Source organism: Archocentrus centrarchus, chromosome 22, assembly GCF_007364275.1.
Source record: "Archocentrus centrarchus isolate MPI-CPG fArcCen1 chromosome 22, fArcCen1, whole genome shotgun sequence".
Classification (NCBI taxonomy): Eukaryota; Metazoa; Chordata; class Actinopteri; order Cichliformes; family Cichlidae; genus Archocentrus; species Archocentrus centrarchus.
The window spans coordinates 27,516,462-27,588,550 of record NC_044367.1 but is presented as its reverse complement, the minus strand read 5'-3'; the positions used below and the strand labels follow the sequence as shown (position 1 = coordinate 27,588,550).

The window sequence follows — 72,089 nt, the reverse complement described above, 5'->3', positions numbered from 1 at the left end:
TCTCTGTCGCGATAGCTTTGAGTGTAAAAGGAGGAGCTGTTCACAGTTCACTGGGGCCCGAAGGCGTCAGCAGCCATCAGTGTAGGTTAACGGCGCCGGCAGTCCAGGGGTTAAACTTTATAGTAGTTTAAAGGATCTCAGGCCTGCTGGCCCTGAGTGTGGCGACTGTAACATGATGAGAATCAGAGGTGGGAAGTAACGAAGTACAAATACTTCGTTACTGTACTTAAGTACATTTTTCAGGTATCTGCACTTTACTTGAGTATTTATTTTTCTGACTACTTTTACTCCCTACATTTTTACACAAGTATGTGTACTTTCTACTTCTTACATTTTCAAACAGACTCGTTACTTTAGGTTTAACAGCTGACAGAAGTTTGCATTTCCGGTCAAACATCAAACGATCGGAGCCGAAATAGCGGAACAATAACACATAAGAGACAATCGTACTGGCGTATCCTCCATCACCGGGCTCATCGCCTACAAAGAGATTAAAAGGACAAAAGCATATAATTTATGTCTCATTTATAGCGCTATGATCAGGGCTGACACGGGCCGCAGGTGAACGTAAGTGCTTCAGCATCTTAGCTAGCGCTACCCAAGAGGAGCGAGCATAAAGGGAGTAACACGTGGCAGGTAATTTTAAAGGCAACGTTTCTAAATGCTCAACAAATATCAGCAAACACACAAAGTGTGTGCAGTTTGTCACGCAGTGTGTCTGCGAGCTAAAAGAAGAGCTGCTGTATTTCAGGGAGAGCAAAGAGAGAGAAGTTCCCTCAGAGATGGAGAAAGAGGAAGGAGAAAGGTTAGATTTGAAGGTAAGGACTAAAAACAAACTGAAGTATGCTGACTTTGAGTCAAAGATTGTATGAAAATACTGCAGTTTAGTGTGTAACAAACAGGTTAGCTTGTTGTACTGTATTTACAGTAAAGCTCTGTGTTGGTGCACAGTTGGTGTTCATGGTCAGAGTTACAGGTTACATCAGTGCAGCAGAGATGAGTTTGAATCAAAGCTGCTGATGCTGAGATTCATTCACTGAATCCAACATTTCTACAGCCTGTATGCTGTCAGTGTAGGGGATGGAGATCAGCTCAGAGAGCTGTGAAATACTGGGTTACATCTTTGTGAGTTCAGTTCATCCACACAGAGCAGTAAACCTCAGAGCAGCAGCAGCAGGTCAGCTGATCACAGCCTGCACACCAACATCATTTACTGCAGCTACAATAGAAAGCTGTGATTCTTCTCCCCATGCAGAGCCACTACAGCTGATCTTAGGGTTCCTCCACCTTCTGAATCCCACTGTAACCCCTGAGGATCCTCATGTTGGTGTTTAGGTGGAGGCACAGTCACCCTCTACTATGGAGGACACAGAGAACAGAGCTGTGTTTAAATTTCCTTTCACAGTTTGTGTCCTACAGAACAGATTCAAGCTGAGTGCATTCATTAGGATTAAAATTTAGATTGGAATAACATTTGTATTCTCATCTATTATTTTATATTATTACAGTAATACATAATGAGGTTCAGTTAGCTTTACAAAAAAATATAAAGGTAGAAAGTCCTCCAAAGAACTACTTTTACTTTCTTACTTTGTGTACATTTCAGAGCCTGTACTTTTTTATTTTACTTAAGTAAAGAAGTTGAACCAGTACTTCAACTTTTACCAAAGTATTTTTTAACACAAGTACTTGTACTTCTACTTAAGTACAGAACGTCTGTACTTTTGCCACCTCTGGTAAGAATACACTACTATATATTTTTAATAAACCACAGTTCATATCATGCAGTGAAACAATTATTCTTCAGCTCTTCCTGACAGACACGTACAATAAACAGAAGACTATAAAACAGCAAAAATAACAGCTGCAGATATACTCCAACATCATAGACGCATTATATGTGTGTATATGTTGGCTCCCTATTGATTGATTGTAGTAAAATCCATATTGACTTTATTTTCCCTCCTTGGAATACGTGATAAAACACTTCTGGTTTTTGCTGTGACAGCTTGTGAGGTCCACACTCTGATATTTGGAGCCAGTGCCTGAAGAACACTGAGCACCAGCAGTTATGCGGTGATTACCATAATTCTAATTATGTGGTCATGAAAGTATGCATTTCCTATTTTTCTGTTACAAGACTCAGGCACGCCTTAATAGGCCGTCTTAGCTGTCTAAACACGCTGTAAACCAGAGTGTGACTTGTAAATGAACTAATAACATTAATAGTGTCTGTATTCCACTCAGGTGAGCCAGCTGCAACCTGCGTGCTGGCAGAGCTTCAGGATGCTGGCGCACAGAAATGGAGCACAATCATAATAATTAATGTTATTAGTTCCACCTGCGCTTTCCCTGCTATGAAAAGCCTTAATGTCCAAAAATGACTGCATGATGCATTGCTGTATATGGTTTAAATTGTGGCTATGGTGTGCTGATATTTAAAGGCGTGGAGCTGCTGCCACCCCGGCGCGGCCCCCGCTGCTGCTGCTGCTGCTGTTGTTGTTGGATTGCGGGGAAGTTCAGGCATTTCTTGAGTACTGCAGACCTCACAGCCTCCATAATGCTTTCCATGCCCTTTATCTGCTGCTTACATCTACAGTAATGTTATTCAGAAAGTATGCTGGCATGAGCGCGCCTCCTTTAAAACCATCGTCGTCTGCGGCTGGTTAACAGGAGCGCCGACCCGGAATCCTGATCCTGCAACAAGGTGCGCTTTTCTTGCCAAACGTCTTCCACTCCTACAAGCTGTCACTGACCCATCAGCTTGTGTGTCTTTCTTGGCAGCGACAGAGGCTTTTTTTGTCTGCTGGTAAGTTAGCCGTGTCTGATAGGCCCGGAAAAAACCATCAATATGCTCAGAGTGATGCGGAGTGGCACACTGCAGGAAAGCGTGAAACTCGAGAATACTGCTCATTATTTGGCTTTCAGATGTAATAAATATCAATATTCTGGCGATTTCCCCGGTGTGAAGACTGTAATAAATGGTTCACATGTTGCAGGGCGGGCGTTTTAGGTTTACTCCAGACACGTTACAGCGTCTCCAAGCTGCCATTTCAATAAGAAGGTAACATTGTTGCAAAAGCTAAAGTTCTGCATTAAAAAATGTAACTGTTATTTACATGTATACACTTTACATGCATTACGCACTTCATTAGGTACACCTGTTCACGTGTTCTTTAATGCAAATGTCTAATCAGCTAATCACGTGGCAGCCCATCGCACTCAGGTACGCACGCTCAGTCAGAACGACCTGCTGAAGTTTAAACCGAGTATCTGGAAACGGGAAAAAAGGTGATTTTTATTTTATTTATTTTTTTTTTTTTGAGACTGAGTGTGGTTGTTGGTGCTGATCTGCTGGGATTTTCCCACACAAGCATCTGTAGGTTCACAGAGAACGGTCTAAAAAGGAGAAAATGTCCAGTGAGCAGCAGTTCTCTGGGTGAACATATCCTGCTAGAGGTCAGAGGTGAATGACAAGACTGTAACACGAGTATCCACTCCTTACAACCAAGGTAAGCAGAAGAGCATCTCTGAAAGCACAAGACGTGAAACCCTGAAGCAGATGGTCAACAGCAGCAGAAGACCACACCGGGTGCCGCTCCTATCTGTTAACAGCAGGAAGCTGAGGCTGTAATTTGCTCTGCGTTCTGGCTGGCACTTCAGCTGCTTTTATCAGCTGCAAATCAAAGCAGAGAGGGCTTTGCTGTCAGGAAGGAGCATGTGAGAGCAGCCTGTTGTCATTTTAGCAGGCAGGGAGGAGCCAGCGGGGGTGTTTCTCTTCACCAGGCTGGCATGAAAAGAAGGCCTGACAGCAGGCTGTGCAATGAATTTTCTTTTATGATATTCTTTTCCTGGCATTTATGGCCATTTTATCAACAAACATGTATTTTATCCAGTGAAACTGGAAAAATGGTTTAAAGTTCTTTTATTACAATCCTGGTGATTCTCCAGGGCCGAAGGCCAGAACCTCTTTTTGAAGTATGTGTAGATCCTGCAGCTCTAATGGAGGAACACAAAAGGCCTTTTCCAGGCTCGGCGCTCTGCTGTGTTCTGGTTCTGCCTGAAACACCCCAGCTGGCATCTTTTGATGCAAAAGATCAGGAGCTCCTCTTTGTGTCTTTTATTTTTACCGCCATTGTATCCAAAATTGTATACTATTGGTCATCATGCACAGAATATTGGTGAGATTAGGAACGATCAGCTTCACTTTCATGCTCCGCTCTGTGTTCACCACTGCATCCAGCTACACACACTGTGCAGCTCCTGATCTTCTCCCACTGATGCAGCACCTCATCTGCTGCCTGGAGTGGGCATCTCACCTTTTTCTGATTGTGACCCTCGGTGTCTTTTATATATCCTGAGGTCCTCACACACATATATATATATATACATACAGAAAGAGGGCATATCCTCAATATAGTCATCTCAATAAACATAACTCTGGCCATGAGCACAGTAGCCCCACCCACCTGCTTCTGTTTGCAAAGGGTGGCCAATCAGAATAAAGCTGGTTTAAAGCAGTGGCTCTCAAAATTTACCTGGCACGATCCCCTTTAGAAGCCCAGAGGGGATAAAAAGGAAGAAATCATAACTAACACTGTACCTTTATCAACCATAGTAAAACAGGCTCTAAGTGCTAGCTGCAGTTTTATTTAAGGAAGTCAGGTCAGCGTGATAACATCAGCAGATGCTTGTTTGTTTCTTTAGCTACAAAATTCCTGTTTATTCAGCTTATTTTGACTTAATTTTTTCACCCCTGTCATCCACACCCAGTCTGCAGTGCCCCACAGTCTGAGAGGGGTGGCTTTAAAAGAAGCGGAGCTAAAACAGCTTGTTCCAGACAGCAGATGAACTGAGTGACCTCACAAAGGCTCGCTATACGATAACTGCCGATTATTTTAAGCTGTCCATCGTTCAGAGCTGCTCGACTCCCAGAATAAAAATATGGAAGTGGAAATGAGCATAATGGGTTCAGATAATCTAAAAGTAGTCTACCTCTTTATTAGCAAGTGGTGCTGAAATCAGAAAAAAGACCCATTTAAACAATATGATACTATAATAATTTATGTAAGTGGATTAATGTTATTACTGATCCCAAAATATGTAAGCAGCTTTTTGTTCCTGTAGTTGGTCCAAGTAGGGCTGATTTTTAAAAGATTTATGCACCATTTGGTAGTTTAATCTGAGACAGAACACAATCAGGAAGTTTGTTTGTTAGGAAGGCATGCTGCTCATGTGTTTACATGTTATACATAAACTCCTTTTTTTTTTTTTTGGATAGGAGCACAAATCATCATGTGGACGTTCGTCGTGTCGAGAAGGAAAACCTCAAGCTGTCTGCAGGGCTACACGGCAGCACAGGTAAAGAAGACACGATGAACAGATGGATCCTTTTCTTTACGTCCCTTCAGGCGCTGTTCCTATTGAGTACACAAACACTGGCACTCATTATTTGGGCACTGTAAAGGTCTAACATTACCATTCATGTTCTTTGTGGCATTGGTGCCAGACCACTGAGTAACAGCCCAGGTTATCTGCTCCTCTCCAGTGCCTGCAGCCAACCAGGCAGGGTGGATTTTGTGTGCTTGCATTGTTTATTTTAGCCCTCTTTCAAATGTGGTAGTTTGGCTTTCTCTCTCCAGGGTTTGGTGGCTACTGTGGTGGGGAGATAGGGGAATGTGGTGGACCCCTTGGGCGGCCCACAAAAAGCTGCCTAATCCCCTTCCCCTCCTCACCACTCACCCCATCTGGGTCCTGCAGTCACACCCTGTGGCAGGGCTGCGGTTAACTGCAGCTGTTGACTGGTAAAGAGGCACAGTGAGGGGCTCCAGGAGGCAAATCCAAGCTCCAAGTGACATTCACCATAACTACCACTAGAGGGTACTCAGCCACAGTAAGCCGAAACAGGGGGCCCTCTGAAAGCTGGCACCGACTCTTCGCCCGGGGTTTCTTTCTTATCTCTTTTACGTGGTCAGCAGTTTTTGGTTTTTTTGTTTTTTTTTTTGCGGGAAGCGTGAGAGGTGGTGTGTGTATGTGTGTGTGTGTGGGGGTTGTCTTTTACAGGAGATGTGTCTTTAAAGAGAAAAAGGGGGCGACGAGCCCTCCTCTGCACTTTAAAGACACCTTGTGACGTCAGCTCTGCTGCCTCGAGCGGCTTTTGTCCGTGTTGTTTAGTCTCTTTAAAGAACTACAATAGCAGCCTGTTTTATTTTGTCTGTGACGGGGAAAAAACTATTAGACATGAAAGGCTTCGCTCTGTCAGCAGCCACGCCCCGACCTTCGCTCCACACACAGCAAAATTTACCTCACAGTGTACGCTGCATTAGTGTGTCAGAGCCCGCGGCAAATACCTGTCTGGAATGCTGCGTCTCTGCGGCCGCGCATGACTGTAATGCTGTGTGTCTGAATCGTGTATTTTCATAATGCTTCATACTACTGGTGTTCATTTTAAAAGGAATCAGGAAACGTCTGTTGGGTGTCTTGATAATCCCAGGTGTGTGTGTGTGTGTGTGTGTGTGTGAGTGTGTTTGCATGTCTTTGTGCTAAAGTGAACTAGCAGGTTCTCTTTCAGACTTCTACATCACAGAGAGAGAGAAGAGGTCTTTGAAGTCTTGGTTCTGCCATCCGTCTCCAGCGCTCAGGCTTTCTTTTCATGCCAGCCACTGCAGAGGCCTGTTAAAGAGAAACACCCCAGCTGGCTCCTCCCTGCCATGTCTCTCTGCTAAAATGACAACAGACTGCTCTCACATGCCCCTTCCTGACATTAAGGCTCCTCTCTGCTTTGATTCCTGGCTGGTAAAATCATGCCAGAATACAAGCCCGAGTGCAGAGGAGCCTGGAGCAAAAAGCAATTAACTTGCAACCAGTATTAATGGACATATCTGATCTACCCGTTCTGCAGGTGCTTGCCCTCCATCCACACTTTTTCTCTGATCTAAACCAGAGTCTCCCTTACTCGCCAGCAACCATAGACGATGCTATGACATTTAGCTTTAACACTGGAGGAAAGCAGCAGCAGCAGCAGGAGGAGGAGGAGGAGGAGGATGAGGGGAGATATATTGATTACCCTTAGCTGCTCTTTCATAGCCTGTGTGCTTGGTTTGTGTTGGCTAAGCCCTCTAGCCTAATGGCTTTTAGACTTCCATTAGGTCGTTGCAGGCAGCGTGGTTTAAGTAAGTAACAAAAGGCTCTGTCAGAATGCCTTAAGCATTAATAAGACAGTCAGTGTTACTTCTCCGGCCCGCCAGCTCATCAGGAAAGCACAAGTCGGGATCGGAAAGCCAAAAGGCTGGTTTACTGTCGTCATCTTGAGCCTTTATTTGGCCATATTGCTCCTGGGAAGCCCAGGGCTGGATTAACTTTTAGACTTTGGGGAATTTGTTTCGATTGAGCAGTGAAAGCTGTGGCTCACTCACCCCGTAAACTTTCAGGGTCCTGGAACTGTGCGCAGTAAAAGTCCCGTCTCACCCCGACAAACGGGAAGAAGTGCCAGCAGCTCTGAACATTTGTACAGTTCGCTTAATGAGGAGAGACCTGTGGCTCAAAATGGGGAAAGAGGCTCAGTAGGAATGGGGTTGGAAGTGCATTTTTTGGTGTTACATGGCAACAGACCCGTGGCTTTAAAGACACAGTCGGCTGAGTTTGGGGAGGCTTTTGTGTTGCTGTTCTCTGGTTCTGCTTTTACTGGCATCTTGTTTTTATAAAAGTTGTTTATTAGGAGCCAGGTCCTTCTTTTAGTGAAAGAAGCTTCAGCCCACACTGTTTCAAATCACTGTAATTGTTGGGTAGGTCTAGCTTTGATGGTGAACACACTGGCATTTTGATATGTATATGTACACCCAGTAACATGCACGTATACGCTAACTTACAGCCTGTGTCATATTAGTTTGATTCTGTGGGTGTGTGCTGCTGCGCTGACCTATCAGGCCTTTGCTTTGTGGATATCGTGTGGTCTGCCTGTCTTTAATGCCACTGTGTCCCTGCAATCCCTCACAGTCCTGAGCTTTAATGCATCGGTTACCATATTTTTCCACCAAGATGACTGTCCCTTGCCGGGAAAACTTCACATTGTGCGTATGTGCGCGCGTGCACTTGTGCCATTTTTGGACAAGACCCCGTGTTCTCTCTGCACCAGCGCTCCAGCTACGGAAGCCTCCTGGGTCCATTTCTTCTGCGGCTAGACCACATAACCCAGAATCCTGCTTTGGTTGGAAACATGTCTGGATTTTTTGTGTTGTTTTTTTTTTTTTTTTTTGTCAGCCATCATAAAAAAGACAAACTCCCCAACTGTGTCCATATTAAAGAGCTGTGTTTGGCCCTGGACTCATCTTAACAGGTTTTCTTTGGGTTTCTGCAGGTTACAGTAAAAAATTAACACTTCTACCCCAGACTGAGACTTTTCATTGTGGAGATCCAGTTTCCCCTATGACCTGCTCAGTCATGTGGTCTGTGTATGTACATCATGCTGCCAAAAGTATTTATCATCTACCTTCACACACATGAACCAGAGTAGCATCCATTCTTAATCCAGAGGCTTTAATATGATGTGGACCCACCCTTTGCAGCTATAACAGCTGCAGCTCTTCTGGGAAAGCTTTCCACAGGTTTAGGAGTGTTTATGGGAATTTCTGACCATTCTCCCAGAAGCACATCTGTGAGGTCAGACACTGATGTTGGAGAGAAGGCCTGGCTCACAGTCTCCGCTGTAATTCATCCCAAAGGTGTTCTTGCTCAAACCGGCTCATCCATGTCTTTATGGACCTTTCTTTGTTCACTGGTGTGCAGTCATGTTGACTCCACACCAGTGCACAAACTGTTCCCACTGAGTTGGGAGCAGGAAATTGTCCCAAATGTCTCAGTCTGCTGAAGCATTAAGAGTTCCTTTCACTGGAACTAAGGGGCCGAGCCCAGCTCCTGAAAAACACCCCCACACCTTAACCCCCCCCTCCACCAAAACACCACTGCATCAACACTTTGCATTGAGCTTGGTGATGTAAGGCTTGGATGCAGCTGCCATGGAAACCCATTCCACGAAGCCCTCACTGTTCTTGAGCTGATCTGAAGGTCACATGAAGGTTGGAGGTCTGTAGTGACTGACTCTGCAGAAAGTTGGTGACCTCTGTGCACTATGACCCTCAGCATCCTCTGACCCCACTCTGTAATTTTTACGTGGCCTACCACTTCATGGCTGGGTTGCTGTTGTTCCCAATCGCTTCCACGTTGTTATAATCCCACTAACAGCTGACTGTGGAATATTTAGTAGTGACTGGACTTGTTGCACAGTAGTAGTAGTAGTAGTAGTAGTAGTAATTTAGTTGGCAGACTCAGTGTTAGCACACTGCATCTATAGATTGTAACTGCTATTTAGTGCTACGTATCATATAAATAAAATTGTAGAGTTTTACTCACCAAAGCAGAGCACAGACCTCTTGGATGGGTTGTTTGTCACAGTAGGCCAAAAACCACCTACACCACAAGAGGTCCAGCTCACTGAGTGGAGTTAGTGGAGCTGAAGCCTACAGACAGCTATCAGCTACAGTTGCCTTTGCTGGTATGCCATGCACTACCTTTAAGCCCTAAAAAGAGTCTGAATAGGAGAGTAATTCATCCACAGTACAGTTCTAATGAAGGGTGAAATTTACCAGAAGGGTTTTTTTGTACCAGACTGTAACGTGTCTGTTTTAGGTGTGAACTTAATATGGGAGTCTATCAGCATTGACTCACTTTTGAATCCAGCCTCAGCTGCAGTTTTGGCACTTTGACTTTAGCTTTAACCCTTTTAGGCCTGAAATTGCTGCTTGAGGTCTAATTTGACATTTGTCAGTATTTACAGTACTGTGCAGAAGTCTTGATCAACCCGTCATTTCTTTATGTTTTACTCCAAGGAGCCAAAAACGTTCTTGTAATGTTTTAAAGTTGTGTTGCAAACAGTTTTTCTTTGGACATTGGCTGCTTTTTCACTCTTTTTCAGTCCAGTCCCTGTACCTGAGCGTTTTCAGAGGAATGTTTAAGACACTTAATGCTGACCTATGAATTATGAAAGCATAAAATGGAACCTAGCTCAAGGGATGAACGAGTGTTGTCTGCACATAACAGAAAACTTAGTAAAGACCCAGTTTTAAATTGTATCTTTAGAAACATTTTTAATTTCTTTAGTTAAATCTATAAACAAACAGTTGGACAGACATAAATTTGTATTTTTGCACCAACACTGTGCTTCCCAAAGAGCTTTAAGCTGAAAACCTCTCAGCATGGTGTGCAGCGTGTCAGAAAATTAGTGTGTAAAAAAATAAAAAATAAATAAAAAATCAGAGGAAACTGAGCAGGTGGAGGACAAAAGAGGAAGTGAGAAACCAAAAAAAAAAAAAAAAAAAAATCTACAGTATCTGAAAGTCATGTCTTTAAATAGCCATCGGTGGTGGGGGATTATGTCAGAACTGATGGAATTATCTGCCCAGAAATCTGACAGCAAAAAAGCATCATCAGATTTGGATCCACGGTTCAGTAACATCTGGAAAGTGTCTGATTGGCTTCATTTTTCAGCATGACAGTGATCCCAAACACACTGCCAATGCAGTAAAAGCACACCTGGATAGAAAAACACACAGTGGAACACCATCAGTCACGGACCTCAGCATCACTGAAACAGTGTGGGATCATCCTGACAGAGATCAGAACAAAAGGCAGAAGCATCCAGAGAAGAGTTTTAATGTCCTTCAGGAACTCCTGGAGAACTTCCTGATGACTGCTGACAGGAAGCTGCCTCACAGACTTCAGACTGTGCTGAAGAATAAAGGAGGTCAGACCAAATATTAAATTCAGTTCAACTCAATTTTATTTATAAAGCACCAAATCACAACAAACAGTCGCCTCAAGGTGATTTATATTGTAAGATAAAGACCCTACAATAATACAGAGAAAACCCAACAGTCAGAACGACCCCCTGTGAGCAGCACTTGGTGACAGTGGGAAGGAAAAACTCCCTTTAACAGGAAGAAACCTCCACAGAACCAGGCTCGGGGAGGGGGGCAGGACAAAAGACACACTGTGGAAGAGAGCCAGAGATTAATAACAACTAATGATTAACTAAATGCATGTCACCTTTCAAGCTTCTGCTTTTGCCTTATAAGCTGTATTTCCATTTATGTTTGCACGTTTTAATACATCGCTGTACCTGTTTTTCATTTCCATAACAAAACATTAAAAAAAAAAAGAGGGGCAGCTCAAGACCTTTGCACAGTGCTGTGTATATAAATGATCTTTTGATATTCTCTAAGCTTCCTCACGTTCTCTGCTTTCATTTGTTTTCTGCTGTTACGCGTGTGCATCGCCGCCTCAGACGAGGAAAACTCTCCCCCGGCCTCTTGCTGGCTGGCTGCTCTCTGGTCTGCCAACCAAGCAAGGAAACAATAGAAGTCCAGAACAATGTGCTGGCTGCAGATCAGTAGGGGCCCACTTGGACTCTCCCAGACGCTACGTCTTATTTCCTTTTTGATTACTCACGCCTGCCTGATGAGCGCCACACTCGCGCTCCTCTCCGTCTGCCCGTGAGAGAAATCACAAAGAAAAGGCTTTTTGTAGGAGGCTGGTTTTGATTTGGAGGCTGGAATGCTTTTGTGATAATGTCGCAAGATTTACTGGCAACAAGAGAAGTTGCGAGGGAGAGTTATGATGTGCACATTTTCCCATTTTTAGGCACGCTCAGGTGTCAGAGCTGTCAGAGTGTGTGTGCTCGTGTTTTCCTGTGTTGATTTATGCCACTTTCCACTGATAGGCTTTCAGGATATGCACATAAACGAAGGAATAATAGTACCGGTCAACTATACCGCCACCCAAGCGTGCTGCACGCCTGCTGTGGGCTGGGCTCCCTTTGCCTTGGCTCTCACTAACTCACCTCCCCCCTTCACCACCAGGCCGGAGGTAGGAAATCAAACCAATTACGGTTGTATTTAAAGAAAATTGGAGCAGGGCCGGAAAAGTGGGGGCATTTCCAAAAGCCACAAAAATAAAACTGCAGGGCCACTCTTTGACAGGATACATGGTGGCTGGAGTGGGATGAAGTTCAGAAACCTTGAGGAGAAATCCAGAGTACGCTGTGAAGGTCTACTATATCTTAATAAAGCAGTCAGATCTGCTAATCTACCTTAGCAACAAGTTGTGCCAAAAACATTCAAATATTTCTCTGGACGTCTTCGATAATCTGTTTGTGTCTGTCTCCAGGACAGAGACTGATGGATTTTGCTTCCCAGCGGATCTGTTTGATGGATGGCTTTTAAGGGGCCGGCCTTGTTTATATTCAGGTCTGCCGTGCCCCGCTGTGACTGGCCTGCCAAACGACCGCACCTCATAACGCGGATGAACCTGCCAAGTGCCCAAATCCTCCTTGGCGTGCTCTGCTGATGCAGCCCCTGCTGAGGACTGGGACGGGGTCTCTCATAAAGCACAAACACCTGTATACTGCATGAAGAAAGCACACGTGTGCGCAGTCCTCTGGCCAGAGTGTGTCGCAGTCTGAGGCTGCCTTTACAGCCAAAAAGCTTGCCTGGGATCAGTTGTGTGGGTGCCACCTCCTGATCTGATGCATTCTGTCTGTTATACCTCTCTCCTCCTCCCCCTCCATCTCTGTCTGATCCTCCTCCTCACTGTCATCTCGCAGGAAAACCCCCTCATTACCAGGGCCCAAATGTAAATGCTTCATTTTCCATCACCCCACAATCCCTCTTTGTTCCACGGCCCATTTGGCTGTTATATCTCAGCAATTATTTCCAAATCTGAATGCTCCCAAACAGACTCCTCCAGATACTTGAAAGATATTTTCCTCCCTTCATCTTCCTCTCTGCCTCATGGGCAAAAACAAAAGGAGCAGAAATCAAGGTGTCTGGTGTCTGCAGGCCATCATACCTTTTTATGAGTGTAAACGTGCACACACACACACACACATGCTCAGTGCCTTTTTCTACAGGTGCATGCATAGAAAACAAGAAAAGCACACACTCAGACTGTTTACTTCACATGCACACACCATAAAGAGTGTAACATGATCTCCCATTAAGGATGAAAACAAACCAGCGAGTGGGAGGTGTCCCCTGAGGACATCCACAGTAGCTATAGTGGAACCATTGAACCATGGGAACTGGTTAGCAGAGCGCTGCAGGGTGGCCATGGCCAGACACAGGGGTGTGTATCACTGCCACACACACACACACACACACACACACACACACACACACACACACTACACACACACACACACACTGTAGACTGGAGACAGCAGCGGCTTCTAGTCGCCTCACCTGTCTAATAGTAACAATGGCTCAACTTTACTGGGTGTCAGCAGCAACTTGATTTATTCGCACCCCCTTTGATGATGGTTGACAATCGAAGCTGCAGAATCGCTACAGCGATTAAAGTGACTGAAGGAAAGAATGTGGGTGCAGACTCGTTTTTGTGAAGCTTTTAATTTTAGTAACATTTCAGGAGATGACAGGAAAGATGCTTTAATCTGTGCTTCTGGCCACTGATGTCTTAACGCCCGCTGGAGCCCTTACTGAGCAGATATTAGTCACACAGAGCAGAGGTCAGGCCCAGAGTGATGGTAACTCTTACTTTTACAAAGGACTTGGTGGCAGCGTGTCTCTGACTTTGCTGCTTCCAGAGGAGACGGTGGGAGCAGGAAAGGAAGGGACAGTGCAGCTTTCCCACATGGTCCAAAACAGACTTAAGCAATCATCCTCCTTTTACTCGCTGCTCGTGCACATGCATTCAAGAAAAAAAGAAAAGAAAAGTAGGGGAGATAGAAAGATGGAAAGTGTGTATGTGAACCACCAATTTAGCAAGTTCCCCTGCTCGGGCGAACACAGACCTGGTCCGCAGGGATCCCCGTTTCCCCTCATCGCCGTCTTCCTTCCCCCCACCGAGGACCCTGCCACAATGGGGAAGAGCCTGGCAGAGAGCTAGAGTGTGCGTGCATGTGTGTGTGTTGTGAGTTAGTGTGTATGTGTGTTAATTTCCTGTTTTATAGAGGAAGCAGTGTTTGCATGTACAGATCGTTATTCAGATTTTCTCTGTGAGAAAAAAAGGACAGAAAAAAAGTTTGTGTCAATTCTCATGAATCTGTATGGGAACAACGAGTATTGTTTCTGGGAAGCTGCCCTACTTTCTTAGTAAAAACATATTTTGGTCCGCGGGTGAAGTGCAAATGCAGTTTTTAAATCCAACTGAAAAGCATGTCATTTCATTATTGTAATCAACAAGAGATCCCAAAACACTGCAAACTGTGATCTCTCATTTCAGATGTTCCACTTTTCTCCCTAACAAATGAATGGAATCAGGGGCAGACTGGTTAGACACAGAAAGCTGTGGTCATTATGCAATAAGAAGAATCTACATCAGAGCCATCAGGACGTCTCAATGAAAGTTAGCTGCTGTGGTCTCAGCCAGATTAGCCTCTAACCATGGACCGAGCCCTCTAACCATGCTGGGTTTCTATAAAGGCCTTCTTCTGTTTTTCATTCATTTACATGTCTTGGTTTCCTGTGACAAGATGAGTGAGTTTAGTCATAAGAGCGTTGCTTATCTGTGTCATCACGCTTCTTTGTATGAGCATTACTCAGTAAATGACGTACAATGTGAAATTCTGTGAACTGCAGCCTCAAAAGGAAAAAAGAAAACTTCCTGCAACCGTGGAGCCCTAAAAGAAAATGCTGTGGTTGGAAATCACTTTTCACTTTCATTTAGAGTTGTTAAATCATAAAACAAATGAAACAGCACTGCAAATATGAGCAGAGGGATATTAAATATACTTTTTGACATATTTAGGGCTGCCTCTGTGGACTTGCTTTTGTGTCTTTAGTGTGGAATTAAACATACTTTGGTGCAAATAAACTAAACGTTAATCTGTAAGTTTTCTTTGCAAATCTGAAAGTTTTGCTTGTTGCTTAGCTGACCGTAGGTGGGTGTCGCTCTTGTTTACTGACAGCGGATGTCAGTTGGCGCTGAGGCTCACAGACACGTCTGACATTTTTCGGGGTTGGTCTCAAACACCAGATTAAGCTGAGCAGCAGCAGCTTTGCTAACAAAATTCTTAAGTTCATATTAGAATCACAAATTTCCTCAAACTCGAGAAGAAATGATTTTGTTCCATTTGACTGTTAATGATTGTGTGAGGGCCGGTTCTGCATGTGTGACTCTCCTGTTTTAACACGAGTTTCATGAGTGGTGCATCTTGCAATGCTGTCGAATTAACTTTTGTGTTTTCTGAGATCATCGTGAGGAGGTCACACAGCAGCGGTGACCTCCGGCTCACGCTGGACGGATCTGATAGCGTGACCGCTGCTCTGGGTTCGAGCGGGAACCGGCTCCTACGGCCCCACAAAAAGAGGCGCTCCACTGTGGGAACCGGGAGCCGCCTGGCTGCAAAGAGCTGTCTCTGTAGACTTGGTGTGGATGAGAAACCACCTTCACTGGGATCCCTCTGAACTAAGGGAGTTCTCTTTCTTCGTCTCTCCCTCCATATCCCGCTCCATGTCAGCAGGGCAGTGCCGGCCCTCTGTGTGAGAATGGTTGCATCACAGCTCTCGCGGTTTCTCAGCCCCTGGCCCCTGGGTTCCTCGGTCAATCTGTGGGAACCCTGATTTTGGACGGTAGTTGCTGTTCCCACCACCAGTCTGGTTAGAAAATAGACTTCTGGCCAACGTACCAGGCACCCAAAACGAGCCAGTTCTAGCCCACTGCTTCTCACGGGCTCGGGGCAGAGGAGGTTAGTGGCTGCAGAAGAGGCTGTAATTGGTTTCACATGCAGGTGACAGCGGATACTGTTAGGAGACATTTGAGGGTTTTAACTGCTTTCTGTAACTTCTCTGCTTTTTCGTGCCGTCTCACTTTCTCTGTGCTCGTCTTTTGTTTTCCGTTTAGTGCTTCATCATCTTTCTTATTGAAATAAGTTTTTAAAAATCTGCAGAACAATAAGCAACAAGCAGCATAAACAAAGCAGTTGTCAGTTATTATTTTCTGTCACTGTGGCAGATTATACCTCCAGTTCTATTTTTTATTTTTAACTTCACCCACTTAAAAAGCGGTTTTGTGTGTCCAATACACCAATTCATCATGCCTTTGACTACAATTACATCCAGACAAGCAGCCTGATCCAGGCAAACGCTTCCCCTCTTTCCAGGAGAGTTACAGTTTTCGGAAGAAGAGCAGCGCTGCGGGAACAGAGAGAAGACGGAAAAAAGCAGCTCTGCTCGTGTAAGTCCACGACAGAGACGGAGCCAGATGAGAGCCTCTCTGCTCCACACATGTGGACGAGAGAGTCGGGTCTCACAGAGTGTGTGAAGACAGCTGGAAAATTCCCCTGAGCCCGGCCTAATTGAAAGCTTATCATTTTCTCTTTGTGCTTCCTGAGTGGTGGGGGGATCAGCGAGGGGCGAGGCAGAGCGCTTCTCTGTGATGAGACCTGGAGGAAACACTGTCATGAACTTGCACTGTAAAGTGGAGCTCAGGCTGTCCGGGTGGAGGGCTGGTGTGAGATCTGTCAGCGGGGGGATTGTGTGCGTCTGTGTGGAAATGCTTTGAGTGTGCAGAGTTAATTGAATACAGTGTGTATCAAGGCCGCATGTGTGCGTCCTGAGGCTTTGTTGTTCTGCCAGCGCTGCCCCCATAGAAGGCCTGACACAGACATACGCATGCAGCAGGAGCCACACAAAGGAAGGAGAAGGCTGAATGAGAAGAAAGGATGAAAGAGACAAAGAGAGAAAACGCACGAGAGCATAAACGGGGAAACAAAAGGGTGAAAAATTAGTGGAAAACAAAGTGAAAGCCTTTCATGGCGCATCAACAGGTGGCATTAGTTAAAGAGTGAAGAACTGTGGGTATTGGGTGTCAGGTTAACCACATCTGAAATCAGACCACCCCACAAGGTAGCATCTCAAGTGTTTAATCTTATGGCTCGGCTTCAAATAGGGCAAACAGATGCCATCAGCGGGCGTAAATTAACAACCGCACTGCTGGTTAAAAAAGGCTGCCGACATTCCAAACTTCTCCCGTATTGTTTTTAACAAGTGACAACGTGCCGACGTGGGCTGACACGGAGGCTGCCAGGGCGGTGTTGGATTCCTGAGCAGCATTTTATTTACAGTCGGGGTACCACCGCGCTGACAGCTGAGGCATTTTCAGGCCTCTGAGCAGCGAGGGCAACGGGCAGCGAGCGTTTCATTAACGGGAGAGAAGAGGAGAATTATTAGGGAGTTATTGGAAACAAAGTAACTATGAGCTTGTAAGGCTGCGAGATGAAGGCGGTGGCATGCCTGGTATTTTCTGGATGAGGCTGAAGAAGTTATTGGATCAGAATGTGCTGGCATGGAATCGGGTCCCATGAATGTTTATGGGTTATTTTTCCCCCTTTTTCATTTCTCAGCTGATGCGATGGTGTGCTGGATTCTGGAGATAAACTGTAAACATGCGCCTGTGTTTTAACCCTCAGCCTGCATCCAACGCTGAAGACGAGTATGAGAACAACGAGTCCCCTAAATATATAAATGTAAAAAAAGCTGCTTTGGAGACAAACGTGAGACACATTTTTTAATTAAAATGAATAAAAACTACATTGTGGCAAACTTTACAAGCACTCAGTATAGAAGCATTATTGATATTACATACATGGATGAGATTTTTAAATTAACATATCCGTTTCAGATGTACATGCTTTGAGCTTTAAGAGAGATGGAGAGAGCACGATGAATAAACATGTTGCTAACTTGGAAAGGGAGTCTTTTAAAAAAGAAAAAAAAAATAGTAACATTGTGCTCTTCAATAAACAATAAAATACAGTTGTACATTTTGGCTTCTTAGGTTTACATAAAAAAAAAAAAACAACATTTTTTTTGCCACACATCTTCCTCATCAATAACATCCAAACAGTATTACAGGCAGTTGTGAAGATCTTTGGTTTTTTTGTTTTTGAAGGAACCACACAAATATCAGCACGTCGGTGGTTTCTCTAGCTGCATGATTTTTGCCTATAATACAGTAAGGTTTTCAGGCATATACAGGCCAAAGGGACATAGGAATGAGACATCATCATTTAGAAAAACTGAGGAATAAGGCAGAAGGTATACATAACACCTTGCATAACTTTTTTTTTTTACCTGAGCTGCAGATGCAAGCTTCTTTGGATCACTTCTCACTGTGAAATGAAAGCTTACTTGTGTATCAACTAAACCTCCAACTTTCAGAGTCATGAATGCTAATCATCTTCATTCTTGTGAAAGACTTTCCTGGTAAATACTGGATACCTGATACTTGTTGTAGATACAGAATCTTTAGCGCACCTCGTGCCAGGACGATCTGTGCAGGCAGAGCTGGCAGATCTCCGAGCCCCTGGCACAGATGATCAGTAAAATAGACCAGAGGCCATGAAGGCTTCAAAGCACTCATTGATTATTTAGAACAAAAGGATTGGTGCACAACAAGGGATTTTTTATTTTTTTTTTTTGCTTAACTGCCCTTGGTGTTGTAAGAAGATACCCCTCTGATCCCACCTTTTCCCTCCATCTCTTCATCCTCACTCTCCTCCTCCTCCTGTGGAAACAGGGGCTCACATGTGTACCTAAAGGGGAAAGGCTCCCAGGACAGGGGGAATGTACACACACACACACCTGTGGTGCAGGAATGCGTTTGTGAGTCCGATCACAAAATCGTTAATTATTTGGCGAAAGATTTAAAGGGCAGTGTTCAGCGAGCACGTTCCACGTTCAGCTCTGCATGCTTCCAGATATTTGTAAATATATAACCAAAAAAAAAGAGAAATGAAAGTTCAAACATAGTGCAAAAAAATTCAGCAAATGGCTTTTTTTTAAGCATAGGAAGGCAATTTGGAACTTATTTAAAAGATTACAGCTCTCACTGACGGATGCTGCCGGGAAGGTTCACTCAGGAATCAAAGTTTTTAGTGCATCAAAGCTACATTGGAAGGCAAAAAATTACATTAAAGGTTTTGTTTTTTTTATAATTTAGTAGCAATATATTACACAAATTCCAAATTTATACTTAACAACAAAACATGGTGTGTGTGTATATATATATACTGTATATATTTATATAAAAAAAGGGAAGGTAGAGAGAAATGCTTAAGGATTTGGGGTATATGCATACATTTCCTCAAATTTTGGCTCAAATAAATATCAAAGGTAAACTGTCTCATCCAGCTTAAAAATACCAGACTAGGACTTTTTTTTTTCTTTAGAAAAGGGACTGAACGCGAAAGTCAAAGAAAAAGTCAAGAGTAGAGACAACAGGACTCCAACATACCAAAACCAATAAACCTTCCTCTGCTTTAGTCTTCATACATTCCTCAAAATATCAGCCATTGTCCTGTTGAAACATGATCCGCGATGATACAGCAGAGGAGAATTCATTTCTTAAAGCATTTAAGAAGTCCTGGAAGGTAAAATGCTTTCCTTTCTCAATTATGCATCATTTGTGTTGAAACACCCGCTGCACAGTGTGGCACCAAAGGCTGATGTGTCCATTTGGATAATAAATTACACAATAAGGTACTGCATAACTAGCCCTGGGTGTTTTTTGTTTTTACAATGCTGAGATTTTACAGAAATTAAAGCTTTAAAAAGGGACGACTGCTGCAGCCGTGCCTCGCAGGGAGTCGCTCATGGAGCAAACATCCAGCCCGACTCCTCCTGCCGATCGAGTCTGTTTGAGGAATTTCTGCTGCGGTTTTTCAGCCCGTCGGCCGTACCGACTGAGCGCACTTCTGCCGTCTTTTGTTCGTCTGTCTTTGATGAGGACCTGTTTGCACAAGACGAATGATCCTGAAACGTTACCGTGGCTTCTTTTGTTTTACGCTCTCTGCTGAGTAACGTGTCAGCTCGTATGGCTTTTCTGGTTCTTTACCTGTTTTGGTACAGTGCAGGAGGTCACTCAAAAAATGTACAAAAAAAAAAACAAAGAAGTCTTGAGAGAGTTGGTAAAAGCAGAATGTCTTTAAAGCGAGTGCCGGAGAAATAAAAGACAAACATGCAGCATCTCTTTTTTTTTTTTTCTTTTCTTTCAGTGTTCAGCTTTTTTTTTGTTCATCATCCTCTTTCCTTTTTTCCCTCCCTCTCTTCTTGTCTGGCTGTCCTCAGTCAGTAAGGCCTCCAGACAGATTCATCCAAGCGACCTGAAGCGCTCATGGCTGTGGGGGAGTTGCTGTGGCTGCCTTCGGCCTCCACGCCCTCGCTCTGGGTGTTTAGGCCCGGGTTCATCAGGCTGTTGGTCCCGCCAGTGCCCGTGGCCCCCGAGCAGGACAGTAGGCGGGTAGGAGAGCGCTCGCCACCGCTATTCCCCGGAGCCACCATGGAGAACTGGTAGGATCCAGAGCCTGTGCCATAATACAGGTAAGAGTTGGACTGGAAGTTTTGGGACTGGTTGTTTGAGTAGGGCGGCGGCAGGTAGGTGTGGTATCTAGTAGAGGCTGACATGCTAAGGCCGCTAATGCCGGTGCTGGAGGTGTTGGCGGAGTAGGGGAAGGCCCCGGGGTAGTGCATGCGGGGATCTGAGAAGCGAGGGTCAGTCAGCGGTGACAGAGATGGGAAGGTGGTCCTCTGCGGGAAGAGCTCGGTGGTCGCTGTTCCAAAAACAGAGAAACAAAAGGTTGGAAGGAGCCAGCAAACATTCAGACTGCTCTCACAATTATGAAACGAGGGGATCAGAGATCTCTCTTTTCTGTTACTCTAAAAAAAAATGACCCACATTTCCAGAACAGCAAATCTCCCCAGACCCCCAATTCTGAGCTCATATTTCTTATGATATACTGGTCCATGGAAATGTTTGCTCAAAGTAATGAACTGAGACATTTCTTTACTTAATAACAGTCATCAAGCACTGACAGCACATCATCCCACAGCCCCGTGCACAAGACTGAAGTTATGAAAAGGCCCCCTCGCCTCAGCCCCCCCACCACTGCTTCAAAAGGAGCAACATACAGTTTTCTATCTTTTTCAGAGGCATGAAAAGAGCCATTGTCAGTGCTGAGGGAGGGGTGCTTTGTATAAACACCGATGGCTTGTTGCGCTGTTGCGCAACTCTTCATAAATCATACTAAGGTGGCAGAGGCGGACGGTCACAATCAGAGACAGTGAGAGAGACAGAGGGGATGCAGGAAGAGAAACTGTGTTTGTGTGAATATCTAAGCTAATGCGTATCACAGTCAAGGACCTGTCAGAGTAAGTGCCAAGTGTAATCTCACAGGTAACCGAGCGCAGCTGAACCCAGCTGTTATGGCTGCCATTTCACTGCACACGTTCTAATTTATTCAGCTGGCAGACGGGAAATCGAAATACTGCCGGAGGGTTTGGCTTGGCGGCGTGCTGCTCTGAGATTTGATGCCGCTACTGTCACCGAGTAACTCAAACACCATATTTCCCCGCTCACTTAGCTAAGGAGTGCTATTGGCTGATCTCACACCCCGAGCTTTGGAAACGAACCCGTTCACGGTCGTGTTGGATTTATGGAAGCTGCCGGCTGACACCTCCTGCAGTATTCGTGTTGCAGTCCCGGTACAGCGACAGTTCATTTCCAGGTTTCTGCGTCGTGTTTTATACCTGCGACCTGTATTTGACTGATTTCACCAAATCGGAGAAACCAGGAATATTACCTGCACGCTAAAAAGAGTGTGCCATCATCTTGGCTCTGCTGCCTTCTTCATAATTCTCAGGTAGAGATGTGAAATTTTGAGCCTCGTCTGGCCAGTTGAGCGTGTTTTTTTTTTTGGAAGATGCTAAAGTGGCCTGCAGCCAGGGCGAACGATCCCTCGATCTAGTTATATGCCACAATGACTGCTGAGAGTTCCTCATACCTGATGAACCTACTGTGCGCTCCATCCACACCTGCCACTCGTGCTCACACGCATACGCTCACACACCTCAGCCCGTGGTTATCTGTTTGTTCACATGTGGCTTTCATGGGTCCAGTGTGCCCACATGACTTCAAGTGTAAAAATGGGGATTTGGACGGGGGAGAAAAGAAAGCTTGTATTTGTGAAATAGCAAGCGCTTGCACGCCACAGCCCCGAGGGGGGGGGGGGGGGGGAATGCCAAACTTGCGTGCCACGGTCTTGTTGAAATGTCTTTTCCCTATGTGTGGAGAACTGGGTCCATTTTCAGCTGCAAAAAAAAAAAAATCAGTTCCTTTGCAATTTCCATGGCCCCAGTTATACTCTTTGTTTTTTTTTTTTTCCAGCAACACATTGCTGCAGTTGAATTTCCTCTTTTTTTTGGGGGGGGGGGGGGGGGGGAGTTTAGTAGCGGTATGGGGGGGACTATTTCTTTTTCCAGAGTCTACCAGGCACAGGAGTCGGGCTCTGTATCTGATTTCACGCGAGGAAAATCCAAACCCTCAGCTGCTGTTGATTCGGGTGAAGTGGAGTCAGCCTGCTAAATCCTACCGGACTCTCACAAAGCTTTTGCTCCCTCTTCCCTTCTCTCTCCCTCTCTCTCCATGTCTGTCCCTTCATCTCTCCCACTCTGTGCTAAATTTAGGCTTCGGGGGTGAAACCGGGGAGGGGTTCTGTGGCGTGGGGACATGATGGCTCTGGCTCCCGAGGCCCACCCTGCAGATGATCTCCATTTAATTGAAGTTGGTGGAAATGTGTTGGCTAAACTGCGGTGGGGATCAGCTCCTGTGTTCTGTCAGCTGAAACTGGACTGGACGCTTATCACAACACCTTAATGGGCTCGAGCAGTCTCAGGTTTTTGGCTGTGAGCCCCGAGCAGTCTGGTATAGTACAGTAGCTCCCTCTGGAGGAGAGGGCTAAACAAACTGTCCTGTAATTGAGAACCAAAGTTTGCAGTCTGCTTTTTCTCCCTCTTGACTGTGTTGCATACCTTACTGCATCCCCACCCTCCCCCACCCAGTATAAGTACAGGGTTTGCTGTTGTGGCTGTGGTAACAGTGGTGTATCTTTGGCAGAGAGGGTCTTCCTAACTGAGCCTAGTACTTGCTGCCTGTAACCTCTACAGCACAGCGCCACACATGATCTCCATTAGCCTCATCTGAAACGTGTTGACTAAATTGCAGGGACAGGATAAGGGATGGACCCCAGAGGGCTAGCTAGCACAGTGTGTGATGTTTCTGGTCTATGAATCGGGTAGCTGGGAATCAGGGCTTTTATAGAGAACACAGTGTTCCAGCGCTCTCTTTCCGCCTTCAGCTCTGAAGTGTAGTGGTGTGCTCGTTTTAAATTCTGCAGTGCCAAGGGCGGAGTCCTCCTCCTTTCTACTCGGGTCAAGAAGTCCTCTAGTCCACACTCAAGCGTGTAACCCAGAAATGGCAGGAGGTTTGTCTCATTTGCGTATGGGAGAAACTGATTTTGGTTGTTAACATAAGGGCAGGTTTGAGGCCGTCACGTCTGTGTGTGTGTGTGTAATTGTGCACGGGGTTATGTGTGTGTGTGTGTGCTCGAATGTGGTGGCTGACAATGGGGGGGGGATGCAAATCGAGGCGTTCACCTGTGAAATGTTTACACAGGCTTGATGCAAACTGTGACGGCCAGCACCCAGGGAATGGTGTCTCAGGCAAATAAGTGGAAGGAGGAAAAAAGAGGCTGGCGCAGCTCCGTGGAAGGAGCCGCTGTGCTGTGGAGCAAGTTCGTTTGCTAATCTTTTGTTTTATGATATGATCCCTGAAGAGGCGCAGCTGCATTGTGGATTCAGGGGAAAGGAGTGAAGTCTTTTGCCTGGTTGGGGGGGGTTTGAGCAGTGCATGCCGCGAGGATGTGCAGTCACTGCTGACGTGACGATGACAGGGTGACACGACTCCACGGCAGGGCTGGCGCTGCAGAATAGGAGACCCAAATGAACACAAATGATCTCCAGGTGTTTATTTAAGCACCGAGGCCGTGGGGCCGGAGCATCGTGTCGGATGCAAATACCGATCACCTCTGTACTGCGGCAACACGGTCAACAGCCCCAAAGCCTCATCCGCGTTAGCACTTTATCATGTGAGCGCAGAGGATTTTGCATGTGCCCAACTTGTGACATGCAACACAAGCAAGGGAAAAAGAAGTTTGTGATTACAAAAACCCTGAAATTTCCCTAATGCATCGACACACAAGGTGACATGATTAAAACATTAGTTTGTTAAGTAAATCCTTTTCCACGAGAGACCTGATACTCACTTGTAAAGCTACTGCTGTGACGTGTTTGCTAACCTTGGACCAGTTAGGGGATTATTGGTGGATGGCAATCACTGTAGTTCACATTTTACTCTTGCACAAACAGCGTAATGTAATTCCACCGTCTCAGTGCTTAAACACACTTCTCTTCTTCTTTGCTTTAGACATTTTTTGTGTCTCATAAATTGCAGAAAAGAGAGTTAAGCCTCACAGTTCCACATCTAAAAGTCTCTTTGTGTCTTCATCACAGTGTGAGCGGATGAGTCAGCACGTCTGCTGTGGAGCGGTGGTTTGTGTGTGGGAGAATGGGAGACGGGGGGGAGGGCTGTTTGATCGAAATCACCAAGAAACAAATGAAGGAGGAAAGGAGGAAAAAGCAGGCGGGATGGTGGCGTTCTGGGAACGCTCAGAGATGAAGCGAGGCCCTACAGGCAAACCCAAACACGCTGAAACTGTTGGAGCGAATGGCACACCCTGCCTGTGAACGCCTCTCCAGCTTCTCCCCATCAGAAAAAACAAACACACAAAAAACCAAGTTTCCTGATGATGTTGATGTTTTTAAAGACTTATGATCTCTGCTGTATTTTGCATGCTTGCTCACACTTTCATTACAGCGACTTCACCCTTCAGGCTGCACGTTGGCAGCCGGCAAACAGCCTCGGTTGCTTTTTTCCTCACATTAGTTTTATGGTCTTTAATCAGGTATCAAGTGTAATGGCAAGACTTCCTACAAGAACCGTGAAAAGGCAGCATACAGGCGTGCTGCATATACTGAAAGTGCTGACCCCTCACCAACCAGTGTGCAGGCTGAGACGCTCAGACAGGGTCCTGCTAACGGTCGACCTTCCTGAGAAAATCCAGCTTTATTTTATTTTGTTCATACAGCTGATGCACTGGGAATTTTATCCCTGGAATTCCAAATTAATTTTCCTGCCTGTACGACTGCAATGTATTGTGTAATGTGTGTTTTTTGTGAAGCCCCTTGTCAGGCTGGATTTAGGAAGCTGTCACATAGAAAGTTAGAAGAACGGTTAGGAAGACGTGCAGTGTCTCACCTGGCCAAGGTCTCAGGTCCTCCTCCACCTTGCAGGTCTTCAAAGCGGGGGTGTCCATTTGCTCCTGCCACAGGGCTGGAAGAACACACACACAAATAGAGCAATATGTGAGGATCAGCACTTTATAAACAAGTCAGCAGAGAAATTCTGGGATTTGATGTGAGTTGTGTGTTTGTGCAGGGTGAGGAGGTCACAGCCTGCGCCTCAGCAATTTCAAACACAATCCAGAAAAGCCTTTTTGACAGACTGGGCAGAGCTGTCTTGACATGTGGACATTTGGAGATGTTTTCCTGTCACAGGTTGGCCTCTGCTGACTGAGCAGCGAAGGCTGGGAAGAGGAGGGGCGGTTTTCTCACCACAGTGAGAGCGAGCTCAGAAAAACACACTCGATGGGTGCACGCGAGATATTTTTGGGACTTTCAGACGAGACGCTGGAGGGGCTGCGGAGATCTGTGAAGCCTATCCAGCCAAGCTGTCAGGAAGCTGAGGAGGGTCGAGGACCTGCTGGCCCAACGCGTGGGACCCTGCTTCGCACTCGACGGTCACACCGCAGCACAAACAGCTGGCTGTTTGCTCTTGGTCTGAGACGGTGCAGTTACATGACAGCGTGCACGGAGCTCCGTGGCCCGCCTCGGCCCATGTGCTGTATAAAAATGTAGCCCGCGTGCCTTTGGATGGTGTTACGTCTTGTTTACAACGTTTTCATCAAATGTATGTAAATATTTTCAACGTACAGCCAGAAAAACGCATATTATGCTGCCACATTTTTCTCATATTGTCTCCCTTTAATGACAGCATCAATCAGCCATCCAACCTCAGTGTGACTCTGCCCTCCCTCTTCCAGCATCCTGTACTGTAGTAGCAATTAGGATGGAGAGGGATGCCAGAGGCAGAGAGGAGGGTGGTGCTGGGCTGTTCACCTATAGCCACACTGGGCTTAACTAGTGTACGATCTCTGCTTCCCCTGGAGCTCCTCCACTTCCTCTGCAAAGGCCCAAATCAGCACTCAGTCACTGAGAGGTCCCGCACTATACCTCACAATGGCAAATTCTTAAACATAAATGGTCTTATTCAGAAAGGCTTGCAAGCAGCTGGTGCGATTCGCTCAAGAAAATAAACATTTCCTTCAAATATTTTGATTGGCCAGCACACAACGTCAATACCAGGGGCACAGATTACCCCTGTTAATAAGAGGGCCGGCCCCCTGGGTGGAGCCGAGGAGCGGGGAAGGCGGCGGCTCAAATGGGAAGAAGCGGCGGCCGCGTCACTAAATTAGGAGCTCTGGGGTGGTGCCAGCGTAGTTCTGGAGAGGACGCGCATAAACACATGTGCTGCTTCTGAAGTGCATGAGTAGATGAAAGAGGAGGCGTGAAGATGTTAGAGCCAAAATGGCGTCCATCCTCGTGACTCCGGATCCAGCAACGCCTGTGAGACATGCAATGCGCCTGCCTTAATGAAGCGTGTCATTGAGACACAGTGAATGCTGGTCCTTGTGCTGGCTTCCTGTTTCGCTGAGGCCTGAGGCGTCGCAACAGGGAGAGAATGTGAGAGAGCGAGAGAGACGCCAGCGAGGGAAGGGGAGAGAAAGCGAGTGTAAGAGAGGGGAGGAACACGGCCTTGGCTCAGCTATGTGGGACATTTGATATGTCTTTTGAGCCCTCACTTATAACGTGAGCAAAAACAAACACACGGGCTGAAAAATCCTATGTTCTCTTTCAGAGCTCGCCCTTCCCCTCTCCCCAGACTCAATAGAGACTGTTCATGGCACACATGGAGTTTCTGTAATTGCTGAAATGTAAAACTCAGCCTGACTCTGATGTGAAATTATGACTTACACAAACAGTTGAGTCTGGTAAAAAACATCTCGCTCTCACTTCTCTTTTTCTTTGTTTTTTTTTTTTTCACCAGGGCTTCAAAAGACTTTTTTTTTTTGCTGAAGAAAAGAAACATTTTCAGTTTGAATTATTCATCTCAGGGTCACAAAAAGAGAGTAACCACAAGTGAAGCTTTCAGGCACCATAACAAATAAACTGTGTGGCGGCCATTGACATATTATGTAAATAGTGGAGTGCAGAAGTAAAACAGAGTGTCTAAAGGACTGCTCCAGATTCCTGCTCCTTTTCGTTGCGTTTGCCTCGGAGGGCCAGCTTCCTGCTCGGGTTTGGCAGGAATCAGCATGAAACCCAGCGAGCTGTGATGGCTACACCACAGCTACCTGACGGCACTAATTTCCTGTCTCGCTCTGGCTTCTAATTGGCTGATCATGTCATCCTGGATGTGTGAATTAGTGTGAGCCTCTCAGCTGCGGCAGTAGCAGAGAGCTGCCTCGAACCTGGGGGGGCCGGTCAGCTTGTTTATGTGAAGTAAACAGTGTGGTCACTGTGGACGGGGCAGGAGGGGCCTGGCTGAATCGGGCTGGTCCTCCATCAAACAGGACCCCCCCCCCCCCCAAGTGAAGTCCAGCTCAGAGGCCGCAGCCTGAACACACCGAGCAAGCCTGCCAGAGCGGAGCTGCAGCAGATGTGCGCCAGTTGTGCAGCGTGACACCAGAGGTGCCAAGATTTGTAGAAGAGTCACTAATAGAGAAAAACTTCCTGGGTAAAAATATTCTGAGTAATGTAGTAGATCTGCAAGATTAAGCAGTTTTTTTTTTTTTTTGTTTTTTCCCCCAGCAGCATCACCACACACACACACACACACACACACACACACACACACACACACACACACACACACACACACACACACACACAGTGTTTGGGCTCATCAAAGCCCCGAGCACTTGACTTGATGGTGGAACGTTATGCTAGTATCTGATATTCATCTTCAGAGAGGAACACACAGGTGCTGGAACAAATAACATGTTAAGTGATACCACCTCAGAAGTGCCAGGACTTTCTTTTTGGCTGATTAAATTGGTGCTCCGTTTCTTTTTCCCCTCCTCTCTAACTGTTAAAACACATTTAAGTTAAAAGAGCGTCTTTCTTCTCGGCTGTCTGTTAGAGGCGCTGCCAAGGGCTTGTTGGGTTTTGTCTGCTTTTAAAACGGATTAGGGTGAAACTGGAATCTGTTTTCCACTTTTCACTTTGATATAAATCAAAATTTCAATCAGCTGCTTGCTTCCCTTAAGACGGTAAATGTTTTCAAATACATTCTGTATCAGAAGAAGGAGGAAAAAAAAACAAAAAAACAACCAATCTGCCACCCACAGGTACACATAGTATACACATGTACCTCACTTGAGGTTTTGAAAACCAGAATAACAATTTAGTACTTGATTGTCTGAGTGTCAGATTCGCTTGACTGCACCAGCAGTGTGTATGTGTGGCATTTCCAACCACACATATACATACACACACACACACACACACACGCTCCCTCCACCCGAGCTGAGAATCATTCCACATGTCTAGCAGGCTTACCTGTGGACACGAGAACAAAAACAAGCAGCGAGTGTAGCGTCTGCCAGCGCGCAGGGATCCTGTCACTGCATGTACTGTAATGAGCTCTTAATTACCCTGTCTGTCTGGGGCACTAGCAGAGAACTTGCAACACTAGCACGGAACAGTGTGTGTGTGTGTGTGTGTGTGTTTTATTTTCAGTGTGCTTATGGTGCAATCATCTTTGTCTCGGTGTGATTTAAGAATCCAATGGTAGCAGATGTCTGGAGACGTGTCCTGTTGACGACCAAACTGAGACAGTATTTCATGGCTCAGACAACAATATGAAGCAAGGAGGCTTTTAGGAGGAGGGTGACACTGCTTTCTTTTTTTAGCCATCTTCGAGGTGGGGGAAATGCAAGGTTCCAGCCTCGGATAATGGAAAACATCTTTTGTAAGAGCAAGGAGGGAATCCATTTAATTATAACATGCTGATGGGCGATCTATCAGCCGGCAGTTCTCAAACAAACAGGCTCCGGGATTTAAAGTCTCTGCAGAGCACACCAGCGTCTGGCGGGGATCGTTGAAAGCAGAGACATGTGTGTTGTTGATATGTAAACACCTCCCTGCGTCTCTGGATGGGATTTATTACAACAAGTCTATTTTTGTTTGAGCTTTGCTTGTAATGCTGTCGTGTTGTTGTCTGTGCGTGATTCTGTGGGATCCGTGCCACTACATACATCCACAGGCCGCCGCTCAGCCGGCAGATGGATGAGGTGGGAGGGAGAAAGCCTCTCTCCTCTGTTATTTAATTATTTTACCACTCTTGCCCTGCGGTATGCCGTCATGATGGTAATACCACAGATTAAGGTGTGTGGTTTTTACAGCCCTTCCCCTCGTCTGTCTCACTCACATACGCTTCTTATAGACAGCCTCCAGTCACTGGCAGCTGCAATGTGAAGCTCAAGGCCTCCAACTTCTCTGACACTTCCAAGCCATGTTAACGTGTTGTGTCTGCTCTCCGAGTACATGTGTGTGTTGCAACACTGTAGCCCTTTGAAGCCTGGCGAGCCCATGATGCTCTAATTCCTGCCCTAATCCTGTGAGAGGCAGACGAGAGCCGAGCGCTTCGTCTGCTGTCTGGACCGTGTCTGTGCACCTCTCCCTGCCGATTGGAGCGCGCGCACCCCCCCCCCAACGCCTCATATTCAAGTCAGAAACTTGAAGCTTTGCTGCAGGGGTCTTTGTGTTGGCAGACAACCTGCGGAGCGCACGCCAAACCCTGAACCGTCAGAAAACTATCATCACAGTGGCTGTATTGTGTTGAAGATCCACACAGTTTATTTTCAACATAACCGGTTGATGTTTCTAAAATGGCTGACATGTTTTCATCTGGGTCCGTGCTGTGCGAGGGAACAGAGCTGATATCACCAGTAAGTAAGGACACAGAGGAGCGGGGTGAAAGACCCTGTGTTCTCTGCCGTCAGCTGTTAGATAGGCCCATACCGGTGACTCAGTGCTGGCTGAGCTGAGCACAAGGCCAAACAGTGCAGAGACACTGATAAAGTTCCACCCACACACGGCTCAGCGCTCCCAAACAAGCCCTCCTGTACACAGCAGCGTGCTGACACAAAGGTAATGAGATTCATTAGCCAGCATGAGAACCAGAGAGTGGGCAGAAGTCTGCGTTCAGGCATGTGTGCTTCCTGTTAAAAAGGCTCAGATGAAGAGTGAAGAGTCATCCTCACCCACGCAGCTGTCCACAGCTGACACACAGCCTCCTCCTCTGCACCACCTCTGTCTGACTCTCAGCCCCCCCACCCCCCACCCCCGCACATTCGGAGAGACTGAGACTGACGTGATTGCCAAGGTAGCGGAAGGCTGCTACATTCCTGAGGCTGTAGCTGTGCGGAGCGCGGAGGCCAGCTTCAGCACCTCGGCCAAGCTCGGCTGGCAGCAGGAGCCGTGCCACCTGGCCGCAGACTCTACCCTGCACACTGTGGGGCCCAGACCCACCAACACAGGGCATCCGGGGACAAAGCTTCCCCTCGAACGGCCAGCATGTAACGGCTCTCAGATTAGTGGAACACATGAAGGGCTCTTGGCTTAGCATCACACCAGGTGAACAGCATGTACTGAGCTGAAGCATGAACAGATTCATATTACAGACTTCTCTGGCCAAATTCAACCTAATATGTTTGGCTCATTTAAGGAGACATTTGGCTCTTAGTAGATGCAGTTAAATTCATCCCCAATTAAAAGGTACATATTTTACCACTAGAGTTATTAATCCATCTAAAGCATTTTGGAGAGACAGGCTGTACAGATGTGTGCCTGCTGTTGAATATGTGCAGGAGAAATGTGAAAAACCTGGTTACTCATAAAAATATACACAGTTTACTTTATGCAGTTTCATGAAAATAGGAACTAGTTTCTATCGATTTACATCTGTCATGGCGTGGTTCTACTTTACACGAGCACACTCCGATGAGCACATCAGGGGCAAGTCGGGGTTCAGTATCTTGCCCAAGGATACTTTGGCATGCAGACTGGAGCAGCCAGGAATTGAACCTCCAACCTTCTGGTTAGTAAATGACCTGCTCTACCTCCTGAGCCGCAGCCACTCCAAACAGCTCAGCTGGTCACCACTGATGTTTACAACCTGTCACATGGTCACGTAAGACAGATGCTGAGGTTTTTGTGTGTATCTGTGTGTGTGCGCGCTTATAGTAAAGAGAAGCTCCACAGTAGATGTCTCCAAAAACTGGGCCCCACAGCCCATCATTTTAAATCAATCGGTCTAAAAAAAGGGTCCAAAGCTGAACAGTAATGGAATAAAGTTCAGAATGAAAGTGTCATGAATTTTCCCTACCAACAAAAACACACTCATCCAACGTCACGCAGTTTCAGAACCGCTGCTTTCAGAAGAGATGTGAAAGTTGGTTGGTTGGAGTCTGATGCGTCAGTGCTCCTCCTTACCTGGCGTGGTGCCGAGGTGGGGTTGGTGGATCTGGCGGGGATTAGTGTTCCCTGGGCCTATCCTCATACTCCGCTGGTAGCGCTCGATCTCTGACAGCCTGTCTGAGAATTGCATCTTCTGGGGGTCTTCTAACTTCACTCTGTGCCCTGAAGGAAACGAGGAGGTGAAAAATCAACAACTGGCAAATTTTAGCTCCTGCACAACCTGGAAAGTGACGCTTGTTGCCAGGATTGTACAAAAATAGCAAAAACAATAACAAGAATCCTATTAGAAAATTTCCTAATTTCATTCTGAAGCCCGGCGGTTTGACACATCCTGGCATCACAGCGTTTCCTGTCTGAACTGTAATTAGTGTAAAATTGGCCCGGACTGTGACGAGCATCAGTACGCTTCACTGCACTTCATTTATATAAAGAGAGACACCGTCACCATGTTTTCAGCTTCCACACACAAAAATATTATTAGAATGTCAGCAGACCTTGAACTACATTGGCTAGACACTAAATGTTGCACAAGCTGCACCTGCTGCCACGTCACCTGCAGATAACAACAGTGTAAGTGGTTGAAAATAATTACTGGAGGAATGTTGTTGTGAACCTAAAGTCTAACATATAATAAACGACGAATTGACACACTTCTCCGAGGAGACGAGGAATTAGATGGTTTTAATCTTTTGAGCTGGCGTAAAAGAAAAAGTGAGTGTATCTGGCCCCGATAACCACCCCTCTCTCACACTCACACCCACGCCGATCCAGGTCTGACTGACACAGCACTTAGTCAGAAAGAAACATCCAGACGAGGTTACCAGACCATATAGTCATCGCTCTTAAACATAACGAGGAGAAGAGAAAGAGAAAGAAAGCTCTGTGTGTGTGTGTGTGTGTGTGTGTGTAGGAGGTGAGAATTGACTCTAAGCAGTGAAGCACTTCTGCAGCGCTTCCTTAATCCAGGCCTCAGAAACTAACAGACACATTTAGCAGCCTTATCACTTTGATGCCCTGTTCAGGGAAATGGTGAGAAGAGAAAAAAAACCTCTGATCGTGCCTTTTATGCAGACACACCCATGTACAAATACACATGTGAACACACCTTAAATGTCAGCCGTGAGTGCGGATGAGGGCTACGCTTCTAATGGGAGGAAGACATTTTAATGCAACTATCAATGCACCAAAACTGTGTGTGAACCGGCATGTATACATTCTGTGGTTTTCTCCCTGGCATCTCTACAGAGTGGCCTAATGTGAAGTAATGGCTGGATTTGAATATTTTATCACTATATAAAGGGGGCAAGGCAGACGGACCAATATGGATTTTGCCCGTCCTTTCTCTCCACTGACCCATGGGCAATATATCTTCCCTGTGAGGCTGACCCATGGGTAAAGTTTCCTCTCGTTTACCGCTCTGTCCATTTGTTTGTGCCCACTATATAGAAATATCAAGCTTCGAAGCCCCCTCCCCTCCGCGGTACACACACGTACAGCCATATGCAGGGGGTGATGTATCGACATAATGTGAACACAAGCAGGCACTCAAATCGAAATCCCTGCTCTCCGAGCTTGTTCTTTATTCACTCATTAGCAGTTAGATGAAACTTTACGTGTGAGAAAAAAAGAGTCAGTCATGACTAATCTGTCGGAGCAGAGACAGCAGTCCTGCAGCTGTTTGTTTTCCCGAGCAGAGACACTGTGTGAGCGTGAGTCCACCCACTGGCCTGCCACTTTGCTCCGTGCCGTTACTCAGGAACACATCCCGGAGAGAATCGGTCGCTCTCGGGCTCTCTGTAATATCTTTTTTATCCACATGTGGCCTTCTTTTTAAACTGAGATGGAAGGATTAGAAGCCAGGGTATACACACACACACACACACACACACACACACACACACACACACACACACACACACACACAGCGCCTGGTCCAGGCTTCATAACCCACATAGACACTGTGGCTACTGTCTGTTCCAGGCCAGAGCAGGGGCGGCCAGGGGAAGCAGCCCTCCAAATATAGCCTCTATATGTGTCCTTGTGTAGTTATTAAGAGATTTACACCACCTCAAACGGCTGAGGTCAGGGAAATGATACATCCCACTGCTCACTGGTTGGAAAAAAAGACAGACAGCACGAGGGAAAAAAATGATAATTGGTCAGTTTTCCTGTGGCCAGTGGTGGTCTGAGATGAATCGGCTGGCTCTTTAGGGATGAAAGTGATCATTGAGCTGCCCACAAACACACACATACACACACTTGAGCTGTGGATCCCGTGGCCCAGTTCCAGCTGGCAGGGACACTTTAGTGACACACTGTTCGCAGCTTCCAGCAGGGGGTTTAGTGGGCTGTGAGAGGCTGATTTTTGGAAGGAGGGAGCAGCGGCATCATTAGAACAAGACCTGGAGCTCATTAACTGAGGCCTTGCAGTTGCTGTTACTGCTGCTCATCAACTGGGAGGTGGCTTGAAACTTTCTCCACCTCTTCTCAGTTTTACTTCTTGTCTAACGGTCTCCTTTGCATTTGTAGGCCTCTGTTGGTGGGCCGTGGGCAGCTTCGGGTCTGCAGAGAGCATCTGCTGTCAGATGGGGGCAGTGTCAAAAATAGGTGTTAGGACAGGCCTGTGGGCTGCAAAGCAGATCGAAATTCTAACATACACAGAGCTAAAGTGAAACTGAGTGTTAAAAACAATGAAAAGTGTCCACTGCAGCTGCTGTCTAGCTTTCAGCCAATCAGCATTCGCCCAGTGTACGGCGTTCTCAGGAGCACATTTACAGTGTGCATGCGCTCATGCTTCTGAGTTTTAATTGTAGCTGTTTTAAGGTAAACTAGATTAAGATGTTGCTGGAGGGCAAGAGTCTGTGCCACCTGAGTTCTGAGGAACTCAAAGTTTCTCTGTGACTCCTTTAATTATTTTGCCACTTCGCTCCTAGCCTGCACGTGACAGGTGTCTTGCTGAAAGAAAACTGTGCTGCTCCCTGCAGAAAAATGTTAATAGCTGCCTAAACGCCGTGTACACAGAAGTCAAAATGGTCTCTTTTGCCAGCTGACCCCAGCTATAGCTGCTTTGTGTGAAGCCCGACCGCCAACATTTGACTTCTACTCTGCAGGGTTGGGAGGGCCAGAGGGGTGCCGGTGCTCCACATCGGCCCCATTTCAGAGGGGTTTCTGTGGTCAGATGAATATTTAATGTGTCAGTGTGCACTTAGGAAAGAATGCCTTTGTTTTTCTCTCTATGATATCATAACCACAAGATAGAGCTGGGAGATGGGAGGCAATGCACACATGAGGCCTAAACAGCAGCGCTCAATATGCATCCAGAGCTGAAAATGGATGCTAAAGGCTGTAGATTTACTAGCCTCCTCTCAGAGTAGTGGTCGCATCATCTGAAAGCATTATGGAAGTCTATGAAGAACAAATAAAATGCTTGATATAAAATGTCTGGTATTAACAATGTAGTGAAAGGCGATGGCTGTGTTTTGAAGAAATGGGTGTGCCGTTCCCAGCCCTGCTTTGTTTTGTGTGTGTGTTTTTATTTCCTGATAGTGTTTTATCTCCACTGCAGTGTTGCTTTGCTCTTTTGTATCTGTGCTTTGAAGCATTCAGAAGTAGTTCAGGTGTAAACCGGGCAAAAAAAGTGCAAAGTTTTTGTTCTTCCTCACGCGGCACGTGGTTGTTTCTGCTCGGTCGTGTCGAGCTTCGCGCGGCCTTCCCTCCACAAAAACCCGTATCAGCTCAACAAGGAGACAGTGTTTGCTCAGCGAGGTGACTGCCAGGACTTTAACGCGATGCCACAGCTGAACGATCACCCAGCACAACCTGTTTCCTTCCTCAGCCCCGCACTTTTTCTCTACTTCTCCTCTCTTTTTCTGCCCGCCTGTCTCTGCCTCCTCTAAAAGAAAGAAACATATGTTGCCGTCCGCAGGGAGACACATTAAACACAAGCTCTTTTTAGTTAAGGGCTGGGTTCTTTTTCAGGGACAAAGTGAAACTCTATCTGAACGGCAAAGGGCAATACGTGCTTTGGCTGTGACCCAGCTCTGCACTGAATATATCTGAAGTGTAAATATTTGTATTCATCGTATAAATGGACTTGATAGGCCCCTGATAACAGACTAGAATTAATGTGGAGTGCATGTATCACAGTGAAAACTATGTCTGGACTGTAATGTCTATGTATGCATGGGATTGGATTACATACAAAAAAATGTTTGGGTAGTGTAAGGAGCACTCCCGAGTCTAGTGCAAGTACACAAAATGGCAGCTGTGTGAGCTTTTTTTTTTTGTTGTTGTTGTTGCATTAATGAATCATTTCAATAAGACCGCAGCGTTTAGGTCAGGGAAGCCTGTGTTGGTTGTGTTAATGCACTGAAACTTAAGTCTTGAAAAGATATGAAAACAAGCTGCATCCTTATCTGACTTTTGAAACCTGACAGTGCGATGCGGGGTGACAGTTGAACACATGTTGCAGTGGGGCCTACTTGCCTGCGAGCAAACTTCCGTTTGCCCTCAACAGACACTGAGGACGTTTCAACATGTGTTGAGCAAAACCTTGTACACCTGTCTTCCTCTTCCTCCTCTCTAGCGGACCTGAACCCCCCCCCGTGTTCCCACCCTGCTTCTTTCTGCCACCCTTTTCGTGCACTTCCCTTTTCGTTCTCTTACGAGCGCAGCTCAAAACACTTTTCTGCAGCAGTGTATTTGGCTCTGTGCTTCCCAAGGCCACCAATCACACCATTGGGTATTTACAGTGGGGCAAATCAAAGTTCTTGTTTTGAGGCTGACCCTGAAGGATGTGGGTTTTACCCTTGGCTGGTGATTGTGGCTGTCTCGTCTGGGCCTAAATGAGTCGATGCTTGCCAGACTCAGACATCACACTGCCTTAAACTCATTTACATAACGCTCCCAAAAGTCTTTATGAATAAATGTGTTAGGGTTTAACAACTCTATCATTATCAGGAAGTGAATGCACAAACTGTTTCTCAGGACATAAACTAAGTGTGAGTTGAAGTCTCAATCATAAACATCTTTCTTTGTGGAAACATTATTTAGGCTTTCAGAGGGACATCAACAAAAGTTGTGGCACGCTTTTATCACCCTCTACGGCCACAGCTGGGGGAGCGTCTGGTCCCTGAGGCAGATGCATCGGCTCGTCTCTCGGGACGTCAGCACTGTGAAAATCCCCCTCGCAGGCCTAACACAAGCTGCTCACAACGGAAGTTGCTACATGAGACTGTTTGAGCAAAGACCGAAGCCTTCCTTTTCTGATAAGGGGATAAAGTGCTTTGCGTGTGTGTCTGTGTGAGTGTGTCTGTGTGTGTGCATGTGTGTATAACAGAAGCAGTGCCACACAAGGACAGCCCTGCAGCAAGGCAGGTTGAGGCAGGCAAGGAGGATGAGGGGGTGCCAAAATAAGGCCCAATGCACCCGGATTCTCTAACAATACAACAAGGCCCGTAGCACATTGAGAGCAATCATCCCTCTTTTGTCTCATCTTTCTGTACTCTGTGTGCGTGTGTGTGTGTGTGTGTGTGTGTGTGTGTGTGTGTGTGTGTGTGTGCGTGTGTGTGTGTGTGTAACTGTCTTCTACTCAGGAGCTGAGGCGTGTTGGGGGTGATATGAGCGGGGCTGTTTTTCAGGCCTTTTGGCTGCTTGCCTGCACACTTTGCAGATTTCCCAGTGCTGCTGCTGCTGCTGCTTTGGCCTTGTTGTGCACAGAAGGCCTATTTGGCTCCAGTGACAGATCATATTAAAGCAATAAGCTGCTTTGAGTGTGTTATTTTAGCTCAAATGGTGAAAGAGGTTGTTGTGCACATCTGCATGTGTGTGTGCGTGCTAATGCGTGCATCTACGTGGTAGTCAGGTTGCTCTAAGTAGCGAGGTGCTGGGTGAAAGGTGGGGGCCTCGCAAAACTGTGGGAAAGGAAGACAAGCTGCTGCTGTCACATACATCAGTGCAACGCCAGCAGATGTGTCAAACGGCTCTGCGTTCACACCTCCGTGCATAGTAGCTCACACACGATTATGTGCAAAAATGAGTGCATTTGCCCCTAAACACACACACGCATGCACAAAGAGTTCCCCTGAATGACAATTAAGATTCCAGGTGGGTCAGAGTAAATGTGTGAAATGTGAAATGTGTGAATTTTCCATTATGTGGGCACGCAATTTTTTTTACTTTCAGTTGTTTCTCTGAGGTTCTTATGCCGTTAGTGGACTGCTGCACAAGTGTTGAGGTTACCAGACTGACCTCTCCTTTTCTCTGATGACTGCAGCCTGTGTTTACCCAGAGGATTACAACTTTCTCCACTCCTGGAAGCAAAAGAAAAGTTCTTGCTACACCTATTATTTGCTCGCCGTTCCTAACCATTAAGGCCCGGAGAAATAAATATCCAGACCGCAGGATGGTGGTACACGGCGTCTTTTCCAGTAACCAGCAGGTGCCTTCTTCCCACAAACCGCCCACCCCCTCGTCCACCCCCGCACTCTTTGCCCCAACACAGAAAATGGTTTATTGTCATAATCCAGCGGGGGGAGAAAAATATTCCTCCACTCACGGGCCATTTATTTTTCTAAATGCAGATCGGAACTTTTATTGAATTACAGCTGAAAGGTCGTAATGGCTCCCTCCTGTATGGGTCAGTGTAAATAAGGAAGAGTGAGCACACACAGAGTGAGCATTTTACTTCCCTTCATAGGTAAGTAAACAGGAAAGACGCCTGGCTGCTGAGTTTACAGGGGAGCGGGTAGGTGGAGAGATGCTGGCCAAGCTTCTTATTCGATTATGAGAATGTGTCTTCTACTTGCATCATAAGACTGAATTAAAAGTGCTGCCTGGGACCTCTTTAAATAATTCCCTAATTCCTAATGCGTCCTGCTGTTCTATCTGGCGTCAGTAACTATGGAGAGAAAATTTTTGTCTGAGTGAAAAAAAGAAAGGGCATTTTACCCCAAAGCTAGCGTGTGTGTGTGTGTGTGTGTGTGTGTGTGTGTGTGTGTGTGTGTGTGCCTCCAACAGTCGTCAGCAGGCCTAAAGAGGAGGATTCAAAATGTGGACAATGTTCTTCTTTTTTCTTCTTTTTAGCAGAAACTTGTGCGTCGCCACTGCAGCAACATGATGCTGAACAACAAACAGAGGCAGCAAAGGGATCATCGGGGGGGCTGATACACTAAAGGCTGCGATTTCTGTGTTTATGTCACAATTCAGTTGAGGTATTTACACTAATGAGCTCTGCTTTTGCAGGAAAGCTTAAGTAGGATTACCTACAGCTGTGTGTGAATGTATGAGTGTGTGTGAGGCTCTCAGAGAGAGAGTTGGCCTCAAAGCTTCTAGATGTGGTTAAGGTGGCAACAGTGGTCAAAGAGCTTCCATCTTGGTCCTTTATTTATCCTCCCACGACAACATTTGATCGCGTTACGCTTGCTCGCAACGAAAAAAGACACAACTAAATAATTAGCGGCGGCTGTTTCTGAAGCCGAGACGTGCACGTAACGAGTGGAGGATACGGTCCTCATCTGCCTCCCATCACAAGTCTGAAACCTCAAAATGAGTGAAGGGTGAATATTTTGTCCCAGCGCACAAGTTCCTCTCTGAAATCAGTCCAGAAGTATTCAGCATGTACCGCTGCATTCCAGTGGATTTATCAGTTAGCCAATATTTGCTCTACTTCTAATCACTGAGGCCAAGTATGATGCATCTGGAGTGACCCCAGGGAGAAGGAAGACCACAGTCGACAGGCTCCAGTCAGTGCAGACGCCACAGAGTGTCATTTCTTTGAAAAGATATAAAATCTGCAGTTTATCAGTTCCCATCTGTCTGTATGTGGTGTTGAGGCAGACTGTCGTCTCAACCAAATCATAAATTAAGTGGTCATGAGGTTGAGGCTAGCCACTATTTGTCTGTGTATGTGTGATTGTGTGCATGAGCAGGCCACTATGTCTCCAGGTTATAACATCTCAGAGTCAGGAAAGCACCCAGCATCACGCATGCTCCCCTGGCACTGATACACCTGTAGGCCTTTCTTTCAAAGACGCCCATCTCCATTTTCAAACATCAAAGTTTTCTTTGAGAGAGCAATTCGCATGGAGGGCGATCCTTTCATGTGATCTGTGGAGCATGGGCGTGGCCGGACTTAAAGAGATGCACCTGGCAGGTGCATAAGCTGAGCACCCGCACACGCAAATGCGTACGCAGCAGCATTCATGCTGTCTCTTTGTTTACCCTGCAGAGCGACTGCAATATCACAGGAAAAATAACACAGCAAATGTCATTGTTTGTCTATTTGCATACTTTGTACAGTCTGTGTGCCAAATGCAAATAGAATCAACCTGCCAACTCTAACATGCCCCCCGCCCCGACTGCCTCCCTACGCCCACCATTCTCCTCCTGGAGCTGCAGGAACACACCCAGGCGAGTAAACAGAGGCAACAAAACACCACAGTACTTGTGTGATTTTGGATGTGTGGGCCTGTTGGTGGGAAAGTGTGTCAGGTCTGCCCGAATGTATGCAGGTATTGCATGTACACTGTGCAATTGTGTTAGCAGCTGGGATGTTTTCATGTGTATCATTGTCGAGCGTCACGAGACAAATTAGCACTTTGACCTCGCTCAGGTAGAACGAGCTCTCACATCCATCAAACAGCCTCTCTCTGCAAATCTGATCACCCCAGAAATAAAAAGGCTCATTTATCTGAGAGGGGCAGATGATATTCATCCTCGTGTCTGTGTTATTTATCCCTCTAGATCCTTTTACTGAGTCACCCCTTTTTTTCAGATCTCAGACTCAAAGGGCAGAAAATTCAAAGTTGAAGCAGCCACGGGAGCGGTTTAGCGTATTTTGTTTCTCCTGACATGCACCCGCATCCAAAGAAAACACGCAGCTAGATAATATTACAGCTCAGCTGACTTATAACATTCATGTTTCCAGCCCGTCACGCTGAGCATGCCCCTCCTGCCGCAGGTAGGCAGGTGCAGTTCAGTTAAAGAGGAAATAACTCCCGTCTGAAGCTGCTCACAACAAGTTTTTATGGATTCATTGTTTTGTTTTTTTTTATTTTTGGTCATGATTTCTGGAGAGAGAGAGAGAGAGAGAGAGACTTCTGCTGATGGCCCACAGGGCAGGTTAGATGCTGTTTAACAGAAATATCTCCTGAAGGGCAAAAGAGGCCAAATACATGCATTTAATGTTGCTTTGAACTGTCCCTTTAAAACTGTCAGGATATATTTTTTTTTTATAATTCAGCTGAAAATGAATGGATACTATTTTCTAATTACTAACGTTACAAACACACACACACACACACACTCATAGCTGAACTACGAGCATTGATTTTTCACACACAGATAAGTCTCTAATCTGTCATCAGATATTCAGTTACATTCCTTTTTTTTTCATGCTTATTATTTTTCAAGCTGCACTAATTATTTCTGAGCATCGATTTCTGGAGCTCAAAATATTTCCTACCCTTCTTTGAACTCTCTCAGTGACCCACACCAAAGGTCTTTCGGGGAACTGATTCATTTCAGGTTAAGAGATACAGAAATACAAACGGCCCTTCCCCTCTGGATAAATAGGCAGCAGTTGATGTCATGTATAAGCGAGGCGCTGAGAAGGGCAACAAAAATATAGCTGAGGGATTAATCGGTGAGAATAACCCCGCTCGAGTGTGTGAGCTGTTGTGTGGAGGCATCTGATAGCAGACGGGGAGGGACTCGACACTTCAGTCCTCTGCTTTCCTTTTTTTGCTGTCCTGTCTTTCCCGAGCTCAGCGTGCCCTCTCTTGTTGTTGGATGTGATATTTTGTTAGAGCTCAGACAGAACTGGAGGCAGAGCTTTCATCGGCAGTTGTGCTTCCAGTTTGGGCTCAGCAGAAGTTTGATACTAAAGTATGACGGATAGATGGGGGGGGATTAAGATGACAAATGCCGGATGTGTGATGAGGAAATCAGCAGCAACGGAGACAAAAATACTGTTTGGGAACAAATTCTGCCTGTGTGTGTGTGTGTGTGTGCGTGCGTGTGTGTGTGTTCATAACGTGACATTGTGTGTCTGGGCACGTGGATATACATTCATGTACACAACTGTACACCTAGTGTAAGTGTTTCTCTTACTGCTCGAGTGCTTTCAAGCATGGCATTCTTTGTTACACTGCCGCAGGCGAGCCGCCGCTGCAGTCCTGTCCGTCAGGTTCTCTCGACTGGATCCGTAAACATTAATATATTAAAAAAAAAAACACACACACCCTCCTCCCCCTCTGTGCCAGCTCCTGCCGCGGCTCGGCAGGCAGCCATGCAAATGCAGGCCGTGCACAAACAGCCTGCAAAGCCCCGCGGAGGCCGGGGCCCCGCAGTCTGCCAGCCTGCAGACAGGTGAGCTCAGCGCTGGCCAAGTGTGGCTTCAGGCCGTCTGCTCTGAGATGCACAGACCTCAGTTTGTGTAATTGTTCAGGAGAAATTTTAAAAAAGCAGTTTGGGAACATAAAACTGTCTCTAAGAGATTCATAATAAAAAAAAAATATGCTGCTTTGTGTGTTGGCAGAAGCGCCTCGCAACTTTGGCTCGACACGTTGCACAGCCGGTATAATGTGCTGCCTTGCGGTTAGAAAATGATCTGATTAATTTTATGGCTCTAATAATGTCTGAATGTTGGTGTGTGTTCCTGTTCTTTGACTGTCTGATATTAAACTCTCAGAATGTGCTTCTTGTTTAAATAAGAGAGCTCCTTTATCTCATCTTGTGAGGTTTCTATTTTGAGGGTTTTTTTTCACGAACTGAGCTCATCTCAGATCAGACGCCGCATTCAAACCGACATAATGAACAATGTAAATATGCTGCGTTTCTAAATGCTCGTTCTGTCCTGTTTTCCTCACAGTTATTTTTCTGATTCATGTTTTCACCTTGGCGCAGATGCGACAGTCTGCCTTTGAAACTGGCTCCAGTTCATACATTTTGAAATCATATTCAGATCGCAGAAGTTTATTTTCTGTCATTCTGTGAATTTCCTCTCAGCACCCTGTAACAGAGTTTAATGGAGCTCTAAATTCCTCCTGCCCTATATTAAACAGTGTTACTTTATAGCACCCAGCGCCAGTGTAAAAGTAGCACGGCCACTCTGACGCCTCAGCTGGAGCCGTGACTTGTTGACAGACAGACAGGAGACAGCCTTAACGTACACAGTTGTTTCCCGCACTTGCAGATGAACAGGAGAACGCACTTGATGCACTCGCACACACATTCAGCTTTTTTCCTTCCCTCTCTGAACAAAATACGATCAAATTGAAACCATATACACACACACACACACACACACACAGTGTTTATTATTATCTACCCCCTGCTTCGCAGTCACCCTTTTATATCTCTGCAAATAGCACCCAGCTTGGGGGGTGGGGTGGGGGGGGGGGGGGGGGGGGGGGGGATGCTCCTCCTTCGAAGCCCCCCCTTAACCCTGCCTGCCATATCCTTTCATGTGGCTCTTGCTGCCACTGTCTGTCCCTTCAGTGCTCTTTGCTGACTGGGCCTAAAGCACCCACTTCCATCAGTATAAGCCACAGTGACCTCTAAGAAAGCATGATGAGTAAGATCCTTACATCAGAAAATCCTATCCCACCTGGAGCTCGTGAAAAAATAAAAAATGCACACACACCGGTCTAACCGTCAGCGGCTGAGTCACCCGAGTACCTCTGCCTCACTCTAGCAGCCTTAAACCACAAGAGAACGTAGCTGTGGCTGAAGGATGGCGCTAACAGCTTTAGCGCGCCGAGCCTTCCTGCCAGGGCTAACGGTGGCTGGAGTCTGCCCTGTGTTAAATCAACGAGCCACTTATGTGGTTGTGCAGGCAGGTACGACCCCTCTGACCGGCACTGAAGAAGGTAGGGGTGAGGAGGAGGAGGAGGAGGAAGGAGGGTTCCACTGAGCTGAGCCACCTGCGGCTTGGAGACTCACTCAGCTCCTCTTAGTGGTCTTGGGTTATGCCTTAATATGCTTTACAGTTTCCTCTGACAGGGCTCTTCCCTGTGCCCCTGCTACACACACACACACACAGACACACAAACCTACCCTACTATTTAAGTGAGGACAATATACTGCCCTACATTCATTCTCTAGAGGCTTACCATAACCAGGCATACCTAACCCCAACCTTAACCCAGACTTTACCCGAATCTTAACCCCAAAACCCCAAACCTTAACCCCAAAATAAATCTGGGGGAAACTGGATTTTTTTCCCTAGCACATCTGATCGTGTGAACTCATTTTCTAGCTCGCCAGTGATGAAGGCACAGCACACCCACGAGTGCACTTGCACTTGCTTTCAGACGCGCTCAGAGTTCAAGTATGCTGGGTTACTGACACCCACTCTGAGAACCAGGAGTAGGTGCTGGCACTGCTCTGCAGCATCACACTACAGTGCGCTTTATAATAGTGGCGTGAGTGGATGTGTTGTGCGCATGTGCGTGTACTCACTGCGAGGTTCCCGGGGTCCGTCCACGGTCACTTTGATGGCGCGGTGGTACGTGGCCACCTGAGGCGGTCCGGTGAACACGGTGATGGTCAGAGTGAAGCTCTTTCCTGCAGCGCAGCAACATGAATGACATTTATTCTTCTGTGTAAGCGACCCTTTCGAATTATCTGCAAAACTATTTTCCCTCTTTTCACAACAATACTTCGCTTGTTCAACTTCAAATCATCACCGGCTTTTGTCCCTCTGTTGCCTTTGAATTAAAATTAAATAGAAAAGAAGCCAAGGACCCGCTCCTCTGACGGTCTGGCTGCGGGTATGATTTGGATTATTGAGGGAATGTCTTCCAGATTGTGCCAAAGAGCTTACAGCAATAGTTTATTGTTCAACAAGGCAGGATCTTGCTCCCATCTGCATCAAAGTCTGTGCAGGGGGAGGAAGGCTGGACCACGCAGCGAGTCCGGCGCTCGTCCCCGGCTCTGAGAAAGGCGTCCCTTGTTAAAGGGAGACTGCGTGGGAGGACAGAAAAAAAATGCTCCTGTGGGTGGGCTAATTGACTGCATGAATAAAAGGTATGAGGTACTTTTTTTTTTTTTTTTTAATTCAGCGATGAGACAATAACAGGTCATTTGAGATAAAATGGAAATATAAAAGGCCAAAAATGGCCTCGTCATTAGAAGCGAAATGCCTTCAATAGACCAAGATTTCTGTGGACAGTGAAACTCTTAAAATAATTTTTTAGTCGAAAACTTTTACTTGAACATTGCGATGTTTTGATTTCCTCAGTGTAGCATAAAATGGTGCACAGTAGGCCGCAGCATCCTGCAAACAGGCCTGTTGACGTGTGAATTTTTATACAGCAATTAAACGCAGCAGCCGCGATAAATACTGTGCATTAGTCTATAAGCTGCATGGATCCTAAATTGTGGTGGGGATTATTTGACAAATCGCCCCGGGACATAAATTGCACGGTGGTTTTCATCCGTCCCTCCGACTTGCACCACGAGGATGATTATTTGTATTCCCTTGGATTAAGAAAATTATACAGCCACACTGCAGCTGCATACCGTGACGCAGGCCAGATGTTTCTGATGACACCCGTGGACGTCAGTTGGCATGGTGTGGGCACTCGCCGTACCAAAGGATAAATGATTCCACATTGAAAAATTATCTTGGTAATAGGTAACAGAAATCATCCCCAAAGCTGACAGAAAAGTATTTATGCAAGCTACATTTCTGGTTCAGTCTGTGCAAAATATTTAGTTTCACATTATTCACATTCTCTCAAAAATAATACGCTGTCAGTCATTTTTTCTAGAAACAGAAATATGATCCATTATTATGTGTTTTCAGTCGTTGCTGTGAATGCGTTACACGCAGACGTTCCCTCGTTGTTTGTGTGCAGGCCTGTGTGTGTGTTTGTGTGTGGCTGCGTGCATGTGTGAGAGAGTTTCAGAGGTTGCGCTCACCTCGTCCGCTCCTGCCCACGAAGCGCAGGTCGTTGAAGCGGGCCACCTGGTTCTTCATGACGGCCGAGGCGTTCCTCAGCTCGGCCGAGTAGTTCTCATCGTTCCCCGCCATCACGGTGACCAGAGTCCCGTCGGGGACGTCACCGAGAGCCACGACCTGCGCGCAGGAAAACAGCGGTTGGTCACTCCGGGCCACCAAAGCAAATGCACACAATGCGCGCGTAAAACCGCATCCGACTCTGTCGCAATATTAAGTTAGAAATCGGTACAATTTCAACACAATGTCAACAATAAACTGCTGATCGAATTAAGCAGCGTGGCGATTTTCTAAAGTAGCCATAAAGCCGCGTCGACTGTCAACGCATTAACAAAGAAATAATATAAATTTGATTGCACATCCTGTTACTGTTATTTCCTCGTATGTCCGCTTCGAACTGATCCAAACACATGATTTAGACAATTAACTGTTACAAAATGCAAAAGCTACAAGAATTCACCCAGAAAGCATCAACATCGTGTCATCCAGAAAAATATCCTGCTAAAAATAATTCAGCTGCTTTTCTTGCACTTTAAGATCAACTGTCGGTAATATTTCCTGCTTCGACTGGTGTTTTTCTGGATGGTGCAATTTTAAACCTATAGCGTAAACTTCAAGTGTATTTGTATGTTTTAATCATTTAATTTTCCTCTCAAAGCAACAACTAAAAGGCACCTGAAGATCCTATCAGCTCCTTCTAATTAAAAGAAGCTGCTTTACTTCCTGAAGTCCCGTTTGCTTGGTTTGATTTTTTTAAAATTAATTTTGTTCTTCCTCTTCTTTTTTTTTGTGTTTTTTTTTAAACTGTTAATTTTTGCCTTTGCTCGCACTTGTGAGGAAGTTGGAAGCCTGCAGTGTGAATTATTAAAATGAAAACATAACAGATGATAAATAGGAGCAAAGTTTCTTGCCTTGAAAGCCACGGGGAGCGTCTTGTTGCACCTCCAGTGAGACGGCAGGACGGAGCAGAGGAAGTTTGGGCTGTCGGTCCGGACCAGCTCGCCCGCGTGGTCCGCCAGGACGTCCACCACGTTCCTGGTGTCCGGTCTTGACCTGATGGGCCCCGCGGTGGACATGGCCCCGTTGCTGTCTCCAATCTTGCTGCAGGGGAAGGATGTGGATGGCGGTGTGAACCGTCTGGTGGTCGGCGGCTCTACGGGAATATGCATCACAACAGCTTGGGTCAGTGCCACCTGACTGGGTCGTAGCAGAAGAACAAAAGTCTTTGGAGGAAAAAACTTTTTCTCTCCACACGCCGCTGGTCTCAAGAGTCCACAATGTAGGCGCAAAGGTTGGAGGCGAGAGCGCAGAGAGAGAGTGAAAAAGAGCCTCGCTACCTGAGCAGAAACAAACTCTGAGGACTATGTGGCTAGATCATCTGCACATGATGTGTTGGCTTGAGGAACAGCAGAGCTGTTGGGAGTTTCTCTAACTTCAGTAAAGACGCGCAATAAAAGCTCGCTGGCGGCGCTCGGCTTGTCTTATATCGGCGCTCTTATCTGCCGCACACGGTGCCGCGTGGAAGCTGGATATAAACACCACAAACTGCCTGAGATCTCACTTCAACACGCAAATAAGTGAACGAGTCTCCCAAATATTTTTTGCGGGTCGGTAACAGTCTGTTGGCACAGGTAATCCAGCCGAGATATAAAAAAATAATCCGCCTAAACTTAAAAAAAAAAAGATCTCGATTAAACAGCGATTTTTATTTTAAATTAGACGCCTCCCCAGTCGCACCATGAACCGCTCTCACCGCTGAAAACAGCCAAATTAAATTTCTCAAACTCGAATATCTACAGTCAGACTGCAGTTGAAGCACAGCGCTGTCCTTTTCTTGCGTAAAAGTTCTTGTAACCGTATCCCAGTTTGGATCTTGCCACAGAAAACACAACAACTCTGGAATAATGGGAACGGTCCTGTCACTCCAGGTGGATTTCCTTTAAAAGTTATCCTTTGGGGCGCGAGAAGGAGCCGTGAGGATGAACAGGGTGCAGAGTGCCGCGATATTATTTTACCCTAGTCATTTTAGTGTTTAGTGGTTGGGAGTGTGGAGATGATTTCGACCAATGAATCTACTGGGTTGGGCTTTCATCAGACCAATCAAACTCGCTGCTGCTCCTTCTGCAGCTATGCTCTGCCGTCACACACACACACACACACACACACACACACACACACACACACACACACACACACACACACACACACACACACACACACACACGAGCTGAATTATTGATACATAGCTTTTCTCTATGATTGTGTTTTTATGCGCGATATACGGACGTTTACATGCAACAGACAGAAAGTAGGATATGATTTATTTATTTCAGAAGCGATGCATGATATATCAAAACACCAGCATGCAGGGAAATATTTGAGCTTAAAGGGGTTTTGTAATATGGACAACAAGGAAAAATTTAAATGCGTTAAACATTAAATTTGATCAATTTTAATGCGTAAAAATAAATCGTGCTTTCAGACTTCTGTGGAGACTTACTATGAGCCATAAATAAGTGTTACAGTGCACCACCTTAAACTTTAAAATATGATATAAGGTGAAAGGTGTGCACCTTTATCTCCACATCACCTTCTCTGAACTCCGCTGTTTGGAAGTTATCTAACGAAGGCCTGAGACTGCGCAGGTCTGCGGTTTAAATCTCATTGATTCATTTTAACAATATAATATCTCGAGGCTTCACACCATCTCTGAATTTTCATAAAGTGAAATTATGGGTGAAAATGGACGGAAGATAAATCCAAATCACTTTAATTGACTGAACGGAATTCAATAAGAAATTTTAAGCAAACAAGCAAATGTGTTTTTTTTCCACATCAAAGGACAGAAGAGTGTGTGTGTGTGTGTGTGTGCGCGCGCGCGCCAGAGGCTGAATTCATCAGAAATGTTGAGGGTTACTTCAAATGACGGCACACCCTGCAAACGCCTCCCGCCGACACTAGTTGGCGCATTTGCCTTTTCAATCGCTGACAGCTCGGGCGGTGTGAGGCAGACATTTCACATGTGCAGAGGAAAGGAAACTTTGATCTGCGCTCTGAGATGAGTCGGAAATCTGAATTAATTTCGACTTTAACCCAAACGGTTAAACGCGTTCCGTTTCTGGCTGCTGGAAGAAGCACCGCGGGCATTTTCATGCTCGCATCCACACGTGGGACGCTTCCCGGAATCCCAATAAAACAGATTAATGTAGGGAAATAAAATTATTGTTAGAGCAGTTACATTAATTCGTTTAACTACAGCACATTGAAGCCATCTGATGAATAAGACGCACGATTTGCGCGTCTAAATAAAACATTTACAGATTTAATTGGCTGAGGTTTTTTTTTTTTTTTCCTTTTTAAATGCATAAGCAGTTTCTCAAACATCGCTTAAAAAAATCTGTATTCATTTACTTTAGTGGTTCAGGTGAGCAGTGATCGATCAGGAGAGGAGGCATTACGTTCGAGAAATTTGGTGCTTTTAATTTAAAACGACACAAAACGTAAAGCAAGAATTAGTGAATTAAATTCAGTGAATATATATTTTAATAAAATTTTCATCGTGTGCATTTTTTTTTTAAAGCAGTTAAGTTGCTCATCTGAGCGGTTTCCCTCAGTCTTTCCTGCCGCAGTGATCAGAGCTGCAGTCAGAAGGGAGGATGCAGACATGAAATTAAAACATTACATATAAAATTTCAAAATTTTAAGCGCTTAAAAATCAACCAAAGACTATTTTATTTCCTCATAGCTATCAACAAACATCACCTGAGCAGTGTTGGCGCATCTGTGCAGCATTCATTAATATTTACAAAGGAAGAGTTGCACAACCGTCTGTGCAGCATGCCAACCAAGTGTTGCTAAACATCAGTTCTCTAAATGAAGCCTGTGAAATTCCACCTGTGAGCATTTCTTTCTCTCTGAGCTGGACCTCTGAGAAATATTAAGGTGCAGGCTTGTTTGACACTCTCACTCCTTGTTTGTGGTTGCCTGTTTTTGTAATGTAGGACAGCGGTTCAGAGGGTCACAGCGAAGCTTCAAAAAAAAAAAAGACTCACTGCGAAAGTTTGTTAGCAAAGCTGCAGCATCACCATCACACTTCTCTCTGATTCACAGAAAACAGGAGCACAAATTACTGCTTTATGAGAGTCCATGTGTGACAGTGTCGGTGTTTTTTAACCTGAAACTCTCAGAAAGCCCCGGATCACACAAACTTGTTACATAGTTGTACAACTTAACAACCTGAAGTTAAAAAACAGGGTCTCTGATCAGATCACCTATCATGCAGCCTCTATTTTAAAGTGCAGCCCAGCTGGGACCATGACAATGCCGGTGGTATTTTAGTCATCCTCCTGCCCTAGTTCATTATTAATACGTGACCACACGCCCCAGCTATACCCCACTCAGCCTTAATGTGCGCTCCGGGCGCCTGTCACATTTAGACCTCCACATTTCAACATGCAGTTTCTACAGTTTCAGCCGCACCGGCACTGAGGACGGAGCCCGCCGTGCCCCTGAACGATTTTTAATGATCCGAGTGGGCTGAGCCTGAAATCAAGACAGAAGTCCTGGAGGACACGTGAAACCCAGGACCCACCTCAAAAAGGCCTCAGCATCTAAGGTTCTGAACTAATCGAGGAGAAGAAGAAAACGGATCCCTCAGATATAAATCAAGAAATCACATCACTGCTTATTGATGGTTGCTCTGTGAAAACTTGTGGCTAAGAAGTTGCCTTCATCTGTGAATCAGAGCCGAAGAAGGGGTCCCCTCAGTATCAGAAAGCTGCTGTAAGATACCATCGTGCACTAAAACCGTTCTGAAATGGGTCATTTTAGAGACTCTGGAGAGGTTTAAATAAAAATAAGAGAGAGTTCAAAGATTTTGTGGCGTCTCCACACAGAAATACTGTGAATTTAAAGCCAAAGGAAAGCCTGCTTGCTTTGGGGTTTGTGTGGAGTGAGTCAGATTAATATGAGTATGATCCCCATTAGCAGAGGAACAGGAAAGCCTTTAGGGTCTGTAAAGGTATACCTGGCTCTAAATGCCAACCACGCTGCTTTCGGTGCCACTTAAAAGTCACTTTGAAGATGGGGACGGTCTCCGATATGTCGAGATCTCTTTAAAGTTTTTTTCCTGAATATGATCTATTAGCCTGCGTAAACTCCCCGGCTATTTTCAGACCTGCACACATAAGCCTTTGGACGGGTAGCTATTCATTTGGAAAAGGGGGCTATGGGGCAATTAGAAATAGTTTGAGGTTCGGCAATGACATAAGACAAAGATTTCTATCTTTAGAGGAGCTGCGGCGGTCACACATTTCTGTACATTCACAAATTACAGGGCAAGCTTTGGCCCTCAACCCACCGAATGCATTCCTTCCGAAAAGTGTCTGCTCGAATTTCAGCCGGGGGTTTCTGCTCGGTGGAAATATGAGTGTTCTGAATGGACGACTTCTATGAAATGGAGTTTTATTCCTCTTGGATTAAATTAGCTCTACTTTGGGACTTGGGGTATTTTTTTGTATGAATGATGAATTCTGTGGTGACTGTGGAACGCCAAGCTTGTTTACCCTTCCCTCCCCTTTTTTTTCTCCCTTTTTTCTGGAAATGTAGCTCGCTATGAAATGGACTTTTTCTGCTTGATATGACAAGAGTGTCTGTGATTAGACTTCTAAGCATGATGTAAGTCACCAAAGCCATTTGTGCTAGTCCCCTCAAAGCCAAATCATATTCTAGCGTCAGAGTGTTTATATACACGAGTATATGGAGAAACTTTTAAACAACAGTGAGTGGGTACAGACTGTTTGGGTTTGGGGCTCTCGCTGCTCTGATGGCTGATTCTTTCTCAAATCTTGATTACAGAACGTGTCAGCACATCACAATTGGCGGTCATTTTTGTCCATTTTGATGTTCAGGCAAGAAAATGGGAAACACATTGAACAGTTTTGATCATATAAATTTGTATGTTACTTTTTCCTCCAGTGAGGTCGTCTGTGTTGGTTTTAACGATGGCTGGAATGAATCTGTGCACTTAAACTTTGTTTGAGCTCCTAATGACCCAAAAATTCTTTATTTTTATTTTCATTTCTATAGTTTTCTTTAGGAGCCCCCTCTTCCTCCCCCCTTCTTGTACACAGCCCCCAATTTCAGATCCTTGAAGGCATTCGGAGTATATTTGATCCCAGAGATGATGGAGAGGACGGTGACACTTCCAAACCCAGCAGCTAATTACTGTGTTAGCGTGATGAGCTGTGATGCGGCAGTCACCAGAGAAGACAATGAGCGCATTCATCTCATGCATCTTTAATACTCTGCATACATTTTAAAAAAGGTGCAGAGTGGAGCCAAGGGCTTATTAAAGCCTCCTGAATCAATTGAGCAGCATAATGGCTGCTGGGGGACGACTCCAGCTATGTTTTTATTTCTGTCTGCTGAATGTAAATGGGCTTCTTAAAGACTACATTCATTTGCAGACCTACCAAGCATGTGCTTGTCCATCGGACACTTCATTCCATATTGAATGCATTATGAGTTTGGTAGTGTCGATGCTCTCCAGTCCTCTGGAGCGACGCTGGAACGAAGCAACAGTGCATTTGTTCGACTGACGCAGGAACTTTCTGAGTGATTATGGTGGAAACACTAAAATCGCACTACAATAACAACCAAGTGCTGATATTTTATATTCAGTAAAAAAACAAAACATTCAAACTATATGATAAGAATAAGAAATGCTTTTCATTAAACTCCAACCGCTCATATAAGTCCTTAAATTATTTACACTAAACTTCTTAAATGGTTTCATTTCAATAAATATTTAAAGTCTACAGAATCACAATTATGCAGTATTTTAGTCCAAAACAATAAGTATAAATTTGTGCAACACTTTTTTTTTTTTTTTCCATTTTAAATCCCTTTTGTCACCTCATGATGCTCAGATTTATTTTCTGACAGGTTGTAGAAACTGCTACAATGTGTCAGATTCAATATTAAGTTATTTAAAACAGCTCCACTCAAACTGTAACAGTAAAACACTGTGTATCCCTTTATAAACAGTCGTGTATATTAATCACGGGGGACACTTGTGAATAGAAATAACACGAATTCACACAATGCAGAATCAGCATCAGATTCATTCATGTGACAGGCGCTTTGTCACACCCTCATTTCTCCATATGAGGTGTTTGCTTAGTCGGAGCTTCGTGAGTGAAAACCAGAAAGATGCACGTCTCTAAAATGTTTCCACATAAGCGATTATAGTGAAAACAAACCCTGAGAAACAAATTGATAAAAAATAGTTTGGAATTAATGGTGAAAAATAAAAGAGAGCAGAAGAAAAAGAGGGAAGTGGGTGGAAGACGCGGACCACCTGACCTGTCAGCCCGAGACGAGGGGCGCTGCGCAGTTATTGGGTAATCATCATAAATTTGCCAAGAAATAAATGTTAAAGTGATGTAAAGGGCACCAATTTCAGTGCATAAGTAACTGTATTAAATCTGTCAAAGCCATTTTAATATTTAATGAGTGCTTATATTTTCTTGAACAGAATGAATGCATTTTGATGAATTTGTGCATAAAAGTAACTAGAATATTTTGTCATAAATGAAACATGATAAACACAACAAGGGCCGTTAAGAAGTACTCCTGTGTGAAATATAACGAGCCCGTTTTAGCTGCTAAGCAGCTCGATCATAAATTTGAGACCACGTAGTGTTTGCAAACCGAGCCCAATGTTCATATTCCAGATAAAAATGAGTTTATTGTCAGCAAAGCAAACGTCTTTTTTGGCTGCTGAATTCCTGTCCACTAACTTATGGTAACTAATGATTGCTGAGGTGACATCAAGCTGGTTTTCAAAGACTTAGGGGTCAGGGGTCAGGGTCAGGGTAATACTTTAGTTTCTTCACATCAGCAGAATTTTAAATGCACGACTTTTACTTGGAGTGGAAAATTTTTGTGTCGCTGCTTTAAAGCAGCGTTTTAGAGACCCCGACACCCAAACTGCTGCACATCAGTTTGGGTGTCATGAAAGGTGGGTTCACCGAATGTGGTCAGGCCCCCTCCCTGTCCTTTCAGTGGCAGTTCACCCCACCCCCAACCCAGGCCGTGGGGTGGGGGTGGGGGGGGACTCACCGTAAAGCTCGGTGTCACGGTCGCTCCGCCCTCACATCATCGGTCGGGTACACTCACCCAGCGATGACAGTCAGAGGCCTGTGATGTGGTTCGCAGGCCTGTTTATTCTTTGGAAACCCACTAAAAGTAGCATTGGATGGTAAGCTCACCAAAAGGCCCCATTGCTATTATAGGAGCACTTTTGGGTCGAGTTTTGATCTGGTGGGTTTGTAAATAGGGCCCTGCCTTGCTGCGGGGCACCACTTTTGGGCTATATTGTTTAGTGTGACCTGAAGGAAGCTTTTTGATATTCAGGGTGATTTGTAACGTGGAACAAAATGTAAAGTCTTTAACTGTGGCGTATAGGCTTGTATACTCCACGAGAGCACCGGTATACATTTCTCATAATGTTGACGATGATGGACAAAGGCCTCGAAATGTTCCCGGCTCTGCTTTTACTGAAGGACAGATTGAAGTTTTTTCCTCCTTTATTTACCCGAGTAAGTCAGTATGACTTTTAAATCTAAATGAGTCCCATAAATACGTCAACTCCCCCATTTTTTTCAGTTGTGGTTTTTAGTGTGAGCTATAATCATTTCTCATCTTTCTTTGTCTCTGTGTCTCTGTCTATTTGTGTGTAACAGCACACACACACATCCACATATGCACACAAATGCACAGTGTTTCTCCTTTTCTGGCGAGAGCTTCTGATGCAAGGACGGCAATCTGTAATCTGTAGTAATTGCATGTTGCAGAAAAACATTTTTCCGCTGTGGTAATCGCTGCAATATGTGCAGTTGCGTTGCCAAAGTGACAGCACCCCCACCCCCTACAGTCTCTCTCTCTCTCACACACACAAACACACACACACAAACACACACACAGACTGTCCTGAATCACTTTGACTCTGCCAAATGTGTCCTGCTGAAATGCTGAAGACTGCTCCTCATGGGCAGGCAAGAAAAGAGACAAGCAAATGTAGTACTGTGAGGGGCAAACACACACACACTTGTGCACACACCTGTGCTGCTGTCATGCTGCTGCATTCACCTTCTGCAAAAGATTTACAGTTCCTGCCAGTGACAGTTTAACTGCCATGCAGCCCCGGTGCCAGAGCCCTGCCGGAGCTCAGCTGCCACACACAGATCAGCGGGCGAATCTTTCACAGGAGCCACATCAACTCACTCTCCCGTCTCTGTTTTAACAGCCATCGCACGGTGCGAGCAGGTGATAGCGACACGAGTCCAATCCTAATCCCCTAATCTCGCTCGTAAAGTTGTCTCAGAGAGTTGAGCTCTTCCTGATTACTGGAAGTTGCAGCTGCATTAAATTCAGGCGATGCTGTGACGGTCTGCGGCTGAACCATTGGTGCACATTGATGCAAGCCATCGCCTACCATTTTCATCACACTGACACCAACATCTACTCGACTCTGTTGGACTGTGGCTCGGGTTTATGAGGTCATCACCACCGTGAGACTGAGGGCAAACTATGGTGTGTGTGTGTGTGTAGAAAAAAAAAAACGCCACAGTTTAGTTGCTTCATTTCATACCGCCTCAGCAAATACTCTCTCTCTCTCTCTCCCTCTCTCTCTCTCTGTCTGTCTGTCGCTGCAGCCCAGCATGGCAGCGACGCACGTTTATGATATCATTACCCACCGCGTCATCGCCCCTTTTGCCCAACAGAGCCCCCAAAATATGTCAGCCCCGGCTGTGTCGCCACACACACCTACTAGAAGGACAAGTAATACTCAGAGACATTTATAGATACACAGCACAGACATCAAGATTGCAACCAGACTGTGTGTGCAAACCTTTTCCTCTCTGGGCTGCTACTCTGACTGCTGAAGCCATCCAACCTCCCAGCAGTTGAACTTCCCTGTGTCTCTAATGGAGTCTCTCTGTCAGATCAAACAGCTCCCACTGGCGAGGAGAGGAGACAGATCGCAGCGCTGGAAGCCGTTCAGTCTGACAGCCCAAACACGTTTGACTGGCAACGCAGCCTGCGTCTACTCTTCCATCGCTGGAGATCCCACACAAATATAGTAGCGCCACCAGAGAGGGGAAAAGGGGGTGAAGAGCAGGGAGGGGGTAAAGGAGCCCGAGCCTGTCAGCTCAGAAAATAAGTTGTGAGGCGTCCTGCTCGCACAAAAGCAAAGCCGAAACGCTCAGTCTTTTCTCCAAATGAAATCGCATGTGAGCCGAATATTAGGAAGTGCACATGGCTTCCAGCAACCACCAAGCCATTACAGCAGAGCCTGTAAACCACATTTTCAGCAGCAGACAATGCCTCTTTGTGCGTGTTGTGTGGCGGTCCCCACTCCACGGATCTCAAAGAGAAGCGTTACATGTTTAAAAACTGGAGAGAAGTGTAGCTGATGAAGAGCAAGTGTCACTTTTAATATCTGGTTAATTAGTGGCAGTCGTGACAGGAGGGGCGAGCAAGACAGTCTGCCCTCATTTAGCCCCACGGCGAGGGAAACCTTTGATGTGGCTGCACATGGAATGCTGTTGTTCATTCCTCTCTGCAACAAAAGCCACATGTTTTACTTTTTGAGACGAGGTTACTTTAAACTGTGAGGGAACATGGCAAGGTATGTCACATATGACATGAATGGCACGAATGCTGACGAGCAGAAGTTTACGTGACGCTGGAACGGCTCTGTTGTTGTTAGCCGCGTTTAAAATCGTTTAAAATCGGCTCTGCGTGCACGTGCACACACACACACGTACATGTTTTTAACTTTTCGATTGCGTTCGCCTCTTTCGGCTCCTCTCGTTGCTGAACGGGCTCGCTCTCTCTCTCAGGGGTCATTCCAGGTTCTGTCACACTCATTCATGTGCAAAGAAACTTCAAAGAGCCCCCAAATATTGAATTTGCATTTATTTCCCTCTTCAGAGGGTCAGCCTCCCAAGCACCATCTGACTCACTGCACAATTCAAGCAGATTTGAGCAGGAACCCAGCGCTGGTTTCCTGACAAGTGTCCATGCTACTTTCCTCTGCAGACGTGAGACAACTCTTGGAAAGTACTCGACTGGCCCTCTGGGCTTTTCATCGTAAGGAAACAAGGGTGTGGTGGCCCTCGGCCTGCGAGCCAAGTAGTTCTGGAAAGCACTTAGATACATAATATTGTCATCTCTCATAAATTTAATCTTTTGCACTGTAAGTGATTATTGTCAGTCATTCCAATTGATTACAAAGTAAATCAAAAGAAAGTGAATTATCTGTAACTGTCACTCAGTCTTCCGGCGGGTGCTGCAGAAAGTCGCTGTGTTGCATGCAGCGTCGTGTCCGCGTCTCTTTTTTTGGGCTGATTCCCAGTTTTAGATTAAGTAAACCTAATTGAAGGCTCAAACTTATTTTCAGTGGAGTCCCTCCATTCAAGTCATTACTCCAGTCAAGTACTTGGTATAATTGGAGTCCAGGAAACCATCCGTGGGTCTGAAGTGACTGAATGTTTCCTCTCATCATCTCCATCGCTAATCAGCAGTGGCATTGCCCGTGTACAGTTAGCACCCCAGCCACGTGGAGCTTGCATAGTAAGGCAGGACTTTCCCCTCTTTGACTCAGAGCCTGAGGCGTCCATTGAGGCTTTGCTGTAACTGCTCTCTAATCCTCTGATTGCTGTGTTTACGCCCGGCACGTCGCTGCTCCACGTCAAGGCGGCCACAGCTAACGACGAGCTAATGACACAACGATGACAAGGAGCGTTTGTAAACCCAATCAGTAGCCTCGAGTCAGGCTGCCTGGTGATTAGGTTAATCAAACTTTATACTGACTGAAAGACTGGCTCGCTGTCTGCCTCTTATGTCATCACACTGATTAAAGGGGGAAAGTTGTGTTCGCGTCCATCAGGCTCGTCTGACACACACGTCTCGATGCCAGGTTGGCAGTGTTAACACATTCAGCTGTCATACTATAAAAGCAGAAAGCTGAAGGCCTCCATTTAATACACAACTTACTTTATCCTCAAAGGTAGCCTTAACACCAACACGTGGATAATCCTGTTACACGGGGATTCACAAACTGGGGCTCATGAACTCCAGGGCCTTTTTTAGCCGGGGGTTAGATTAACTCAAAAGATACAGTTTGGTTTAGAATTAAGAGGAAAAGTTAACTAAAAGAAACAGATATACAATAGAAGAAGAAAACCCCAAATAAATGCTTTAAATAGACAGCAAATGGTCAAAAAGTGCAAAAAAAAAAAGGTTGGTATGGCTAAGAGCTAGCTAAAATTATAAAAAGAATCTGGAAAATTATTAGCTAAAAATATCGATTTGTAGTTGAAATGGCTGGATAGAAGCAGCCCGCTGCTAAAATAATGGATAAGCAGCTGAAATTGAGGAGTAAACATAAGGAGTAGTAACTAAAAGTAACTAAACTAAAAGTAAAAGTAACTAAAAGTAGTCAGCCAGTTCCTATTGATAACTGAGATGATGGTGCAGTTCAATTAATTTTATTTATATAGCACCAAATCACAACAAACAGTCACCTTAAGGCGCTTTATATTGTAAAGTAAAGACCCTACAGTAATACAGGGAAAACCCAACAGTCAAAATGACCCCCTATGAATCAGAATCAGAATACTTTATTGATCCCAGAGGGAAATTTCTGTTGTTACAGCTGCAACCGTTTCATTTAAATGAATAAAACCAAAAACAAAATAACATACACTAAAGACATAAAAATATAAAGCCTAAAGAGATAATTTGGCTATATACACATCTAAATCTATACACATATAAAACTTGTGAGTGCAGTGTCTGTGACAGTAATACTTAAGTATTTATATCTGTTTTGTATATGTACATAATAAAATAGGTGTCGTTACATATATATACAGTCTTTTTTTTTTTAATGTATAAGTGTATGTACAATGTATATGGAACAATTTTATGTACAATTGCAGGCACACATACCAAATGAATACTGATAAACGAATGACACTGATGAACCACAGTGTCACCTATTAAGGGAGGAGTTATAGAGTCTGATGGCCACAGGTAGAAATGACCTCCTGTGGTGCATTTTGGTGGGATGAGTCTTGCACTGAATGTGCTCCTGTGTCCCATCACTGTGTTGTAGAGTGGGTGGGAGCCATTGTCCATAATGGCCTGCAGCTTAGACAGCACTTGGTGACAGTGAGAAGGAAAAACTCCCTTTAACAGGAAGAAACCTCCAGCAGAACCAGGCTCAGGGAGGGGGGGTCATCTGCTGGGACCGGTTGGGGGGCACACTGCGGACACCGCCTCTTACCAAAAGTCAGCCGGAACAGTTTAGTGGATGGATGCATTTTTTAACCATACCTAATCCATGGTAAAGTGAAAGTAATCAACTTGTAGTTTAGATGAATGCATTTTAAAATGAGAAGTGGTCTTCGTGGAAAGGTTTGTTGACTCCATCTCGCTGGGCTTTAGGGGCAGCTCTACTTCAGATGAAGAAGTTTGGGGGGGCCACTTCTGGATCATCTCATGTCTATCAGAAAACAATCTCTCTCCTTCCAGAAATTAACCGAGTCCCTCTCCGGGTCACACTCAAGATTTTCTGTAAGTTTTACAGCCTCTCAGGAAATGCTTATTTGGTTCCAAACTCTCAGTGCTGACATTACAGTAGTAACCACAGTACACAGTAGTCGGTTAAATATTTTTTGAAGCTTGCAGCACCTTATAAAATCATGAAGGCGGTTGCTGATATTTTTCTGTTAAGTCTTCTGTGTTTAGTCACCATGTGGGTGATTCTGCTGGACTAAGGCATCAGGAGACCATATGTTAGTCCTGACCGGCTATTATGGTGAGGTCAGACAGCATTTACAGCAGGAAAACGTCACAGTCATCATGTTGAAATGCACTGCTCCTCTCTGACTCAGCACGGGGAGGAGCCAGGCGGTGGACTTCGATATACATGTCACTACCCGTCTGTACGTTTACGCTCGTGACGGCCGCGATCGTGAGAACGGTATTTGCAGCAGACAGAGTGACCTCAGCGCAGACAGACTAAGGAGAAGAAATGGAGGGGCCACTTCTGCTGCACAGCTGAGGGGGAATCCCTGGCATGGTGTTTCCTACTGAAATAATACAGAAGTGAGCAGCTGCAGAGAAAGTACAGGCTCCCAAAGTTTACTTCAGGGCACAAACCTGCTGCAGAACAGGGACAGGAGATTATTATCTTAATCCTGCATGAAGTTTCACAATGCAGACAAACAGAAATAAAATACGGGCAGCGTTTGTGGAGGAAGTAGATCGTACATTTAAATTAATTTAAGGAAACGTCCTTTTTTAAATCAGTAGCCAAACATTGTGGGAAATGCACTTAAGAAAAAAAGCGTAGACAAATTTTGGGTTTTACGGGAGTGGGGGGGGGTCAGACTGTTTCTTATCCAGACGCTGTGACTTCCTCATCACTGAGCCTTTCAGACAACACTGAATCTGACCACAAAACAGCCAGACACATAATGCCAACTGTCATTTTTACTCTTCAGTTTTTCTATTTGTGAAATAAAATGTGTTAAAGCCAGAGGCAGGCCTGCTACGCTAAGCTAACTGGCTGCTATTTCAAATTGAAGTCCCGACGCTGTATGAGAGGTGTCAGTCATTTCGTCCCAGACTGCAGATATTTCCCACGATGCCTGACTAATATTTTGGTCATAGTGATACCCCCCCCCCCCCCCCCTTTCAGTGCACAGATAAAAGCACAATTAGGTGGCCCATTACTGCAGCACCGTCACTCATTTGTTCCCCCCGATGAGCAGGCTAAGAGAAAACTAAAATCCCATTTTTGAAATGCTGTTTCCACAAAAATCAATTCCCTGCGGTTAAAGTTATGTTTGAGGGGAGGGAAGAAGCAACCCAAAAAACATGTTTTATTGCAGCAATGACAATTAGCTGTATGTAAACAAGTCGAGAAAAAAAAATTCTGGGAAAATGGAGGATTCAGAAAACATTTCATAGCCTGCAGCCGCTCACATCCTATCATTATCTGCATTTTTTTCTCCACCGTAATTAAGTGTTTTCTTTATTGCTTATGGGAAGGAGGATAGGCCATAAGGATGTTTTGAGCACGATTAAAGTTGCTCATAATGTGAAGATTCAGTGTGGAGGACAGTGAAAAACATCGCTTTCAGTCCTCAGAGCTTTTCTGGCCTTTCACTCGTGATAAAGTAAAACACTCACTTCATTTCATTAAAAGAAAAAAAAAAGAAACTGCAGTTTCTGTCTGCTGATATGTTCCTGAACATGTGGGATCTCCATAAGTTTGAGTCACTTTATGTGCTGCAGAGCAGACCCATGCCCGCCCATTAAAGTAATTTGTGGGTTAGAATGCAACTGTAATGTTAAAAACAAGAGTGCTCAGGAATCAGCGCTGCGCTTAGTCACAGGCACTTTTTGCTTTGCCTCCTTTTTTACTTGAGCTGAAAGGATGCTGTTGACAGCATGTGTCTGAGGACGCAGGGAGGGGTCCAAACAACAAGTCTTCTTCATCTGAGTCGAGCTCAGGACGCGGCTCTCTAATTGCAGCCGAAGTTACTGAAAACAAACTGCCATGAAACAAATGCTGATTTCAGGTTTCGCTCAGAATTGTTTATCTTGCTTCCAGTTTTGCCAAAAATTGCAAGCAAATTCCATCCACGGCATAATAACTGCATAAATTTAGGTTAATAATACATAAATTAGCTTACAATAATACTCCTGTTTTTCTACAATCCCAGCCTTGCCATGTAATGAGCTGTGGGGCCGGCCTGTGGTTTAGGGCGTAGGTTTAAAACAAAATTCAGAATCTGAATGGCCAGAGGAGCTTTTTCTTAATTTAGTCGTCCGCTATACAGGATGATGAGATCATGAAGAGTCTAATAACAGTTATGTGGATTTAATCATTTTAACGTAAGAGTTTATATGAAATATTATCAGCTCGTAAGTGAAGCAAATTAACCGTAAAGAGGTGACTCACAGGAGCTGAAGAGCCTCATCCGGTATGAGCATTACTTTTTAGAAATCAAGCTCAAGAATTTTATATTGTGATCATTTCCACCTCATTATCCAATTATACGAGCATTTTCAAAGTCTGCACATTTTCCTGCAGACATATAGTTCCTGAAGAAGCTTGTCTAGACATCATAAATTCCTCTGACATCACTTGCATCATATCAGGAAATTTTCAAACCTTTTTTTATTTTAAAAAACCTCTTTAATTCTTATGTAAGGCTGAGGTGCATTTCCAGTCCTCTTGCTGCAGACCTCAGGTCGGATGTTCTTAGTAATACCTTTGCAGAGGTTGAGCGCTGTCACAGCAGCAGTGCATGGTCACATCAGAGTTTAACATGCAAAGAGCTGAATGTCACAGCAGCCTCAGATCATTTCCACCCGTCGCGGGCTGCTGCCTCTCAGTCAGCACACCTCCAGTTTACTTTCCAGCAGATTCACAGAAACATGCCGGGAGTGTTTATTGAAAGAAGTTGCTCAACCTTTCAGACCGCTTCTTTTTTTTTTTTTTTTCCGTTCAGTCAGAGAAAACTTTAAAGCACAAATCCATATTATCAGATTGGCTGCAAAGAATTTGGCCCCTGTGGTCGCTTGCTAACCACCAGAAAATTGTATTTACTACTACACTTAACACAACTTTAACCTTGACCGGTGCAGAGCTGGTGTTTTCAGCCAAAAGTCTGCGAGGACGGAGGCGCATTTAGGATTAGTCGACCACATAATCAGCACGCCCCCTCTCTACCTGGAAGCCATCTTTACTGGCAACCCCCCGAAAGTGTTCCCCATAACGTCGTGTTGACAGCCGGTGAAAGCAGCGAGACGGACCAAAAAGTAAATAAGTACCTCCAAAAACGTTTACAGCCCTAATCAAGTCCAGAGAGCTCCTTCCATCCAATATGCCTTCAGAGTTTTATAAATAGATATTATACTGGGCTAAATTGGAGACAGGGTTTCGCCGCTCTGTGGCTGTCATGCGTTTTCTATTATTTGCTTTCACTTTAAATATTGAAACTCTTAATATCTTGTTACAGATTTCAGCCAGCTCAGCCAGGCTTTTTGTTTTGGCGTCACTCGGGGGGCCTCGCACTCTGCAGGCTTTTGAACGGGCTCCAATCAAGCATGTTAATTTAAGAGAGGAGAAAAAAAAATCTGCACCATGTGACTTGTTATTAATAAATTAAGCAGAGACCAGCCATGTGTTCAGTTAAATTTATAGCCTTTTTTTTTTTTTTTTTTTTGGAGCTACTGGATAAGTCTTTTTTTTATTTGTCAGTGGTTCTGGGGCAGAAATTCATCTTGAGTTTTATCCTCTGTGAATGATTCATTTTGATGCTTATAAAGGGTATTTTTCTCACACTGGCTTTTTCCCCTTCCTAACACTTGTAGAACAAACAAGACCACCTCCCAGAAGCCTCCAAAATAACCCGGCTACAAATCTGGTGAGGCATGGCGCGTTTCTCACACACAAGTCTTCACTTCCATTCATGCAGCTCAATAAGCCAAACATATAAAACCATTCCCACCCTAATAAACTGAGGCCTTTTTCTCTGCCACAAAGGGAGCTGGCTCCCAGCAGGGTAAAAAAAAATAAAAAATTGGACCCTTGACTATAAAACAGCCTGCAGGGAACACGGTGGCCCTTCCAAGCGGAGGGAAATGTGGTGACAGATGTTGAGCCAAGGAAATGACCCACCACACAGCTGCTGTAAACCAGGTACTCCACCTGATGCAAACGCTGCCGGTGCGTCAGGATGGGAAAACTCGGTGAAGTTTATACGGCTCTGCTTCACGGGGGGGAAAGTCCGGTGCTTTTTTAGGAGCTACTGTTTTTGTTTGGTTTTTTTTCTTTTAAAGGTAAAGTGTCTCTGAAATGCTGTTCTCTGATTAAACAGTGGTGCTGATGTGTGAGGGTTAGCAGGTGTAGCCTCATTGTGGTTATTATCAGCAAACTGCAGCAGCTCTGCGAGTCTGCATCAGATTACATGTCGCAAAGCTCTCCCTCTCTGCCTTTCTTTCACAACGTGCTATCAGACTATTAGCCTTTTCTTGTGATCTGCACTGAGTTAAAGTCGATGAGCGCAACGTGTCTGTTCCCTTTGTGACTTGCTGTGTGTGTGTGTGTGTGTGTGTGTGTTTTTGTGTCTCCCTGAACTTTAGCGGAGGACTGAGGTTTCTGAGGTGAGGCGTCCTCTCGCTTCTCACGCGAAGTGCATCTGATGTTGCACATCACATGTGTTGTCTGTCTGCACTGTGAGATCGGTTGAAATATCTAAAGCTACCAATACAACACTTATAGTCTGATACTGTGTGTACAGTGCTGATATTTTGGTGATTGTGTTTTTTTTTTTGTTTTTTTTTTTATCTAATCATGCAGCATGATTAGAAAACCAAAAACTGTGTTCTTCTAAATGAATGAGATGCTGCTTACGGTGGTGTTTCCTGACTGCTGAGGAGCTGAATACAGTATTTCCATAAGCTTCGTGTCGCGCTGTATTAAAGTCAGAGCTCAGGAAGCCAGACATTTAACAGTCTTCTTGATTTTCTGTAACCGTTCCTCTTAATTTCAGTTTGATTTGAGTCTAAAAACGAGCGCCTCAGCCAAATTGCTTTCCCTGTGTAATGCAAGTTGTTAAACTAACCGCCGGGGTATTTTGCTTACATGAGGTAGTCCTGGTTTGAAATGCTTTCAGATTAGACCGGGAGATTTAATGAGCCTTGGCCTTTGTTCTCTCGCAGTTCGGTTTCAGTCTCCTGACAGAGCGAACTGTAAAAGGATATTGCATATTCACTAATGATTTCCAATATTTGATCACCCACCCCCCCCCGACCTAACCACCTCCTACTGCCGCCTCATCGCTCTGCTAGGGTTCAAAAACAAAATCAGGTCCCCAAAAGCACGTTACGTTAGAGGTTAAAAGACAGCAGGCGTGAACCGTGAAGTTGGTGACACGCTGATCTGTAAACGGTGAGTAGATAAAGGGATGCAGATCCAGCGGTTATAGAGAAGAAAAGGGGGGCCTGGGAGTTGTCATGAGGAAACTATAAATGCCTGAGTGAACACTTGAACATCATCTCCTGTCAGTGCGGTTCCACTGAGGATATCAGAGGATCGTTCTCATGTGAGAGACAGATGTACAGTGTGTGAGGCTCCGGAGATTTTAAGATATACTCTGCAAACAATTACCAACTGGTAGTGCTTCTCCTGTGGCTGTCTCTAATTAACACGGCAACAAGGCCTTAATTGGGAGGGTTTTTTTTTTCCTGCTGCCTTTCAGTGGCTGTCTCAGTGGTTGTGTGAGGAACAGTGAGAACAACTCAGCCGCCATCAGATTAACAGCTTGACTGTGAAGACTGACTACTTCATTTTTGTGTTACTGTCACTTACAGGAATAAACACAAGTATCAAAATCAGGTGAACGTTTCTGCCTCTCTCCTTTTCTCGAGCACTCGACTGCAAATAAAAACCGGCTGATTGGAATTGCCATGGCAACAAATGGCTCCTTCATTGAGGCTGGCGTTAAGCGTCGCCGAGTATAGTGCACTCACCTCACCACACAGACCAAAAGTACCTCCTGGAAGTAAAGCAGAGCGAGAGAGCCTAATATGTTTCTTCTTTGCTCTTTTATTGTATTGCCGTGTTCCAGTAAAGGGCCCAGTCACATGGAGCCTCTGAGCTCGTATTCTCACTGAGAGAGCACCGAGTTTCACTTGATAATGAATGTCTGTGGTGAGAATCCCATTATGGCACCACTCCATCAAGCCTGCAGAAAACACTGAGCTGAGAGGCCTTTATGGGACGTATCAGTCAAGTGGATGAGGGCTACTGTGCAAATCCCATCCTGCTTTATGAACCTATTTCAGCACACGTGACAGACGGATAAATGCATTCACACGCTACAAGAAGCAACCAGCTCTCACACTTCAATGTGGTAAATGTCAGCGCTTCACATTCAAAACAACTGGTCAGAGTGTGAGTGGAGGGGAGAGGGGAGGATCAGCTCTTACCTCTCAGTAGACTGCTGCTGTAGTTGGAGAAGGAGTCAAAGATGCTGTTGGATGCCATGACAGAGAAGCCAGAATGGTGTGGAGCAGTCAATCTCCACAGACCTCTGAGAGGGGAGGGGAGGAGGGGGGGACGAAAAAAAAAAAAAAACGAGGATTGAAGCACAAAAATAAAAGAGTAGCATAAAAAGAAGTGAGGGGAGGAAGGAGAGCACAAGAGGACAAAACTCCTGGAGCTCTGAGACTCTTTGCAACCAAGAATCTAGGGTTTGTGACTACCACAGGAATCCCAAGCCACAAGCTTGCAGAGAGAGCAGCAGCATGTGTTAGCAGCAGCACCACAAGACATTTGAGAGAGAGAGACAAGAGAAGAGAAGAGGGTCAGAGGGAGAAAGAAAAGAAGAAACGGCAACTGTGGCTGAGAGAGAAACAAAGTTTAAACAAAGGCACCAACATTTGCGTCTCCAGGTGCGGAGGTGGACTCACCAGGGCTGGAGATGAGAGGGGGCCCACCTAACGGTGCCCGGGTGGTGCGAGCAGAGTGACGGGGAGGGCCGGTTTTGTGGTGGTCTATCAGTGGCCTGAAGGTCTGAGGTTAGCCAGCCTGCTTGTTGGCGTGGTCTGTCTCTTTCTTTTTCTTCCACGATGGTGGCGGCCTGACTGGAGCGTCAGTGCTAGTAAAAGGCTAAAAGCCACAGTCTATCTGCATCCTCCTCGCCATCCTCCACACAGACACACACTCCCCTCCGTGAGTGGTGGAGCCCACGTCACATGTCACGTGAGGTCACCGGGCCTTTCCCTCCCACCCTCCTTCCCCTCCCTCCTGTCTTCTCCTATCGTCTTTGCCTTTTCTCTGGTTTCTCTTTTTCGGGTTGTACTTTCCATGGTTCTTCTTCTCTGACTCGCCGTCTTCATTCTCACTTTTCATTGGTCGTCCAAGTTTTGGAAATATTCTATTTTCTTTTGAGTTCAAACCAGGCAGCGGCCTGCGCCACTGTGGCTCACTGAGGTTTGCAGAAAGAGCACGAAAAACCACTGCAGAGGAGCTGGAGAGACATTCAGATGTATTAAGCCCAACACAAACACAGGAGAGAGAAAGACAGGACTGAATGAGATGAGGAGAAACAGAAAATGAGAGATAGCTGTGGCTTCAGGAGACAGGAAAGTGTGTCTCTAACTGCCGAACAGCACTGAGCACGCTGTTCTCCTCTGTGTATGTATGTCCTGTGCTAGTTTTCTGTTTGTCTGACTCACGGCACATCTGTGTTTGTAAGAACCGGTGGTTTTGGGCCTGCAAAACCTCCACCCTCACTTACCACTTGATAGTATCATAATCTGAGTCTCATCAGAAGCAGAACGGCTCGACTCTGCCTCGGTTCTCTTCCCTGCCATCTGTCTTTGAAGTTCTCTTTTGCCCTCTTTTAGATTTATGTACATTTAATCCTGACACATCTGAACCTCCATATGTCACAAATCTTTAGCTACAGTTCACCTCATAACACATCTAAATATTAGACATGTGCTCCTTTTTTTTTTTTTTTTTTAAAGCCTTTACTTCCTTATGTAATAGATATTTTTATAAAACTTTAGTATTTGTGGGCAACTGAAGTCTCATTCAGCTGTGAAAGTGCAAAGCGATTTAACCTGATTGTGGTTTTCACACTTTTTCATTTTCTAGGTTGAATTTAAGAACGGAAAAGTGCTCACTGATGTGGCTGCCTGTGTTACCTGAACGCTGCGAGCCTGATATGTGATAGTATATCACAGGCTGCATTATTTTTGGAGATTTTAAAGCTATTTATTTGGAAGTTTCATCTATAGTTATGAGCAAAACAGGAAATGACTCATGTTGTTTCAGACTGCGAGAGAAATTGAGGCGCGGCACTGCAGGCAAAAAAGATGGTTAATAGAGATTTGGGGATGTTTTATTTCTTCGGCTTTCACTTTTTTTTTTTTTGTCAAAGCCTTCAACTCTAATGAAGCCATATTATTAAATGAAATGTTGGTTTCAAACTGAATTTCAGTGTTCTTGTGGAATATATACAAATATACTTAGATAACATTTAATTTGCATATTTAAAATACAAGTTCAGGAAACCTTTAATACCAAAACTATTTTTTTACGGTTTCATTTGTTACCCCGCTCAGCCGTGGCGTCTCTTGTGAGCATGTTTGCTGCGATAGTGTGAAGCTGGCGAACTACAGCATCTGCATGTGTGTGCAAATAACTGGCATTTGCAAACCTCCGGGATCCTCACTTCCTCTCTCCTTTCTCCCGTCTCTTAGTGACACACTGACCATGTCTGGCCGTGGGACAACAGACCCAAACCACCGTCTGGTCACTCATGTGACCCGCTTGCTTTCCCTGGAAACCTGTGTGTGCGCGTGCGCGGCTGCGTGCATGTTTCTGTTCTGTTTCTGTTTGACACCTCTCTGTGTATGGATGTCAGCCCACATCTGCTAATTGCTGGACAAACCTGCAGCATGGACCACAGCATGTGTTTGTATGCGTATATACAGTACCATGTTCTGAACGTGTGTGTGTGTGTGCGTGTGTGTGTGTGTGTGTGAGAGAGAGAGAGAGAGAGTTTGCCGCTCTTCCTGGTAGCCCGCACTGCCCTGTAAATGAGCAGTTGCCGTTGAGTTAGGCGGCAGCGCGGGCTAAATGACACGGCGTGTCAGCGAGTGTGGCCGAATGCTGAGGCCACAGCCGTGGCCCCAGGGCTTTTATCAGTCCGTCCATGCGGCCACTATAGGCCTCCGACTTAACCTCACACACAGCGGAGCTTCCTCTTCTAACACCTCCGCTGCCTCCCGACATGGCCTCGGCCCTGGCCTGCCAGCCCAGGGACAGATTACAGCTCTATGTCTCCCTGCTGAACAAGAGGTAGTGCAGTCACACAGGCCCGGAGGGGAAAACCTGCTCCCTGCAAATCCACAGACAGGGCTACCAAACCTTTCTATAGAACTATACTTCAGATGCTTTAACCCTGGGAGGTCAGACCCCAGCCCTAGCTCCAAACCTTAACCCTTAACAAGAAACGTGCCTTTTTTTTGAAACAATGTAAACAGTTTTCAGTGAGTGCTAGCTAGAATTTGTACTGTCTTCATCCTGTACTGTCCCATTAGGGTTAGGGTCACAGGGTTACTAAAAGGTAGCTGGTGCGTTTGGAGCTTCGGTCCCGTCTGTCGGCAGGAGGATGCTCCGGGGCGCAGAGTGCCGGCATCACAGTATAGAGCCTTGTGGTTGGTTCCATTTATAATCATTTAATGTGGCTGCGCAAGTGAGACACGCTGCTGGTAATCAGTCATGTTTTCTTCTTCAGATTTCATATAAGTGAGAAATATTTTTTCTGCTGTTTGTTTCCAAACGGGCAGACTGTTTCAGATTATTGTCAATTTCCTTGTTTTTGTGCACTTGTGGAAACAAAGACACTGCATCTGGATTTTCACTGAGAAATGAAGGAAAAACTAAAAACACACACACACACACACACACACAGACACAGAATCATCCCACAGCATTGAGCAAGAGTGGGAACTCGCTCCATTGTAGTGTTGTCCAAACTTGACATTTGAAGAAAGGGCTGGAATCGAGGCCTCAGTCTGCTGTGTGTTTTTTCTTCTTTGTCTAGGTAAACATCTGCTTCATGTTTTGAAATGTATCTCATGGCTTTGCACTGCCCATGACCGTGAGGGGAAAATAGTCTGAAGATTATTGTGGCTGTCTTCCTCTCAATCCTTTTTTTCCCCTGCCCAGGCCTTGTTTATCAAGCCCCTGTATTTAAGCTTAATATAACTCCTGTTTTGCTGAGAAAACTGTGGTGGTTTAATCACTGTCAGTGGTCCTACGCCTCTCGGGTGTGGCTCGCAAGCAAAAAGGACCCAGTGCGGTCGTGCGTCCAGCTGCAAAGGGGCTTATTTTGTGGTCTAAAAATTGCAGGCTTCCCCATATGTTCCCCATAAACGTGGAATGCAGCGTGGGACTTGAGGAGGCTTTTATAATGAAGTGGCCGTCATTGCATCAAACACCATGATCCTGCCTGCCTCTAGCAGAGGCCATGGGAGCCCATTTTTGGGCTGCGTGCACGGGTCCAGTGTCCTGACTTCTCACTCACACCTCATTGTCCTGATTTTATTTTAATTATATTACAGTGCTCATTCCCTTACCGGTACCCCTGTTTGCTCTCAGTACTCAGTCAGATTTCACTGTCAAATTACAGTAAAGTGAGTTTTGTTTGCGGTGGGATTTTGTTTTGTATTCTGCAAAAACAGTTTATTACGATAAAGCTCCTTACTGTAAATCAACAGTTTTTTAACTGTTAAGTTGCCATAAAGCCACCGAACATCCTCAGCTGTCCACTCAGGTTTTTTTTCCTTATATTAGCTGTGTGTGAATTTCTGAGTATTTCCATATTAAACACTTTAATATCTGCCCTCGTTATGAGGCTCGTTATGGCTCGGACGTGATTAATCGCTGCAGCGATAACTAAACTTTGATGCTGTTCTCGGCCACAAAATAACTGAAATAATATCACAGCGTTCTCAGATTAACGATTTGAACTTGAGCAGTTGCATCCCCGTGAGTCTTAGGAGCTAAACAAAGAAAAAGTTACTGTATTATATTGTAAAATGTATCTTCCTAATGTATCCTATTGTGAGGAAACAAAATATTAAATTATTGTAAAAAAAATAAGATTTCTTTGTTTTTACAGAAAGTTGGTAAAACTTAAGATTAAGTTAGAGCACCTGTGGTATTTTAATGATTCACAAAGAAATCTCCCGTGTTTGTACAGCGGTTTCTTACAGTGTGTCATTTATTAAATTGCACATATTTCATGTATAAATAGCCTCAGAGACAGTCTATGTTGACCTTACATTAAAACTTTACATATAACTCAAAACGCTTCTGGAAATTCTCAAGCACTGGCACCCCAAAGAGGAACTGGGCATAAGTCCATGCAAGAAACAAATAAAAAACCTAAAAAATTCCTAACTTGTCACACTTCAGATAAACTGGGCAGCAGCTGAAGCCGTTACTCTAGAGAGAGTTCGTAGGAAGGAAAGTTGCAGCTGCATGAGAAATAAGTTCGGTGTTACCAGCTCAGCAGTAATCTGTGTAGTGTGTCTGTGTGTGTGTGTGTGCTCGTGTTGTTGTTTTCACTGTCAGCGAGGCACTCCCAGATGCAGCGGTTTTTAGCATGCAGTATCACCGTTGGAAGTGATCGCTGGGCCCATTATTTATTTATTGGCTCCAGCAGACATGGAGACTGTGGTAACCACACTGAGAGGGGGGGGGGCGGAGGGGGCGCCGTGTCGCCACACACTGTGCAGCAGGCCGTGTCCCAGAGATCCAGAGGAGCGCTGCTGCACAGTGTACGCTAACCTGTGGCTGCTGAATAAAAGGAGAAGTGCTCCTCTGCCGTGAGGATATTTCTGGAGAAAGCTGACACTGCGTTAGATCAGCGCTGATAAGCTGAGTGAGGACAGATGAGATTAAAGCTCAACTTTGTTGCAGCTGCCAGGAGAGGGATGTAGCTGTATTCCTTCAGTGCCACTGGCACCTGCTGCTGCGACTCTTTAAGGCATATTTACCGTGTGTACAAGCAGTAAAGTCTCCATCCGACCCCCTTAACCAAAGCTCTTCCTGTTATTCAGAAACCGTGCCAACACAAAGACCGAGCATCCAGCTTCCTTCACAGCAGGTTGATTCAAAAGCTTCACGCAGCCGCTGGCAGAGAGCGGCGCAGGCTGAACGCTGACGGCTCCTTCAGTGGATTTAATGAAACGCAGTGGAAATCAATGCATTCTGTCCCAATAATCACATCACACCGCAGTGATTCTTCAGACTGAAGTTTTAAAGAGGAACACGTTCCATTTATAATCTGTTTTCATTAGAATTAAAATTTTCATTATTAATTCTAATGAAAATAAACAGTGACTTCACCTGAATCAGTTAAACAGGAATGGAGTGTGAAAATGATTCCACTTAAAATCATTTAAAATCTTGGGGCGCTGGGGTCACCAGGTCGAACAGGAAGCCAAAAGGCACCAGCAGGGGTTTGAGCCCCCCCCCCAAGGCTAATTGAGTGGATAAAAGCTAAGAAGTAAAAGTACTTAAAGAAAAAGCAGATTTAATATTTTACAGTCAGAAGTGCTACATCACTGTAACCTTCTACTTCCATATTTATTAAAAGCAGCTGTAACAGGTACAAATAAAGAAACTATAGGAATAGTTTAAACCTCCATATATCCACATATCTCTTTAAACTGAAGCGCTTTTTGTATTTTAGAACAATATTTGTGGATTAATTGTTCTTAAAAATGAAGAAAAGACGAGCAGCTAAAAGCTTCTTTGAGTTAACGATGGTGATTATTGATTTCCAATCAAAGTGCTGTTTTCATCATCATTTTCTATTCTGGTCTAATAATATCATTAAGTTGCAGTGTTTATGTTATTAAATTGATAACACAGAGTA

General features: G+C 45.2%; 1 protein-coding gene across 2 annotated transcripts; it reads right to left on the bottom strand.

Moving 5' to 3' along the window:
- Positions 1-17,564: 17,564 nt before the first annotated feature.
- Positions 17,565-47,522, bottom strand: runx3 (RUNX family transcription factor 3). 2 transcript variants are annotated; one of them, XM_030719406.1, is made up of 7 exons: positions 46,440-47,522; positions 45,492-45,648; positions 44,028-44,132; positions 31,581-31,727; positions 25,222-25,296; positions 20,237-20,620; positions 17,565-19,860 (listed from the first exon to the last, which is right to left on the bottom strand). In XM_030719406.1, the coding sequence occupies exons 1-7, from the start codon at positions 46,695-46,697 to the stop codon at positions 19,832-19,834; spliced, it is 1,155 nt and encodes a 384-aa protein (XP_030575266.1). In that variant the 5' UTR covers positions 46,698-47,522; the 3' UTR covers positions 17,565-19,831. The 2 variants fall into 2 exon arrangements, with proteins under 2 accessions (XP_030575266.1, XP_030575265.1); XM_030719405.1 differs by having other exon boundaries at positions 17,565-20,620.
- Positions 47,523-72,089: the final 24,567 nt, after the last annotated feature.

Coding starts and splice junctions, on each gene's coding strand:
- runx3 (XM_030719405.1), bottom strand. CDS start 46,697: ATGCATATTCCCGTAGAGCCGCCGACCACCAGACGGTTCACACCGCCA. Junction 31,728..44,027: donor CGGACCCCGGGAACCTCGCA/GTGAGTACACGC, acceptor CGTTTCCTTCAG/GGCACAGAGTGAAGTTAGAA. Junction 20,621..25,221: donor GGACCTGAGACCTTGGCCAG/GTGAGACACTGC, acceptor TTTTTGGAACAG/CGACCACCGAGCTCTTCCCG.